Source organism: Ranitomeya imitator, chromosome 2 (assembly GCF_032444005.1).
Source record: "Ranitomeya imitator isolate aRanImi1 chromosome 2, aRanImi1.pri, whole genome shotgun sequence".
NCBI lineage: Eukaryota > Metazoa > Chordata > Amphibia > Anura > Dendrobatidae > Ranitomeya > Ranitomeya imitator.
In genome coordinates, this window is record NC_091283.1 from 371,027,375 (window position 1) to 371,099,463 (window position 72,089).

Genomic DNA, 72,089 nt, shown 5'->3' on the forward strand with positions numbered 1-72,089 from the left:
TATTCTATAGAGTGTGATTAACTGTATAGCAGCCAGTACACAGGAAATGTGATTTTGGTTACCTGCTGTATGTAGTTATTATAGAAGTTGCATCATCCTGTATGCTTTCCCTGTTAGTTGCAGTCATGTTATTATTTGCCCAATACTTACTCAAATTATTTGTATTCTTATAGTTTTACCGCGCTCATGTTTACCAATAAACAAGTTAGACTACAGAGAACAGTCTGCTTATTTGGGAGACAGAAGTGGTTTATGCCGTATGTCGGATCACACACCGTATCAATGTGTATGAAGACAGAACATTAACGCCTCTTTCTGCACCACACCAGATTAGGAATAAGTCATCTATGTAATGGCAGTAATATTTGATATTGCCACAGTACTTATGGGACATGATAGGTGACAGGGACTTGAACCTCCCCATAAACAAATTTGCAAAACTTGGGGCGACTCGAGTCCCCATCGCAGTCCCAAACTGCTGGAGTTAAAGTTTATTTTGCAAGGTGAATAGATTAGATAGATAGAGACACAAGTGTGTCTCAGTTTATCCTACCTGCAGAAGTGGTTATATGTACATAAACTGAGACAATATCTATCCTAATGGATAGTGGTGCAGGAGTCAATATGGTGGATGCACAGTTTGCTCAGATTCATGGTCTCTCCTGTAGTAAGCTGGCGAAGTCCATTCTCATATTTGCGATAGACTCTGCACCTCTTGGTCAGGGAATCTTTATGCAAATAGCATAAGGGCCTTGTAGGTGCCCTTCATGGGGAGCTCCTTTCTTGTTACATTCTGGAAGGCCTTCCTACTCCTATTGTGTTGGGTCTTCCCTGGTTGATTATGCATAATCCAGTCATAGACTTGCAGGACAGAGAGATAATTAAGTGGAGTACTTTTTGCAAGAATAACTGCTTAGGTACTGTAATTTCCAATGTCTCCACTAAAAACATTCCATCTTTTCTGTCTGATTTTGAGGTGTTTGTCTTGTGAACTTCCAAGTACAAGTTTCCCAAAACCATATTATATAATCTGTCAGGTCCTGAGAGACAGGCCATGAAATACTATATCTCTGAAAGTCTTGCCAAGGGACATTTTCTCCTGTATGAGTGGAGTTCTTCATTAAGAAGAAAGATGGGAGCCTGCATCCCTGTTTAGACTTTCATGAGTTAAATTGGATTACTACCTGGGACGCATATCCCCCTCCCTTTCCTGATTTGTTGTCTCATATTATTGGGGCAAAATGGTTCTCAAAGTTGGATCTCAGGGAAGCCTATAATCTGATTAGTGTTAAGGAGGGGGATGAGTAGAAGACAGCTTTAAACATTCCAGAAGGGCATTATGAAAATCTTACCATGCCTTTTGATTTGACTAATGCTCCCACCATGTTCCAACATTTTGTTAATTACATCTTTTGTCACCTCGTGGGTATATTTGTAGTAGTGTATCTTGACAATATTTTGCCGAATGCCTTTCCACTGCATCGGTACACCTCGTACACACACGGCTCAGCTCCGTACACCTCATACACGCGGCTCTACTCCATACACCTCGTACACACACGGCTCAGCTCCGAACACCTCATACACGCGACTCTGCTCCATACACCTCGTACACACACGGCTCAGCTCCGAACACCTCATACACGCGACTCTGCTCCATACACCTCGTACACACACGGCTCAGCTCCGAACACCTCATACACGCGACTCTGCTCCATACACCTCGTACACACACGGCTCAGCTCCGAACACCTCATACACGCGACTCTGCTCCATACACCTCGTACACACACGGCTCAGCTCCGAACACCTCATACACGCGACTCTGCTCCGTACACACACGGCTCCGCTCCGTACACCTCGTACACACGGCTCAGCTCCGTACACCTCATACACACGGCTCTGCTCCGTACACCTCATACACGCAGCTCTGCTCCGTACACACACGGCTCCGCTCTGTACACCTCGTACACACGGCTCCGCTCCGTACACCCCGTACACACGCAGCTCCACTCCATACACCTCGTACACATGCGGCTCCGCTCCGTACACCTCGTACACACACGGCTCCGCTCCGTATACCTCGTAAACACATGGCTCCGTTCTGTACACCTCGTACACACACACGGCTCCGCTCCGTACACCTCGTACACACATGGCTCCGTTCTGTACACCTCGTACACACACGGCTCCGCTCCGTACACCTCATACACACATGGCTCCATTCTGTACACCTCGTACACACACGGCTCCGCTCCGTACACCTCGTACACACGCAGCTCTGCTCCGTACACCTCGTACACACACGGCTCCGCTCCGTATACCTCGTATACACACGGCTACATCCACCCTGTAAACCCCTCCTGACCCCACACAGAAACTTCCCCTCATCCAGCACCATGACAACCAGCACAGCAGAGTCCTGCATACACTGAGGCCCCTGATCATGTGACTCCTGACTCCTCCCTCCTGTGACCTCATCACAGGTCCTGTGCGCACAGAACAGCCATATATGTGGTGTGCGGCTCTGCAGGTGGAGGTAGGTGCTGGAGATTCCCCATTACTGGGCGGGGGCAGGGGGCAGTAAACCCTCCATTACTGAGGTGATTTGGGGGGTTTGTGCTCCAGGAGACATTCTTTCCCTCTGTTCCCGGTGATGTAGACTCAGACCTGGCGGGTTGGATAGTACAGACACATATCGCGCACACTGTGCCCCTCCGTCCCCCCGAGAATAGTGACCGGGGTAATAAATCACATGACGTCACTTCTGACCCTCAGTCGTGTATGTTCCAATCTACGACACGAGAAGCCGATCCCGGATCAGACGATTCCCCACATGTGACCATCACTGAGACATTCTCACACCGCTCTCTGCACCTACAGCCAGATCGCGGCTTCTTGGGTGGAAGGGGTTAATCTGTGACATTCTCATCGCAGGGACTGCTCACTGTCAGGATTCTCTGAGGCTGCCACCAGGCATGTGACCACAAGAATGTGATTTGCATACTTTCGGTCACATTGTGACTCCAGACTTTTAGCCTAAGATAGGACAACCCCTTTAACCCTTAAAACAAGTAACTTATTCAAATCAGTACAAAGTTTCAACTTGCCAACTTTGATGCCAGCTTTTTTCAACCACTCCGGCCAGCCTGAAAGAAAACAACTGATTTTGACTTGGATCTTCCTGAAAATCAACAGTTACCTGTTCAAATCTGTGAAAAGTGGCTATTTGCCCATCTTGATGCCCAGAATACATTTTTGCAAGTCTAAAATGACCTGAATTTGATGCAAGCTATCACTATGTATGTAATGTTGGTGTGAGATCAGTGGCTCAAAGTAATTTAACCCCTAAAAAACACCAGTTAATTATTCAAATATGTGAAAATCGTCTGTTTGCCCAATTTGATGCCCGTTCTCATGCCCAGAACCCATTTAGGCCAGGCTGGAGTGACCTGAATTTGTTGCCTGGCATCACTGTCTGTCTGAAGTGTGACATCAGTGGCCCTATCTCTTATAATCCCTTAAAAATACCAGTTACTTATTCAAATCTGTGAAACTGTGCCCACTTTAATGCCCGTTCTGATTCCCAGAACTCATTTGTGTAGTGATCTGAATTTGATGTGGGGCATCCTGATCTATGTGTCTGCAGTGTGAGATCAGTAGCCCAAAGTCATTTAACCTTTTCAATATTGCCCTTCAATGCCCACTTTGATGCCCATTTTTGTGCCAATTTGATAATTTTTGTAGCCATTTTTAATTGTACTCCCATCAGGCACACCTCGCTGCATTGTACATTATTATTGTGATGTTTCACTTTTTTTGTTAAAACTGTAAAAAAAGCGGAGAAGAAAATTGCTGAATAATTGCTTCAGCATTGTGTACTGACAAGTGTGGGAGAATTTTCTTTACTTGAATGTGACTGTATTTTAGAGGTAAAATAAAAATCAGATTTTTCTTTTCATGCTATAAAATTAAAAAAAAACTTCACACTAGAACTTGGAAATCAAGGTCCCAGAGTCTGGAGGAAGAGTGGAGAGGCCACAATCCAAGCTGCTTGAGGTCTAGTGTGAAGTTTCCACAATCAGTGATGATTTGGGGACCAAAGTCAGCACAGCCGTCTACCAGTTAGTTTTAGAGCACTTTATGCTTCCTTCTGCTCACAAGCTTTTTGGAGATGGAAATTTCATTCTCCCGCAGGACTTGACGCCTGTCCACACTGTCAATAGTACCAATTTCTGGTTTAAAAACAACAGTGTCACTGTGCTTGATTGGCCAGCAAACCCGCCTGACCTTAACCCCATAGAGACTATGGGGTATTGTCAAGAGGAAGATGAGAGACACCTGACCCAACAATGCAGACGTGTTGAAGGCTGCTATCAAAGCAACCTGGGCTTCCATAACACCTCAGCAGTGCCACAGCCTGATCGCCTCCATGCCATGCCGCATTGACACAGTAATTGATGCAAAAGGCACCCCGACCAAATATTGCTTGAATTTACTGAATATACAGTTCAGTAGGCCAACATTTTGGATTTTAAAATAATATTTTCAAGCTGGTGTTATAAAGTATTCTAATTTCCTGAGATAATGACTTTTGGGTTTTCATTGGCTGTAAGCCATAATCATCAACATTAACAGAAATAAACACTTGAAACAGATCACTGTTTGTAATGACTATATAATACGAGTTTCACTTTTTCTATTGAAAAACTGAAATAAATTAACTTTTAGATGATATTCTAATTTTGTGTGCATATGTGCATATACAGTATGAGCAAAAGTTTGGACACACCTTCTCATTTAAAGATTTTCCTGTATTTTCATGACTGAAAATTGTACATTCACATTGAATGCATCAAAACTTTGAATTAACACATGTGGAATTATATACTTATTTTTCAACAGGACAATGACCCCAAACACACCTCCAGGCCGTGTAAAGGCTATTTGACCAAGAAGGAGAGTGATGGGGTGCTACGCCAGATGATCTGGCCTCCACAGTCACCAGACATGAACCCAATCGAGATGGTTTGGGGTGAGCTGGACCGCAGAGTGAAGGCAAAAGGGCCAACAAGTGCTAAGCATCTCTGGGAAATCCTTCAAGATTGTTGGAAGACCATTCACGGTGACTACCTCTTGTAGCTCATCAAGAGAATGCCAAGAGTGTGCAAAGCAGTCATCAAAGCAAAAGGTGGCTACTTTGAAGAACCTAGAATATAAGACACAATTTCAGTTGTTTCACACTTTTTTGTTAAGTATATAATTCCACATGTGTTAATTCATACTTTTGATGCCTTCAGTGTGAATGTACAATTTTCATAGTCATGAAAATACAGAAAAATCTTTAAATGAGGTGTGTCCAAACTTTTGGTATGTACTGTATGTTTGTGTATATATATATATATATATATATATATATATATATATATATATATATATATACGCCCAGTTCCAACGCATCGAGTATTTTAGAATATGTATAGTAGTATATAGCACAGCCCACGCAGTATATAACAGCTCACTTGGTATATAACACAGCTCACGTAGCATATTGCCCAGCCACGTAGTATATTGCCCAGCCACATAGTATATTGCCCAGCCACTCAGTATTTAGCGCAGGCCACATAGTATATAGCACAGAGACGTAGTATATAACAGGCCGTGCAGTATATAACACAGCCCACACAGTATAAAGCAGTGTGGGCACCATATCCCTGTTAAAAAAAGAAAATAAAAAATAGTTATATACTCACCCTCCGTCGGACCCTGGATCCAGGCCAGGCGTTTAGCAATGCTCCTCGCGACGCTCTGGTCCCAAGAATGCATTGCGTCAATAACACGTGATGATGTACTGGACTCGCGAGACCGCTACGTCATGTCTGGTCATTGCCGAAATGCATTTTTGGGACTGGAGCGGCGCTAGGAGCAGGAAAGGTGCCGGAAGGTGAGAAAATAATGCTTTTTTTAATTATTTTTAACATTATATATTTTTACTATTGGTGCTGCATAGGCAGCATCAATAGTAAAAAGTTGGTCACACTTACAGCGTTAATAGCAGCGTTAACGGACTGCGTTACAACGCGTTATGCCGCAGTGTAACGTAGTCCGTTTAACGGACTGCTAAAACCCTATGTGGCTGCTGACTGGAGGGGAGTATGGAGGGGTCACTGACTGGAGAGGAGTAGGGAGGGGCCAATTGGCGGCCGGACTGTGCCTGTCGCGACCAGCCGGCCGTGACCAATCAGCGACCCGGGATTTCCGCGACAGATGGAAGTACCCCTTAGGCAATTATATATATAGATAAACAGTATATACTGTATATAGTAAGAAAAGTATCAGGAAAATGGTGAGCGCACAAAAAGTTAAAGAGCAGACACACAGTCAATACTTCAATAATTCACAGAACTATAGGGGTACATATATAGCCAAACAGGTTAAGTACAATTTGCCAAAATGAGTGATGTTAAGTCCAAAGTAGGCCATAGAGGGGCTCACATGTAGTCAGTAATGGATGCCTATAGCAATGAGCAACACCCAACCTATGAACAGTTTCCTAAGGAATAGTGTGGATGACTATGCAAATTGTCTCTTCAGAGAGGAAGAGAACTAGAACTCTAGTGCCACCTATTGGAAGTAGCAATCCTAAGTCATGTGACAAGGCTCGGTAAAGGGTCGACATTGACTGTTAGGATTGCTACTTCCAATAGGTGGCACTAGAGTTCTAGTTCTCTTCCTCTCTGAAGAGACAATTTGCTTATTTCCCAGAGGAGCATTGCGGCTTTAAGTCTCCTCACCTCGACATGCTTATCATGTCAATCTCCGCAAGGAGAAATGATACTTCTTTGATAGGGATGACTATATAAGTCATATTACAAGACTCGTTAAAGAATAGATTATGACTTGTAGGATCGCTGCTTCCAACAGGTGGCGCTATAGAGTTCAAGTCCTCTTTTTCTCTGAAGAGGCAATTGGCATATTAAATTTCCCAGAGGAGCCATGCATGGTGAATAAACCTCCTTACCTTGACAAGCCAGAGCTAGTATGTCACTCTCCACAAGGAGAAGCCTTAGGGTATGTTTCCACGTTCAGGAAACGCTGCGTGTTTGACGCTGCGTAGAGCGGCAGCGTCAAACACGCAGCTTCCAGATGTTACAGCATAGTGGAGGGGATTTCATGAAATCCCGTCTCCACTATGCGGTAAAACACGCAGGCGACAGACCCGCGTAAACGGACATGCGGCGCGTCTTTTCAGAATGCAGCATGTCTGTTTACAAAGTGGCAACGCTCCATCGCCGCTCCGTAAATTGACCATAGACTATCATTAACCCCTTTCTGCCATTAGACGTACTATTCCGTCCATGTGGGGTGGGCTTTACTTCCCAAGGACGGAATAGTACGTCATAGGCGATCGGCCGCGCTCACGGGGGGAGCGCGGCCGATCGCGGCCGGGTGTCAGCTGCTTATCGCAGCTGACATCCGGCACTATGTGCCAGGAGCGGTCACGGACCGCCCCCGGCACATTAACCCCCGGCACACCGCGATCAAACATGATCGCGATGTGCCGGCGGTGCAGGGAAGCATCGCGCAGGGAGGGGGCTCCCTGCGTGCTTCCCTGAGACCCCCGCAGCAACGCGATGTGATCGCGTTGCTCCGGGGGTCTCCTACCTTCCTCCCTGCAGCAAGTCCCGGATCCAAGATGGCCGCGGATCCGGGTCCTGCAGGGAGGGAGGTGCCTTACCAAGTGCCTGCTCAGAGCAGGCACTTGGTAACGCTGCAGCGCTGTTTGACAGATCGGTGATCTGTCAGAGTGCTGTGCAAACTGGCAGATCACCGATCTGTATTGTCCCCCCCTGGGACAAAGTAAAAAAGTAAAAAAAAATTTTTACAAGTGTGTAAAAAAAAAAAAAAAAAAAAAAAATCCTAAATAATGAAAAAAAAAAAAAATATTATTCCCATAAATACATTTCTTTATCTAAATAAAAAAAACAAAACAATAAAAGTACACATATTTAGTATCGCCGCGTCCGTAACGACCCAACCTATAAAACTGGCCCACTAGTTAACCCCTTCAGTAAACACCGTAAGAAAAAAAAAAAAAAACGAGGCAAAAAACAACGCTTTATTATCATACCGCCGAACAAAAAGTGGAATAACACGCGATCAAAAAGACAGATATTAATAACCATGGTACCGCTGAAAGCGTCATCTTGTCCCACAAAAAACGAGCCGCAATACAGCAACATCAGCAAAAAAATAAAAAAGTTATAGTCCTCAGAATAAAGCGATGCAAAAATAATTATTTTTTCTATAAAATAGTTTTTATCGTATAAAAGCGCCAAAACATAAAAAAAATGATATAAATGAGGTGTCGCTGTAATCGTACTGACCCGAAGAATAAAACTGCTTTATCAATTTTACCAAACACGGAACGGTATAAACGCCTCCCCCAAAAGAAATTCATGAATAGCTGGTTTTTGTTAATTCTGCCTCACAAAAATCGGAATTAAAAGCGATCAAAAATTGTCACGTGCCCGAAAGTGTTACCAATAAAAACGTCAACTCGTCCCGCAAAAAACAAGACCTCACATGACTCTGTGGACTCAAACATGGAAAAATTATAGCTCTCAAAATGTGGTAACGCAAAAAATATTTTTTGCAATAAAAAGCGTCTTTCAGTGAGTGACGGCTACCAATCATAAAAATCCGCTAAAAAACCCGCTATAAAAGTAAATCAAACCCCCCTTCATTACCCCCTTAGTTAGGGAAAAATAAAAAAAATTTAAAAAATGTATTTATTTCCATTTTCCCATTAGGGTTAGGGCTAGGGTTAGGGCTAGGGTTAAGGCTACAGTTAGGGTTAAGGCTACAGTTAGGGTTAAGGCTACAGTTAGGGTTAAGGCTACAGTTAGGGTTGGGGCTACAGTTAGGGTTAGGGTTTGGATTACATTTGCGGTTGGGAATAGGGTTGGGATTAGGGTTAGGGGTGTGTCTGGGTTAGAGGTGTGGTTAGGGTTACCGTTGGAATTAGGGTTAGGGGTGTGTTTGGATTAGGGTTTCAGTTATAATTGGGGGGTTTCCACTGTTTAGACACATCAGGGGCTCTCCAAACACGACATGGCGTCCGATCTCAATTCCAGCCAATTCTGCGTTGAAAAAGTAAAACAGTGCTCCTTCCCTTCCGAGCTCTCCCGTGTGCCCAAACAGGAGTTTACCCCAACATATGGGGTCCAATTTCTCCTGTTACCCTTGGGAAAATACAAAACTGGGGGCTAAAAAATAAGTTTTGTGGGAAAAAAAAGATTTTTTAATTTTCACGGCTCTGCGTTATAAACTGTAGTGAAACACTTGGGGGCTCAAAGTTCTCACAACACATCTAGATAAGTTCGTGGGGGGGTCTAGTTTCCAATATGGGGTCACTTGTGGGGGGTTTCTACTGTTTAGGTACATTAGGGGCTCTGCAAACGCAATGTGAAGCCTGCAGACCATTCCATCTAAGTCTGCATTCCAAATGGCGCTCCTTCCCTTCCGAGCCCTCCCATGCGCCCAAACGGTGGTTCCCCCCCACATATGGGGCATCAGCGCACTCAGGACAAATTGGACAACAAATTTTGGGGTCCAATTTCTCCTGTTACCCTCGAGAAAATACAAAACTGGGGGCTAAAAAATAATTTTGGGGGGAATTTTTTTTTTATTTTCACGGCTCTGCGTTAGAAACTGTAGTGAAACACTTGGGGGCTCAAAGTTCTCACAACACATCTAGATAAGTTCCTTGGGGGGGTCTAGTTTCCAATATGGGGTCACTTGTGGGGGGTTTCTACTGTTTAGGTACATTAGGGGCTCTGCAAATGCAATGTGACGCCTGCAGACCATTCCATCTAAGTCTGTATTTCAAATGGCGCTCCTTCCCTTCCGAGCCTTCCCATGCGCCCAAACGGTGGTTCCCCCCCACATATGGGGTATCAGCGCACTCAGGACAAATTGCAGAACCAATTTTGGGGTCCAATTTCTCCTGTTACCCTCGGGAAAATACAAAACTGGGGGCTAAAAAATAATATTTGTGGGAAAAAATTTTTGTTTTATTTTTACGGCTCTGCATTATAAACTTCTGTGAAGCTCTTGGTGGGTCAAAGTGCTCACCACACCTCTAGATAAGTTCCTTAGGGGGTCTACTTTCCAAAATGGTGTCAATTGTGGGGGGTTTCAATGTTTAGGCACATCAGTGGCTCTTCAAACGCAACATGGCGTCCCATCTCAATTCCTATCAATTTTGCATTGAAAGGTCAAACGGCGCTCCTTCCCTTCCGAGGTCTCCCATGCGCCCGAACAGTGGTTTACCCCCACATATGGGGTATCAGAGTACTCAGGACAAATTGTGCAACAACTTTTTGGTTCCAATTTCTTCTTTTACCATTGGGAAAATAAAAAATTGGGGGCGAAAAGATATTTTTTGTGAAAAAAAAATATTTTTTTATTTTTACGGTTCTGCATTATAAACTTCTGTGAAGCACTTGGTGGGTCAAAGTGCTCACCACACCTCTAGATAAGTTCCTTAGGGGGTCTACTTTTCAAAATGGTGTCACTTGTGGGGAGTTTCAATGTTTAGGCACATCAGTGGCTCTCCAAACGCAACATGGCGTCCCATCTCAATTCCAGTCAATTTTGCATTAAAAAGTCAAATGGCACTCCTTCGCTTCCAAGCTCTGTCATGCGCCCAAACAGTGGTTTACCTCAACTTATGGGGTATCGGCGTACTCAGGACAAATTGTACAACAAGGTTTGGGGTCCATTTTCTCCTGTAACTCTTGGCAAAATAAAACAAATTGGAGCTGAAGTAAATTTTTTGTGAAAAAAAGTTAAATGTTATTTTTTATTTAAACATTCCAAAAATTCCTGTGAAACACCTGAAGGGTTAATAAACATTTATTGAATGTGGTTTTGAGAACCTTGAGAGGTGCAGTTTTTAGAATGGTGTCACACTTGGGTATTTTCTATCATATAGACCCCTCAAAATGACTTCAAATGAGATGTGGTCCCTAAAATAAAATGGTGTTGTAAAAATGAGAAATTGCTGGTCAACTTTTAACCCTTATAACTCCCTAACAAAAAAAAATTTTGGTTCCAAAATTGTGCTGATGTAAAGTAGACATGTGGGAAATGTTACTTATTAAGTATTTTGTGTGACATATCTCTGTGATTTAATTGCATAAAAATTCAAAGTTGGAAAATTGCGAAATTTTCAAAATTTTTGCCATGTTTCCGTTTTTTTCACAAATAAACGCAGGTAATGTCAAAGAAATTTTACCACTATCATGAAGTACAATATGTCACGAGAAAACAATGTCAGAATCACCGGGATCCGTTGAAGCGTTCCAGAGTTATAACTTAATAAAGGGACAGTGGTCAGAATTGTAAAAATTGGCCCGGTCCATAACGTGCAAACCACCCTTGGGGGTAAAGGGGTTAAAGGTGATAAAATTGCCTCTAATGATTAGTCACATGCATAGAAAATTAGAGGCGATAAAATCGCCTCTAATGATTAGTCACATACGTAGAAACTGCGTACATGCAGCTTACTACGCATGTCTGCCGGCTCACCTGTCCTGCCGCCGGAAGTCCCTCGTCCACTGCAATTCTCGCGATAACTTATCTTACCTCGAGAACTGCCGTGCACGTGATCGGGAGTTATCTCCGGTCACTAGGCTGGTTCTCATAAACAGCTGATCAGCTGATTGTGAGAACACTGTAGTGTAGGTGATCGCTGGAGAGTTATCTGCGGCGATCATCTACAGGCTCTGCTACATCTGGATGTCAGGCATCCAGATGTAGCAGAGCCGGACTCGTCTAGACTGTGTGTACATACAACACACGACATACACCATACAACATGCGCCGACATGCAACAACATGCGACATGCACCATACAACATGCAACATACACCATACAACACATACATACATACAACATATAGATATACAGTACATAAAACATAGATTACATACTCACCATCACTTGTTACTTTGTTCCCCGAATCCAGTGTCACCTGTAAAAAATATTAAAATAATAAATAAACAATTTACTCCCTGATCCGCAGAAATCCAATTAAAACAAGTGTCCCATGACGATCTCCTGTGGAGAGCAGCAGCATCAGCTGATGTAACCGCTCTCCAGGGACTCCAGGAATACAATGACAGAAGGTATACTTCCCCACAATGTATTCCTACGCCCCTGTGAGAAAATAGTCCTTAGTCTCACTTGTGACACTGCTGTGTGAGAAAGTTCCCACGCAGCAATGCGATAAAGTGAGACCCTGAACTGAGGTAACCTCTTCAGTGATGCACTGCAGGAGCCGTTGTCTCCAGTCAGTGTGTCACTGGAGGTCCTATAGAGTGGTGACATCACCCAATGTCACTGTTCTATAGGGGAGATCATCGTGGGACACTCGTTATTAATTGGACTGCGTCTGACAGGGAGTATACGGTTTATTATTTTTATTTTTTTGCGGGTGATCGAGTATGGTAAGTATGGTGAAATTAAGAAGAATAAAATACTTTTTTCTGGCTGTGTCTTTATTTTGTTTTTAACTCTTTCACTACTCTAGCATTAATAATGGATAGGCGTCTTATTGACGCCTCTCCATTATTAACCCGGCTTAATGTCACCTTACAATAGCAAGGTGACATTAACCCCTTATTACCCCATATCCCACCGCTACAGGGGAGTGGGAAGAGAGGGGCTAAGTGCCGGAATTGGCGCATCTCACAGATGCGCCATTTCTGGGGCGGCTGGGGGCTGGTATTTGTAGCTGGGGGGGGCAATAACCATGGCCCCTCTCTAGGCTATGAATATCCACCTGCAGCTGTCTGCGTAGTCTTTCTGGCTATAAAATATAGGGGGACCCCACGTAAGGCTATGCAGACAGCTGCGGGCTGATATTCATAGCCTAGAGAGGGGCCATGGGTATTACCCCCTTCCCAGGTTACAGATATTGGCCCCCGGCCATCGGCTTTCCTCCTCTGGCGTAGAAAATTGCGCGGGAGCCCACGCCATTTTTTTTCCCATTTTTTTTAAATTAAACGTTCATTCATAAACATCGGCCTTGCTATTACATATCTACTAGATCGTGGCCCGCTGCAATATCACTGATTGGCTGCGGCCGGCCGGGCACGAGCAATCAGCGAAGCGTGGTTTAAATCCCGCGCCAATTCACGGCCGGACTGCTCCTGTCGCTGATTGGTCGCGCCAGCTGCCCGCGACCAATCAGCGACGCAAGATTTCCGTTACAGACAAACAGACCCTTAGACGATTATATATATACTAGATGGTGGCTTGATTCTAACGCATTGGGTATTCTAGAATATGTATGTATGTACGTCGCGCTGTGAGTGCGGGTTAAATTCCAATATCGCTAATTGGTCACGGCTGGCCGCCTAGTATATAGCACAGCCACGTAGTATATAGCACAGCCACGTAGTATATAGCACAGCGATGTAGTATATAGCACAACCCACGTAGTATATAGCACAGCCCACGTAGTATATAAAACAGCCACGTAGTATATAGCGCAGCCAACACAGTAGATAGCGCAGCCACGTAGTATATAGCACAGCCAGGTAGTATATAGCACAGCCACATAGTATATAGCACAGCGATGTAGTATATAACAGCCGACGTAGTATATAACACAGCCCACGTTGTATATAGGATCCATGCAGTATATAGCAGATACGGTCTATAACACAACCACATAATATATAACACAGCCCACGTAATATATAGCACAGCCCACGCAGTATATAACACAGCCCACGTAGTAGATAACAGCCCACGCAGTAGATAGCACAGCCACGTAGTATATAGCACAGCGACGTAGTATATAGCACAGCCACGTAGTATATAGCACAGCCATGTAGTATATAGCACAGCCATGTAGTATATAGCAGAGGTGTCAAACTGCATTCCTCGAGGGCCGCAAACAGGTCATGTTTTCAGGATTTCCTTGTATTGCACAAGGTGCTGGAATCATTCTGTGCAGGTGATTAAATTATCACCTGGGCAATACAAGGAAATCCTGAAAACATGACCTGTTTGTGGCCCTCGAGGAATGCAGTTTGACATCTCTGGTATATAGCACAGCCACGTAGTATATAGCACAGCGATGTAGTATATAACACCCCACGTAGTACATAGTACAGCCCACGCAGTAGATGGCACAGCCACGTAGTATATAGCACAGCCACGTAGTATATAGTACAGCCAACCAGTATATAGCAGCCATGTAGTAAATAACACAGCCCACAAAAAGAATTAAAATAAAAAATAGTTATATACTCGCCTTCCGTCGTCCACCGAAGCTGTCCCGCTCCTCGCGATGCGGCCTGCAGCTTCCTTTCCCAGAGATGCATTGTGAAAATGACCGCTAAGTCATGTGTGTAATTTCACAATGCATCTCTGGGAACGGAAGCTGCCGAGAGCATCGGGAGGAGCGGTAAAGCTGCGGAGGCAACAGAAGGTCAGAATAGCATGATTTTTTATTTTTTTTATTACTTTTACCATTATCTTTTTACTATTGATGCTGCATAGCCAGCATCAATAGTAAAAAAGTTGGTCCGGGATGAGGAGTAGGGAGGGGCCAATTCGTGGCCGGCCGCGACCAATCAGCGACTCAGGATTTCCGTTACAGACAGAAAGACAGACAAACAGACGGAAGTACCCCTTAGATGATTATATAGATAGATGGATAATCTATAGATATATTTATAGATAGATATATCTATAGATACATAGATATACTAAACATCGGGCTTGGTATTATCTATCTTTCGTATCTATTATCTATCTATCATCTATCTATTATCTATCTATCGATATATCTATCTAGCTATCTATAGATATATCTATTGATAGATATATTTATAGATAGATAATAGAGACGATAGATAGATACGATAGATAGATAGATACGATAGATCTATCTATTATCTACGGTATCTATTATCTATCTATCCCATATATATTATCTATCGATCTATCTGTTATCTATCATCTATCTGTCTGTGTGTGTAAACGTTATTCTTCAATGGAGTATGTAAATGAAGAGGTTGGACAAGAAATGACATCACTCTTTTTTTTGGGTATATCTTTATTGAGCTTATAAAAACACAAATCCGCATGAAACAAAGGCGTCAAAAACGCATGAAAAACGCGTCAAAAACGCATGAAAAACACAGGTGACCTGCCAGTGACCTCAGGTGCAGATTTGGTGCAGATTTTACCTGCGTCAAATCCTTATCAAATCCTGACGCAATCCTGAATGTGGACACATACCTGTTGTGAATTCTGCTTTTGAGCTCCCTCTGGTGGTAGCAGATGGTAATGCAGTTGTTCCTGGGCTGCAGTCTTGGACAGGTGTATCTGCTAATTGCAGTTCGGACTGGGATATTTAGGCTTGCAGGACTCATTAGTCCTTGCCAGTTGTCAATGTTTTTTTGGGATATGATGGATCTCTTTCTGGCTTCTCCTGCTTGGTTGCCATTTCAGCAAACATAAGTCTCTGTTTCTTTTTCTGTGGCACACAGGCTGTGTGCTTGTTTTGGATTGTATTCCTGCTCTGAATGTAGGATTCGCTGGAGTCGCAGATTTACGCTCCTACGTCTTTAGTTAGATGTAGGAAGTTTTTGTATATTCTGCTGTGGATATTTTTGAAGGGTTTTAATACTGACCGCACAGAACTCTGTCCTATCCTGTACTATTTAGCTAGAGTGGCCTCTTGTGCTAAATCCTGTTTTTCTGCCTGTGTATGTTTTTTCCTCTCCGATTCACCGCCAATATTTGTGGGGGGCTGTCTATCCTTTGGGGTTCTGCTCTGAGGCAAGATAGTATTCCTATTTCCATCTTTAGGGGTATTTAGTCCTCCGGCTGTGACGAGGTGTCTAGGATTGGTTAGGTACACTCCACGGCTACTTCTAGTTGTGGTGTTAAGATCAGGATTTGCGGTCAGTATAGTGACCACCTACTCCAGTGAAAGTTTTCATGTTGCTCCAAGGTCACCGAATCATAACAGTACAAATGGACTATAATGAGATAAATGCCTCTCAGAAGAAGGGAAGAAAGGTGTTGAGCCATTTTTTTTTCTTCAGTCTGTTTTCTGTTCTCTTCCCTTTTAATCTCTGGGTGACTGAGGAGCTTTGTGCTAGCATCAATGTTCAGGAAATAGCTTCTCGTGTAGACCAGCTTGCTGCTAGGGTACAGGGTATTTCAGATTATATTGTTCAGACTCCTGCTTTAGAACCGAAGATTCCTACTCCTGATTTGTTTTCTGGTGACAGGTCCAAATTTTTGAGTTTTAAAAACAACTGTAAACTGTTTTTTGCTCTGAGACCTCGATCCTCCGGTGATTCCATTCAGCAGGTAAAAATCGTAAACTCCCTGCTGCGTGGTGACCCACAGGATTGGGCGTTTTCCCTGGAATCTGGGAATCCGGCTTTGCTTAACATAGACTCCTTTTTTCAGGCTTTGGGATTATTATATGATGAACCTAATTCTGTGGATCATAACATAGTAACATACCGTATATACTCGAGTATAAGCCGACCCGAGTATAAGCCGACCCCCCTAATTTTGCCACAAAAAATTTGGAAAACTTATTGACTCGAGTATAAGCCTAGGGTAGAAAATGCAGCAGCTACCGGTGAATTTCAAAAATAAAAATAGATGCTCCATACCGTTCATTATTGCCCCATAGATGCTCCATATACAACTGTGCTATATAGAATGCTCTGCACCGTTCATTATTGCCCCATAGATGCTCCTTATAAAGCTGTGCCATATAGAATGCTCTGCACCGTTGATTATGGCCCCATAAATGCTCCTTATAATGCTGTGCCATATATGCTCTGCACCTTTGATTATGGCCCCATAAATGCTCCTTATAATGCTGTGCCATATATGCTCTGCACCTTTGATTATGGCCCCATAGATGCCCCTTATAAAGCTGTGCCATATATGCTCTGCACCTTTGATTATGGCCCCATAGATGCCCCTTATAAAGCTGTGCCATATATGCTCTGCACCTTTGATTATGGCCCCATAGATGCCCCTTATAAAGCTGTGCCATATATGCTCTGCACCTTTGATTATGGCCCCATAGGTGCTCCTTATAATGCTGTGCCATATATGCTCTGCACCTTTGATTATGGCCCCATAAATGCTCCTTATAATGCTGTGCCATATATGCTCTGCACCTTTGATTATGGCCCCATAAATGCTCCTTATAATGCTGTGCCATATATGCTCTGCACCTTTGATTATGGCCCCATAGGTGTTCCTTATAATGCTGTGCCATATATGCTCTGCACCTTTGATTATGGCCCCATAGGTGTTCCTTATAATGCTGTGCCATATATGCTCTGCACCTTTGATTATGGCCCCATAGGTGCTCCTTATAATGCTGTGCCATATATGCTCTGCACCTTTGATTATGGCCCCATAGGTGTTCCTTATAATGCTGTGCCATATAGAATGCGGCTGCAATAAAAAAAAAAATCACATACTCACCTCTCTTCTCAGGACGCCGGCGCTTTCAATAATTACCTGCTCCTCGTGCGGCTCCGTCTCCAGCACTGACGCTCAGCAGAGGGCGCACACTGACTACGTCACAGCGCCCTCTAACCTGAGCGTCACTGCTAGAGGACGCTGCAGACGGAGCCGCACCGGAGCGAGGAGCAGGTAATTATAGTGCTGCGCTCCCCTTACCTGCTGCGGCGCGGTCCCTGCAGTCCCTGGCTTCTCCGGCGCTGCAGCTTCTTCCTGTAATTGAGCGGTCACATGGCACCGATCATTTACAGCAATGAATATGCGGCTCCTCCCCTATGGGGGTGGAGCCGCCTATTCATTTCTGTAATGAGCGGTGCCATGTGACCGCTCAGTACAGGAAGAATCTGCAGCGCCGGAGAAGCCAGGGACTGCAGGGACCGCGCCGCAGCAGGTAAGTATAACTACACAGCCCCCGCTCCCCCTCCCCTGCCGACACCCGGGTATATGACTCGAGTATAAGCCGAGAGGGGGACTTTCAGCCCAAAAAAATGGGCTGAAAATCTCGGCTTATACTCGAGTATATACGGTAGTTCGTAAGGCCGAAAAAAGACATTTGTCCATCCAGTTCAGCCTATATTCCATCATAATAAATCCCCAGATCTACGTCCTTCTACAGAACCTAATAATTGTATGATACAATATTGTTCTGCTCCAGGAAGACATCCAGGCCTCTCTTGAACCCCTCGACTGAGTTCGCCATCACCACCTCCTCAGGCAAGCAATTCCAGATTCTCACCGCCCTAACAGTAAAAAATCCTCTTCTATGTTGGTGGAAAAACCTTCTCTCCTCCAGACGCAAAGAATGCCCCCTTGTGCCCGTCACCTTCCTTGGTATAAACAGATCCTCAGCGAGATATTTGTATTGTCCCCTTATATACGTATACATGGTTATTAGATCGCCCCTCAGTCGTCTTTTTTCTAGACTAAATAATCCTAATTTCGCTAATCTATCTGGGTATTGTAGTTCTCCCATCCCCTTTATTAATTTTGTTGCCCTCCTTTGTACTCTCTCTAGTTCCATTATATCCTTCCTGAGCACCGGTGCCCAAAACTGGACACAGTACTCCATGTGCGGTCTAACTAGGGATTTGTACAGAGGCAGTATAATGCTCTCATCATGTGTATCCAGACCTCTTTTAATGCACCCCATGATCCTGTTTGCCTTGGCAGCTGCTGCCTGGCACTGGCTGCTCCAGGTAAGTTTATCATTAACTAGGATCCCCAAGTCCTTCTCCCTGTCAGATTTACCCAGTGGTTTCCCGTTCAGTGTGTAATGGTGATATTGATTCCTTCTTCCCATGTGTATAACCTTACATTTATCATTGTTAAACCTCATCTGCCACCTTTCAGCCCAAGTTTCCAACTTATCCAGATCCATCTGTAGCAGAATACTATCTTCTCTTGTATTAACTGCTTTACATAGTTTTGTATCATCTGCAAATATCGATATTTTACTGTGTAAACCTGCTACCAGATCATTAATGAATATGTTGAAGAGAACAGGTCCCAATACCGACCCCTGCGGTACCCCACTGGTCACAGCGACCCAGTTAGAGACTATACCATTTATAACCACCCTCTGCTTTCTATCACTAAGCCAGTTACTAACCCATTTACACACATTTTCCCCCAGACCAAGCATTCTCATTTTGTGTACCAACCTCTAGTGCGGCACGGTATCAAACGCTTTGGAAAAATCGAGATATACCACGTCCAATGACTCACCGTAGTCCAGCCTATAGCTTACCTCTTCATAAAAACTGATTATGAAGAGGTGAGAAGACCTTGTTGGCCCTGTCTCAGGGTCAAGAGGCGGCAGAATTGTATTGTCAGAAATTCAGAAAATGGTCTGTGTTGACTAAATGGAATAATGATGCTTTGGCGGCAATTTTCAGAAGGGGTCTTTCTGAATCCGTTAAGGATGTCATGGTGGGGTTTCCCACGCCTTCTGGTCTGAGTGATTCTATGTCTCTGGCCATTCAGATTGACCGGCGCTTGCGAGAGCGCAGACCTGTGCGCGCTGTGGCGTTGTCCTCAGAGCAGATTCCTGAGCCAATGCAGTGTGATAGGATTCTGTCTAGAACAGAATGACAAGGATTCAGATGTCAAAATGGGTTGTGTTATTATTGTGGCGATGCTTCTCATGTCATTTCAGTCTGTCCTAAGCGGACAAAGAGGATCGCTAGTTCATTTACCATCAGTACTGTACAACCTAAATTTCTGTTATCTGTGTCTTTGATCTGCTCATTGTCATCATTTTCTGTCATGGCGTTTGTGGATTCAGGCGCCGCCTTGAACTTAATGGACTTTGGGTTTGCCAGGCGTTGTGGTTTTTCCTTGCAGCCTTTGCAGAACCCTATTCCTTTAAGGGGCATTGATGCTACACCCTTGGCTAAAAATAAGCCCCAGTTTTGGACACAGGTGACCATGCGCATGGCGCCAGCCCATCAGGAAGATTGTCGATTTCTGGTGTTGCATAATTTGCATGATGCTATCGTGCTGGGTTTTCCGTGGTTGCAGGTACATAATCCTGTGTTGGATTGGAAGTCCATGTCTGTGACTAGTTGGGGTTTTCAGGGGGTTCTGTTGTGAATTCTGTGGTCAAGCTCCCACCTGTGGTCATGAGTGGTACTTCGGCTGGTTCTGTCTATGAGCTTCCTCTGGTGGATGTGAGTGGGGCTGCGGCTTCTGAGTTTCCTTCCTCAGGTGACGAGGTTAAGTCGTTAGGTGCTGCTCTATTTAACTCCACCTAGTTCTTTGTTCCTGGCCTCCAGTCAATGTTCCAGTATTGGTCTTGCTCTCTCCTGGATCGTTCTTGTGGCCTGTCTGCCCTGCATAAGCTAAGTTTTGCTTGTGTTACTTTTGTTTGCTATATTTTCTGTCCAGCTTGCTATATTGTTTTTTCTTCCTTGCTGGAAGCTCTGAGACGCAGAGGAAGACGCAGATAATACCATTTGGCGGTATTATTTGAGCATGGACCTGAGCCTATGCAGTGCGATAGGACTTTGACCAGAGCTGAACGGCAAGAACACAGACGTCAGAATGGGCTGTGTTTTTACGGTGGTGATTCCACTCATGCTATCTCCGATTGTCCTAAACGCTAGGTCTGCCACCATTGGTACGGTACAGTCGAAATTTCTTTTGTCCGTTACTTTGATCTGCTCTTTGTCATCCTATTCTGTCATGGCATTTGTGGACTCAGGCGCTGCCCTGAATTTGATGGACTTGGAGTATGCTAGGCGCTGTGGGTTTTTCTTGGAGCCCTTGCAGTATCCTATTCCATTGAGAGGAATTGATGCTACGCCTTTGGCCAAGAATAAGCCTCAGTACTGGACCCAGCTGACCATGTGCATGGCTCCTGCGCATCAGGAGGATATTCGCTTTTTGGTGTTGCATAATCTGCATGATGTGGTCGTGTTGGGGTTGCCATGGCTACAAGTCCATAACCCAGTATTGGATTGGAAATCAATGTCTGTGTCCAGCTGGGGTTGTCAGGGGGTACATGGTGATGTTCCTTTTCTGTCTATTTCATCATCCACCCCTTCTGAGGTCCCAGAGTTCTTGTCGGATTACCGGGATGTATTTGATGAGCCCAAGTCCAGTGCCCTACCTCCGCATAAGGATTGTGATTGTGCTATCGATTTGATTCCTGGTAGTAAGTTTCCTAAAGGTCGACTGTTTAATTTGTCTGTGCCTGAGCACGCCGCTATGCGGAGTTACGTAAAGGAATCCTTGGAGAAGGGTCATATTCGCCCGTCGTCGTCGCCATTGGGAGCAGGGTTCTTTTTTGTGGCCAAGAAGGATGGTTCGCTGAGACCTTGTATTGATTACCGCCTTCTAAATAAAATCACGGTCAAATTTCAGTACCCCTTGCCGCTGCTGTCTGATTTGTTTGCTCGGATTAAGGGGGCTAGTTGGTTCACCAAGATAGATCTTCGTGGTGCGTATAATCTTGTGCGTATTAAACAGGGCGATGAATGGAAAACAGCATTTAATACGCCCGAGGGCCATTTTGAGTACCTGGTTATGCCATTCGGGCTTTCTAATGCTCCATCAGTGTTTCAGTCCTTTATGCATGACATCTTCCGAGAGTACCTGGATAAATTCCTGATTGTATACTTGGATGATATTTTGGTCTTCTCGGATGATTGGGAGTCTCACGTGAAGCAGGTCAGAATGGTGTTCCAGGTTCTGCGTGCGAATTCTTTGTTTGTGAAGGGGTCAAAGTGTCTCTTTGGTGTTCAGAAGGTTTCATTTTTGGGGTTCATTTTTTCCCCTTCTACTATCGAGATGGACCCTGTTAAAGTTCAGGCCATTTATGATTGGACTCAGCCGACATCTCTGAAGAGTCTGCAAAAGTTCCTGGGCTTTGCTAATTTTTATCGTCGCTTCATCAATAATTTTTCTAGTATTGCTAAACCGTTGACTGAGTTAACCAAGAAGGGTGCTGATGTGGTCAATTGGTCTTCTGCTGCTGTGGAAGCTTTTCAAGAGTTGAAGCGTCGTTTTTCTTCTGCCCCTGTGTTGTGCCAACCAGATGTTTCGCTCCCGTTCCAGGTCGAGGTTGATGCTTCTGAGATTGGAGCAGGGGCTGTTTTGTCGCAAAGAAGTTCTGATGGCTCGGTGATGAAAACATGCGCCTTCTTTTCCAGGAAGTTTTCGCCTGCTGAGCGTAATTATGATGTTGGCAATCGAGAGTTGCTGGCCATGAAGTGGGCATTCGAGGAGTGGTGACATTGGCTTGAAGGAGCTAAACATCGCGTGGTGTTCTTGACGGATCACAAGAATTTGACTTTGGTTTCGTACCTTCCGGGCTCTAAAAATGTGAAGGCGGATGCCCTGTCTAGGAGTTTTGTGCCCGACTCTCCGGGTTTGTCTGAGCCGGCGGGTATTCTCAAAGAAGGGGTAATTTTGTCTGCCATTTCCCCTGATTTGCGGCGGGTGCTGCAAAAATTTCAGGCTAATAGACCTGACCGTTGCCCAGCGGAGAAACTGTTTGTCCCTGATAAATGGACGAGTAGAGTTATCTCTGAGGTTCATTGTTCGGTGTTGGCTGGTCATCCTGGAATCTTTGGTACCAGAGATTTGGTGGCTAGATCCTTTTGGTGGCCGTCTCTGTCGCGGGATGTGCGTTCGTTTGTGCAATCCTGTGGGATTTGTGCTCGGGCTAAGCCCTGCTGTTCTCGTGCCAGTGGGTTGCTTTTGCCCTTGCCAGTCCCGAAGAGGCCCTGGACACATATCTCTATGGATTTTATTTCGGATCTCCCCGTCTCTCAAAAAATGTCGGTCATTTGGGTTGTTTGTGATCGCTTCTCTAAGATGGTCCATTTGGTACCCTTGTCTAAATTGCCTTCCTCCTCTGATTTGGTGCCATTGTTCTTCCAGCATGTGGTTCGTTTACATGGCATTCCGGAGAAAATCGTTTCTGACAGAGGTTCCCAGTTTGTTTCGAGGTTTTGGTGAGCCTTTTGTGCTAGGATGGGCATTGATTTGTCTTTTTCCTCGGCTTTCCATCCTCAGACAAATGGCCAGACTGAACGAACCAATCAGACCTTGGAAACATATCTGAGACGTTTTGTTTCTGCCGATCAGGATGATTGGGTGTCCTTTTTGCCTTTGGCTGAGTTCGCCCTTAATAATCGGGCCAGCTCGGCTACTTTGGTTTCGTCGTTTTTCTGCAATTCTGGTTTCCATCCTCGTTTCTCTTCAGGGCAGGTTGAGTCTTCTGACTGTCCTGGTGTGGATACTGTGGTGGATAGGTTGCAGCAGATTTGGACTCATGTGGTGGACAATTTGACATTGTCTCAGGAGAAGGCTCAACGTTTCGCTAACCGCAGGCGCTGTGTGGGTCCCCGACTTCGTGTTGGGGATTTGGTTTGGTTGTCATCTCGTTATATTCCTATGAAAGTTTCCTCTCCTAAGTTTAAGCCTCGTTTCATTGGTCCGTATAGGATTTCTGAGGTTCTTAATCCTGTGTCTTTTCGTTTGACCCTTCCAGCTTCTTTTTCCATCCATAACGTATTCCATAGGTCATTGTTGCGGAGATACGTGGCACCTGTGGTTCCATCTGTTGATCCTCCTGCCCCGGTTTTGGTTGAGGGGGGAGTTGGAGTATATAGTGGAGAAGATTTTGGATTCTCGTATTTCGAGACGGAAACTCCAGTACCTGGTTAAGTGGAAGGGTTATGGTCAGGAAGATAATTCCTGGGTCTTTGCCTCTGATGTTAATGCTGCCGATCTGGTTCGTGCCTTTCATTTGGCTCATCCTGGTCGGCCTGGGGGCTCTGGTGAGGGTTCGGTGACCCCTCCTCAAGGGGGGGGCATTGTTGTGAATTCTGTGGTCAAGCTCCCTCCTGTGGTCATGAGTGGTACTTCGGCTGGTTCTGTCTATGAGCTTCCTCTGGTGGATGTGAGTGGGGCTGCGGCTTCTGAGTTTCCTTCCTCAGGTAACGAGGTTAAGTCGTTAGGTGCTCTATTTAACTCCACCTAGTTCTTTGTTCCTGGCCTCCAGTCAATGTTCCAGTATTGGTCTTGCTCTCTCCTGGATCGTTCTTGTGGCCTGTCAACCCTGCATAAGCTAAGTTTTACTTGTGTTACTTTTGTTTGCTATATTTTCTGTCCAGCTTGCTATATTGGTTTTTCTTGCTTGCTGGAAGCTCTGAGACGCAGAGGGAGCACCTCCGTACCGTTAGTCGGCGCGGAGGGTTTTTTTGCCCCCTCTGTGTGGTTGTTTGTAGGTTTTTGTGCTGACCGCAAAGCTATCTTTCCTATCCTCGGTCTATTCAGTAAGTCGGGCCTCACTTTGCTAAAATCTATTTCATCTCTGTGTTTGTATTTTCATCTTAACTCACAGTCATTATACGTGGGGGGCTGCCTTTTCCTTTGGGGAATTTCTCTGAGGCAAGGTAGGCTTATTTTTCTATCTTCAGGGCTAGCTAGTTTCTCAGGCTGTGCCGAGTTGCATAGGGAGCGTTAGGCGCAATCCACGGCTACCTCTAGTGTGGTGTGATAGGATTAGGGATTGCGGTCAGCAGAGTTCCCACGTCTCAGAGCTCGTCCTATGTTAGTAACTATCAGGTCACTTTGTGTGCTCTTAACCACTAGGTCCATTGTGGTTCTGAATCACCTGTTCATAACAGGGTTCATAATGATGTTCCTTTGATGTCAATCTCCTCTTCTTCCTCTTCTGAAATTCCAGAGATTTTGTCTGATTTTCAGGATGTATTCGATGAGCCCAAGTCCAGTTTCCTTCCACCGCACAGGGACTGCGATTGTGCTATTGACTTGATTCCAGGCTGTAAGTTTCCTAAGGGTCGACTTTTCAACCTGTCTGTGCCTGAACATACCACCATGCGGAGCTATATTAAGGAGTCTTTGGAGAAAGGGCATATTCGGCCATCTTCTTCACCGTTGGGAGCGGGGTTCTTTTTTGTTGCTAAAAAAGATGGTTCCTTGAGACCCTGTATTGATTATCGCCTCTTGAATAAAATCACGGTCAAGTTTCAATATCCTTTGTCTTTGCTTACCGATTTGTTTGCTAGGATTAAGGGAGCTAGTTGGTTTTCTAAGTTTGACCTTCGGGGGGCATATAATCTTGTTCGTATTAAGCAGGGTGATGAATGGAAAACTGCATTTAATACGCCCGAAGGCCATTTTGAATACCTTGTGATGCCATTCGGGCTCACTAATGCTCCATCTGTTTTTCAGTCCTTCATGCATGATATCTTCCGGACTTATATTGATAAGTTCTTGATTGTATATTTGGACGATATTTTGATTTTTTCCGATGATTGGGAGTCTCATGTGGAGCAGGTCAGGATGGTATTTCAGATCCTTCGTGACAATGCCCTGTTTGTGAAAGGGTCTAAGTGTCTCTTTGGGGTGCAGAAGGTCTCTTTTTTTGGGCTTTATTTTTTCTCCCTCATCTATAGAGATGGATCCGGTTAAGGTTCAGGCTATTCATGATTGGATTCAGCCCACATCTGTGAAGAGCCTTCAGAAAATTTTGGGTTTTGCAAATTTTTATCGCCGTTTCATTGCTAATTTTTCCAGCGTGGTTAAACCCTTGACCGATTTGACGAAGAAAGGCGCGGATGTGGCGAATTGGTCCTCTGCGGCTGTCTCTGCCTTTCAGGAGCTTAAACGTTGATTTACTTCTGCTCCGGTGTTGCGCCAACCGGATGTTTCTCTTCCGTTTCAGGTTGAGGTTGACGCTTCTGAGATTGGGGCAGGGGCCGTTTTGTCTCAGAGGGATCCTGTTGGTTCCTTAATGAAACCGTGTGCCTTCTTTTCCCGTAAGTTTTCGCCTGCTGAACGCAATTATGATGTCGGCAATCGGGAGTTGTTGGCTATGAAGTGGGCGTTTGAGGAGTGGTGACATTGGCTTGAGGGAGCTATGCACCGTATTGTGGTCTTGACTGATCATAAGAATTTGATTTACCTCGAGTATGCTAAACGGCTGAATCCTAGACAGGCTCGATGGTCCTTGTTTTTTTCCCGTTTTGATTTTGTGGTCTCGTACCTTCCGGGTTCTAAGAATATTAAGGCTGATGCCCTCTCTAGGAGTTTTTTGCCTGATTCTCCTGAGGTCTTGGAACCGGTCGGTATTTTGAAAAAAGGGGTGGTCCTTTCTGCCATTTCCCCTGATTTACGACGGGTTCTTCAGGAATTTCAAGCTGATAAACCTGATCGGTGTCCTGTGGGGAAATTGTTTGTTCCTGACAGATGGACTAGTAGAGTGATTTCTGAGGTTCACTGTTCCATGTTGGCTGGTCATCCTGGCATTTTTGGTACCAGAGACTTGGTTGGCAGGTCCTTTTGGTGGCCTTCCTTGTCGCGTGACGTGCGTTATTTTGTGCAGTTCTGTGGGACTTGTGCGCGGGCCAATCCTTGTTGTTCCCGTGCTAGTGGGTTGCTTTTGCCATTGCCGGTCCCTGAGAGGCCCTGGACGCATATTTCTGTGGATTTTATTTCCGATCTTCCGGTTTCCCAGAGGATGTCGGTTATCTGGGTTGTTTGTGACCGGTTCTCTAAGATGGTTCATTTGGTGCCTTTGCCTAAATTGCCTTCCTCTTCGGATTTGGTTCCGTTGTTTTTTCAGCATGTGGTCCGTTTGCATGGTATTCCGGAGAATATTGTGTCCGACAGAGGTTCCCAGTTTGTTTCTAGGTTTTGGCGGGCCTTTTGTGCTAGGCTGGGCATTGATTTGTCTTTTTCTTCTGCGTTCCATCCTCAGACAAATGGTCAGACCGAGCGAACTAATCAGACTTTGGAGACGTATTTGAGATGCTTTGTGTCTGCTGATCAGGATGATTGGGTGGCTTTCTTGCCATTGGCAGAGTTTGCCCTTAATAATCGGGCTAGTTCGGCTACCTTGGTTTCGCCTTTCTTTTGTAATTTTGGTTTTCATCCTCGTTTTTTCTTCTGGGCAGGTTGAGCCTTCTGACTGTACTGGTGTGGATTCTGTGGTGGACAAGTTGCAGCAGATTTGGGCTCATGTGGTGGACAATTTTTTGTTTCTGCCGATCAGGATGATTGGGTGTCCTTTTTGCCTTTGGCTGAGTTCGCCCTTAATAATCGGGCCAGCTCGGCTACTTTGGTTTCGTCGTTTTTCTGCAATTCTGGTTTCCATCCTCGTTTCTCTTCAGGGCAGGTTGAGTCTTCTGACTGTCCTAGTGTGGATACTGTGGTGGATAGGTTGCAGCAGATTTGGACTCATGTGGTGGACAATTTGACATTGTCTCAAGAGGAGGCTCAACGTTTTGCTAATCGTCGTCGGTGTGTTGGTTCCCGGCTTCGGGTTGGGGATCTGGTCTGGTTGTCTTCCCGTCATGTTCCTATGAAGGTTTCTTCTCCTAAGTTTAAGCCTCGGTTTATTGGTCCTTATAGGATTTCTGAGATTATTAACCCCTTTACCCCCAAGGGTGGTTTGCACGTTAAAGGGACTCTGTCACCTGAATTTGGCGGGACTGGTTTTGGGTCATATGGGCGGAGTTTTCGGGTGTTGATTCACCCTTTCCTTACCCGCTGGCTGCATGCTGGCTGCAATATTGGATTGAAGTTCATTCTCTGTCCTCCATAGTACACGCCTGCGCAAAGCAATCTTGCCAAATTCAGGTGACAGGTTCCCTTTAATGACCAGGCCAATTTTTACAATTCTGACCACTGTCCCTTTATGAGGTTATAACTCTGGAACGCTTCAACGGATCCCAGTGATTCTTACATTGTTTTCTCGGGACATATTGTACTTCATGATAGTGGTAAAAATTCTTTGATAGTACCTGCGTTTGTTTGCAAAAAAAATGGAAATTTGGCGAAAATTATGAAAATTACGCAATTTTCCAACTTTGAATTTTTATGCAATGAAATCACAGAGATATGTCACACAAAATACTTAATAAGTAACATTTCCCACATGTTTACTTTACATCAGCACAATTTTGGAATCAAAATTTTTTTTTGTTAGGGAGTTATAAGGGTTAAAAGTTGACCAGCAATTTCTCATTTTTACAACACCATTTTTTTTAGGGACTACATCTCATTTGAAGTCATTTTGAGGGGTCTATATGATAGAAAATACCCAAGTGTGACACCATTCTAAAAACGGCACCCCTCAAGGTGCTCAAAACCATATTTAAGAAGTTTATTAACCCTTCTGGTGCTTCACAGGAATTTTTGGAATGTTTAAATAAAAATGAACATTTAACTTTTTTTCACAAAAAATTCACTTCAGCTCCAATTTGTTTTATTTTACCAAGGGTAACAGGAGAAAATGGACGGCAAAAGTTGTTGTACAATTTGTCCTGAGTACGCTGATACCCCATATGTGGGGGTAAACCACTGTTTGGGCGAATGGGAGAGCTCGGAAGGGAAGGAGCGCCATTTGACTTTTCAATGCAAAATTGACAGGAATTGAGATGGGACACCATGTTGCGTTTGGAGAGCCACTGATGTGCCTAAACATTGAAACCCCCCACAAGTGACACCATTTTGGAAAGTAGACCCCCTAAGGAACTTATCTAGAGGTGTGGTGAGCACTTTGACCCACCAAGTGCTTCACAGAAGTTTATAATGCAGAACCGTAAAAATAAAAAATCATATTTTTTCACAAAAATTATCTTTTCGCCCCCAATTTTTTATTTTCCCAAGGGTAAGAGAAGAGATTGGACGCCAAAAGTTGTTGTACAATTTGTCTTGATTACGCTGATACCCCATATGTGGGGGTAAACCACTGTTTGGGCTCATGGGAGAGCTCGGAAGGGAAGGAGCGCCGTTTGACTTTTCAATGCAAAATTGACAGGAATTGAGATGGGACGCCATGTTCGTTTGGAGAGCCACTGATGTGCCTAAACATTGAAACCCCCCACAAGGGACACCATTTTGGAAAGCAGACCCCCTAAGGAATTTATCTAGATGTGTTTTGAGCGCTTTGACCCACCAAGGGCTTCACAGAAGTTTATAATGCAGAGCCGTAAAAATAAAACAAAAATTTTTTCCCATAAAAATTATTTTTTAGCCCCCAGTTTTGTATTTTCCCAAGGGTAACAGGAGAAATTGGACCCCAAAATTTGTTGTCCAATTTGTCCTGAGTGCGCTGATACCCCATATGTGGGGGGGAACCACTGTTTGGGCGCATGGGAGGGCTCGGAAGGGAAGGAGCTCCATTTGGAATGCAGACTTAGATGGAATGGTCTGTAGGTGTCACATTGCGTTTGCAGAGCCCCTAATGTACCTAAACAGTAGAAAGCCCCCGCAAGTGACACCATTTTGGAAACTAGACCCCCTAAGTAACTCATCTAGATGTGTTGTGAGAGCTTTGAACCCCCAAGTGTTTCACTACAGTTTGTAACGCAGAGCCGTGAAAAAAAAAAAAAAAAACTTTCCCCCAAAAATTATTTTTTAGCCCCCAGTTTTGTATTTTACCGAGGGTAACAGGAGAAATTGGATCCCAAAATTTGTTGTTCAATTTGTCCTGAGTACGCTGATACCCCATATGTGGGGGGGAACCACTGTTTGGCCGCATGGGAGGGCTCGGAAGGGAAGGAGCGCCATTTGGAATGCAGACTTAGATGGAATGCTCTGCAGGTGGCACATTGCGTTTGCAGAGCCCCTAATGTACCAAAACAGTAGAAACCCCCCACAAGTGACCCCATATTGGAAACTAGACCCCCCAGGGAACTCATCTAGATGTGTTGTGAGAACTTTGAACCCCTAAGTGTTTCAGTACAGTTTATAACGCAGAGCCGTGAAAATAAAAAATCTTTTTTTTCCACAAAAATTATTTTTTAGCCCCCAGTTTTGCATTTTCCCAAGGGTATCAGGTGAAATTGGACACCAAAAGTTGTTGTCCAATTTGTCATGAGTACGCTGATACCCCATATGTTGGGGTAAACCCCTGTTTGGGCACACGGGAGAGCTCGGAAGGGAAGGAGCACTGTTTTACTTTTTCAACGCAGAATTGGCTGGAATTGAGATCGGACGCCATGTCGCGTTTGGAGAGCCCCTGATGTGCCTAAACAGTGGAAACCCCTCAATTATAACTGAAAACCTAATCCAAACACACCCCTAACCCTCATCCCAACAGTAACCCTAACCACACCTCTAACCCTGACACACCCCTAACCCTAATCCCAACCCTATTCCCAACTGTAAATGTAATCTAAACCCTAACCGTAACTTTAGCCCCAACCCTAACTGTAGCCCCAACCCTAACCCTAGCCCTAACCCTAGCCCTAACCCTAACCCTAGCCCTAATGGGAAAATGGAAATAAATAAATTTTTTTAATTTTTCCCTAGCTAAGGGGATGATGAAAGGGTTTGATTTACTTTTATAGTGGGTTTTTTAGCGGATTTTTATGATTGGCAGCCGTCACATACTGAAAGACGCTTTTTATTGCAAAAAATATTTTTTGCTTTACCACATTTTGAGAGCTATAATTTTTCCATATTTTGGTCCACAGAGTCATGTGGGTCTTGTTTTTTGCGGGACGAGTTGACGTTTTTATTGGTAACATTTTCAGGCACGTGACATTTTTTGATCGCTTTTTATTACGATTTTTGTGAGGCAGAATGACCAAAAACCAGCTATTCATGAATTTCTTTTGGGGGAGGCGTTTATACCGTTCCACGTTTGGTAAAATTGATAAAGCAGTTTTATTCTTCGGGTCAGTACGATTACAGCGATACCTCATTTATATCATTTTTTTATGTTTTGGCACTTTTATACGATAAAACTATTTTATAGAAAAAATAATTATTTTGGCATCGCTTTATTCTGAGGACTATAACTATTTTACTTTTTCGCTGATGATGCTGTATGGCGGCTCGTTTTTTGCGGGACAAGTTGACGTTTTCAGCGGTGTCATGGTTATTTATATCTGTCGTTTTGATTGCGTGTTATTCCACTTTTTGTTCGGCGGTATGATAATAAAGCGTTGTTTTTTGCCTCGTTTTTTTTTTTTTTTTCTTACGGTGTTTACTGAAGGGGTTAACTAGTGGGCCAGTTTTATAGGTGGGGTCGTTACGGACGCGGCGATACTAAAAATGTGTACTTTTTTTTTTTTTTTATTATTTAGATAAAGAAATGTATTTATGGGAATAATATTTTTTTTTTTCATTATTTAGGAATATTTTTTTAAATTTTTTTTTATACATTTGGAAAAATTTTTTTTAACTTTTTTACTTTGTTCCAGGGGGGGACATCACAGATCAATGATCTGACAGTTTGCACAGCACTGTTTCAGATCACCGATCTGACATGCAGCACTGCAGGCTTCACAGTGCCTGCTCTGAGCAGGCTCTGTGAAGCCACCTCCCTCCCTGCAGGACCCGGATGCCGCGGCCATCTTGGATTCGGGGCCTGCAGCGAGGAGGGAGGTAGGAGACCCTCGCAGCAACGCGATCACATCGCGTTGCTGCGGGGGGCTCAGGGATGCCCGCAGGGAGCCCCCTCCCTGCGCGATGCTTCCCTATACTGCCGGCACACCGCGATCATGTTTGATCGCGGTGTGCCGGGGGTTAATGTGCCGGGGGCGGTCCGTGACACATGCGATAGGCAGCTGACACCTGGCCGCGATCGGCGGCGCTCCCCCCGTGAGCGCTGCCGATCGCATATGACGTACTATCCCGTCGAGGGTCAGATAGGCCCAGGGCACCTCGATGGGATAGTACGTCAAAGGTCAGAAAGGGGTTAATCCGGTGTCTTTTCGACTGGCGCTTCCGGCCTCTTTTGCTATCCATAATGTCTTCCATAGATCTTTATTGCGGAAATATGTGGAGCCCGTTGTTCCCTCTGTTGATCCTCCGGCGCCTGTGTTGGTTGATGGGGAGTTGGAATATGTTGCTGAGAAGATTTTGGATTCCTGTTTTTCGAGGCGGAAGCTTCAGTACCTGGTCAAATGGAAGGGTTATGGCCAGGAGGATAATTCTTGGGTTTTTGCCTCTGATGTCCATGCTGCTGATTTGGTTCGTGCCTTTCATCTGGCTCATCCTGATCGTCCTGGGGGCTCTGGTGACTGGTGAGGGTTCGGTGACCCCTCCTCAAGGGGGGGTACTGTTGTGAATTCTGCTTTTGAGCTCCCTCTGGTGGTAGCAGATGGTAATGCAGTTGTTCCTGGGCTGCAGTCTTGGACAGGTGTATCTGCTAATTGCAGTTCGGACTGGGGTATTTAGGCTTGCAGGACTTATTAGTCCTTGCCAGTTGTCATTGTTTTTTGGGATATGATGGATCTCTTTCTGGCTTCTCCTGCTTGGTTGCCATTTCAGCAAAGATAAGTGTCTGTTTCTTTTTCTGTGGCACACAGGCTGTGTGCTTGTTTTGGATTGTATTCCTGCTCTGAATGTAGGATTCGCTGGAGTCGCAGATTTACGCTCCTACGTCTTTAGTTAGATGTAGGAAGTTTTTGTATATTCTGCTGTGGATATTTTTGAAAGGTTTTAATACTGACCGCACAGAACTCTATCCTATCCTGTCCTATTTAGCTAGAGTGGCCTCTTGTGCTAAATCCTGTTTTTCTGCCTGTGTATGTTTTTCCTCTCCGACTCACCACCAATATTTGTGGAGGGCTGTCTATCCTTTGGGGTTCTGCTCTGAGGCAAGATAGTATTCCTATTTCCATCTTTAGGGGTATTTAGTCCTCCGGCTGTGACGAGGTGTCTAGGATTGGTTAGGTACACTCCACGGCTACTTCTAGTTGCAGTGTTAAGATCAGGATTTGCGGTCAGTATAGTGACCACCTACTCCAGTGAAAGTTTTCATGTTGCTCCAAGGTCACCGAATCATAACACATACCCTAACCCCCTAGGCTGGGTTCACACTGCGTCTGTGGCATCTGTTAGACGGCCTACGTTACACCCCGGCATAAGGGGGTGTAACGCAGTCCGTTAACGCCACCACAATTGGCGTGCGCTAGCGATGTGCCGTCATTGAGTGACGTACCCTGGGACGCGGGCTGCAGCGTTTCCGGGTCCGTCACCGCTAGCGCAGATAGAGCATCTACTAGCTCTATCTGCGCTAGTGTGATGACACATCGGCACTTGCGTTAACAGCAGCCCGCTAACGTATGTATTGAACGGGTTGCTGTTATGTTTATCCCATCAAGACTTTCATGAATTGTAACACTAAAAATGTGGTATACATCATGGAATGCATGGCATGCCATCTTAAATACGTGGGGAGTACCATACGGTCTTTAAAAACACGTATTCGTGAACATATTTATGATGCTGAAAATATTAGTGTCAATAGGAATATTTCACAAGTTTCACAACACTTTATTAACCATCATCAATCTAACCTTGAGTCACTTAAAATTTATGCAATTGAAAAAATTCATAAACCATTTAGAGGAGGAGACATTGAGGTGACCCTGAGAAACAGGGAATCATGGTGGATCTTTAAACTCGGAACAAGAATTCCACATGGTTTAAACAAAAGGAAAGATCTCATGCTCTTTTATTAGTGTTCTGAGGGTTTACAAACTATGAAGTTGCTCTTTTGCCATCTAGTACTAACTAAATTTGTAGTTTACATTTCCCGTATAATTAATGACTCCTTTGTGAGGCTAATAGCTATCAATTTGCCTCCCCTTTTTTTTTTTTTTTCCCCTTGCTTGCCGGCCGCTGTTACATTGTCACGGCATCTGCAGCTGTGCTTTTACCTATTTGCTCCAACCTAGTTTGGCTGCTACAGCTCCCTGCTTGGGAGATTCCTGCCATTGATTGTTCTGTTTTTCCATCTATGGTTGTCTGTGAGCTCGCTATTTTCAAAGGTACTAGGGAATTTTATAGTTCCATTCATTATGAGATTTACATGTATGTCTTATTTTCTTAAGAACTCACATGAGTTTGTGTCTATGTAGACTAATATGGTTTTTTTCTATATTGTTATGTGGGTTCACGACATATGACACTGTACATACTATTTTACTATCATATTCTTGGATTTATTTAATGATTATTGTAATGTTATTATTATTTTGCATATAGTTTTTGTATTTTGTGCTATTTTTGTTTTCTCTGCATTTCTGTTTAGTTAAAACACCTGTTTTTGTCTTTCCATCAAGCTTGTCTTGCTTCCATTATCATGTGTGCCTATTTTTGTTTGATTAGACAATTCTACCAATTGCAACACCGGAGTGATGACCGGATACTAGCATAAAAGTATAGACATGTCTTGTACAGGTATCATGATTAAGGGTGCTTAGTCACCGGAAATGCGTTGACCTTGGTTTTAATTTTTCTGTATGCTGATGTTTTGTCCTTTCACTATATTTTAAGTGAAATCAACTATGGATTTTTCACTATTTCGTTGAGCTGGATCTCCTTCTCTTTCCTGTTCGTCCACGCCCAGACACAGCGGTTCCGTGCTCCGAGCTCCTGGGAAAGTCGGTATGGTGAGCTGGATTTTGTTTTTCCTGTATTGAACGGGTTGCTGTTAACGCAATCTGAACTCGGCCTTAGACCTCAGTCCAGAGCCTCTCACCTAGCCAAATTAGTTCTCATTCTTCGCACTGATGAGGGCCAACAGCCCGAAACACTGTATCTGCGAATTGAGATGCTGATTTGGCTTTTGCCCTAATTCATATTACAAGAGTCGTTAGAGGGTTGATTGTGACGTGTAGGATCGCTACTTCCAACAGGTGGCGCTATGGAGTTGAAGTCCTCTTTTTCTCTGAAGAGGCATTTTACATATACTGTATAAATCAACAACTTAACTTGCCCATGGAGTATGACAGCACCTGTACGCACCTAGATGAGCTATGTGGGAGCTCCTCTCACCGACTATGGTTATTCATACTCATGGTTCGGGCTTATATTTCCTATCTCTTTTACAAGGGGTAATAGCAGAAAATTTATTACACAATTTCTATTAAATGTGGCAATATCCTATATGTGGTCAAAAACTGCTGTTTGGGCAAATGGCAGGGCTCGGAAGGGAAGAAGCGCCATTTGGTATTTGAAGCCTAAATTTGGCTGGAATGGATTGCAGACACTTTGTCTTATTTGAAGAGCTCCTAAGGTACCAAAACAGCAGAAACCCCCACAAGTGACCTCATTTGGAAACTACAGACACCACATGTGCCTCACAGAATTTCATAGCATTGGGCGATGAAGAAAGAATAATTACAATTTTTACCACCAAAATGTTGCTTTAGCCCAACTTTTTTAATTTTTATAAGGGCTATAGGAAAAAATGGACCTCCACCGGCTGCTGTGTAATTTCTCCTAAATGCGACAATACCCTTCGTGTGATTGGGAAGTACTTTTCAGGCACAGTGCAAAGCTGAGAAGGGAAGGAGCGCCATATAGTTCAGGTTTGGCTGCTATGGTTTGTGGGTGCCATGACCCACTGAGAGAGCCCCTGAGGTGCCAGACTAGCACAAACCCCCATAAGTGTCCCCATTTTACAAACTACACCTTTCAATGAATTCATCTAAGGGTGCAGTGACCATATTTACACCATGGGTGTGCCACAGAATTTTGTATCATTAGGCAGTGAAGAAAAAATAATCACATTTTTGAAGCACAAATATGACGTTTTAGTCACAAATTTTAAATTTTCACAAGCGGAAATGAGTAAAACTGGCAACAACATTTGCCCCAGAATTTCTGCTGAATACTGTACAGCCATATGTGGCCGTACAGTAGTGCCATGCCATAAGGCTAGACTTGGGATGAAAGGAAAGCTTTTTATATCTTGGAGAACAAATTACTATAGAATAGTTTGCGGACTCTATATGCAGAGCTCTTAAGTGCCAGAAGAGAACAATCCCCCCCATCCCCTCACGTGACCCCATTTTGGAAATTGCACCCTTTTTTGAACTTATTAACAGGTGCAGTGACAATTTTAACTCCATGTGTGTTTTCCCGAAAGCAATAGTGAATGCTGTTGAGTGAAAATTGTAAATCTGCCAATGTAGTGCCAATACATTGTAGTGCCCATATATTGTGCCTATCTAGTTCATAAATATTCAAGAAAGAGAGGCCAATTGGAAGTTTTTTTTTTATAAAAAACGTTACAAAAATTCTTTATTGACCCATTAGAACACTACAAATAAACAATTGCTACAAACAGATCAGTAAAACATTGTGCTTTAAAGGGAATCTGTCACCCCAAAAATGGCCTATAAACTAAGGCCACCGGCATCAGGGGCTTATCTACAGCATTCTGTAATGCTGTAAATAAGCCCCTGATGTATCCTGAAAGATGAGAAAACAGGTTAGATTATACTCACCCAGGGGCGTTCCCGCTGCGGTCCGGTCAGTTGGGCGTCACGGTCCGGGTCCAGCGCCCTCCATCTTCATACGATGATGTCCTCTTCTATGCTTCCTGCTGCGGCTCCGGAGCAGGCGTACTTTGTCTGCTTTGTTGAGGGCAGAGCAAAGTACTGCAGGGAAAGGTCAGAGAGGCCCGGCGCCTGCGCACTGCAGTACTTTTCTCTGCCCTCAACAGGGCAGACAAAGTACGCCTGCGCAGGAGCCGGGGCAAGAAGACAAGAAGAGGATGTGATCGTATGAAGATGGAGGGTGCTGGACCCGGACCGTGACGCCCATCGGACCGGACCGCAGCGGGACCGCCCCTGGGTGAGTATAATCTAACCTGTTTTTCTTATCTTTCAGGATACATCGGGGGCTTATCTACAGCATTACAGAATACTGTAGATAAGCCCCTGATGCCGGTGGCCTTAGTTTATAGGCCATTTTTGGGGTGACAGATTCCCTTTAAGAGACACTAAAAAACAGTGGTGGCGAACCAGCTCCGGAACGCAGTGTTCCGGGAGTTAAAGTGCACTTAGTGCAGGGTGTCAGCTGTGACAATCAGCTGACACCCGGCCCCGATCAGCCACACACCCCCCATGTGCGCGGCAGATCGGTAATGACGTACTATTCCGTCCATAGGAATTAGGGCCCAGGTCACATGGACGGAATAGTACGTCTGATGGCAGAAAGGGGTTAAAGCACATTGTTTTTCTGGACTGTATGTAGGAATTGTTTATTTGTAGTGTTCTAATTGTGTCAATAAAGAATTTTTGTAACTTTTTTTATAAAAAAAACTCCAATTGTCCTCTCTTTCTTGAATATGATGTTTTTTTGGAGTAACATTTAAGTAGCTGGGTGATTCTCACTTGGCGAAATATATGGAAAAATATGAGACTGGGTGTTGTGTTAGTTCATAAATATTTGTGAACACAGCCATACAGACTTGTTTGGCAAAATGTCACTACTACAGCTCATGTCACAAAAGAGCAAGATGTCATGTAGCGAAGCTTGTGTAAAAGTAAAAATGTTATGGCTGCTATGACTATGAGTGAATGAACACAAAAATCCGTAGCTCCCAAATGCCCTGGATACAGCAGAACAGTCATAGACCGGTCATTTCTAAGCCAATGTTTGAGCAGGAGACTAATATATTGTGAGATGATTTACACAGATTAGTGTATGGTCTAAAATAAATAGGTGCATGTAAAGACACCGCGGAGACACCATCACGTGTTTCTCAACGCAGTGATTCCAGAACACTGCCCCCATCCCTTATGGGAAATATGCAGATGCATGTAAAGAAGCTGCGGAGACACCATCACGTGTTTCTCGACGCAAGCAGTGAATAGCCAGGCCTTTCCCCGGGAAGGAACAACCATGGGAAGGGCAGCATCCTATGAAGGAAAACCACCTATGCCAAGCATGGTATCCATCCACAGACAGCTGTTTCGGGGTTTTTGCCCCTCATCAGTGTGGAGTAGGAATCTGGCTATTCCCATGGTTGTTCCTTCCCGGGGAAAGGCCTGGCTATTCACTGCTTGCGTCGAGAAACACGTGATGGTGTCTCCGCAGCTTCTTTACATGCATCTGCATATTTCCCATAAGGGATGGGGGCAGTGTTCTGGAATCACTGCGTTGAGAAACACGTGATGGTGTCTCCGCAGTGTTGGATGTTTTGGTCTCCCCGAGGCCAATCATCTGTGCCTTTATAGCCTTTTTACTAGGCACTGCTCCTAATAGCCAGATTCCTACTCCACACTGATGAGGGGCAAAAACCCCGAAACAGCTGTCTGTGGATGGATACCATGCTTGGCATAGGTGGCTTTCCTTCATAGGATGCTGCCCTTCCCATGGTTGTTCCTTCCCGGGGAAAGGCCTGGCTATTCACTGCTTGCATCGAGAAACACGTGATGGTGTCTCCGCAGCTTCTTTACATGCATCTGCATATTTCCCATAAGGGATGGGGGCAGTGTTCTGGAATCACTGCGTTGAGAAACACGTGATGGTGTCTCCGCAGTGTTGGATGTTTTGGTCTCCCCGAGGCCAATCATCTGTGCCTTTATAGCCTTTTTACTAGGCACTGCTCCTAATAGCCAGATTCCTACTCCACACTGATGAGGGGCAAAAAACCCGAAACAGCTGTCTGTGGATGGATACCATGCTTGGCGTTGGTGGCTTTCCTTCATAGGATGCTGCCCTTCCCATGGTTGTTCCTTCCCGGGGAAAGGCCTGGCTATTCACTGCTTGCGTCGAGAAACACGTGATGGTGTCTCCGCAGCTTCTTTACATGCATCTGCATATTTCCCATAAGGGATGGGGGCAGTGTTCTGGAATCACTGCGTTGAGAAACACGTGATGGTGTCTCCGCAGTGTTGGATGTTTTGGTCTTCGCGAGGCCAATCATCTGTGCCTTTATAGCCTTTTTACTAGGCACTGCTCCTAATAGCCAGATTCCTACTCCACACTGATGAGGGGCAAAAACCCCGAAACAGCTGTCTGTGGATGGATACCATGCTTGGCATAGGTGGCTTTCCTTCATAGGATGCTGCCCTTCCCATGGTTGTTCCTTCCCGGGGAAAGGCCTGGCTATTCACTGCTTGCGTCGAGAAACACATGATGGTGTCTCCGCAGCTTCTTTACATGCATCTGCATATTTCCCATAAGGGATGGGGGCAGTGTTCTGGAATCACTGCGTTGAGAAACACGTGATGGTGTCTCCGCAGTGTTGGATGTTTTGGTCTCCCTGAGGCCAATCATCTGTGCCTCTAAAATAAATAGGTGTTAGTAGTACATATGAAGAAAAAAATCCAAAATGCTGTACTAATAATATAATAACAAAAATAGAAAACATTAATCATCTCCTAACCATGGACCTTCCCAGCTTGATAATATCAGCTCACAGTTGTCTGTTTTACCTTTGCTGGTTATTAAAAATAACAGAGACATCACATAGTTTTCTCATTTATTTATTAGCTTAATACATGTACACTAAACTAGACATACAAGGCCATGATTATATATCTCACGGATATCAAGTAAATCTGCCTGTTTATCTATCTATCTATCTATCTATCTATCTATCTATCTATCTATCTATCTATCTATCTATCTATCTATCTATCTATCTATCTATCTATCTATCTATCCATCTATCTATATATCTATCTATCTACCTATCCATCTATCTATCTACCTATCCATCTATTTATCTATATTTTTGCCCATCTTTTTTTTTTGTTCAAATAAATTTTTATTAAGAATAACAGTACAATTAACATGTTTCATTTGCATTTTCAATACAGAGTATTTTTCCCCCCTCTCCCTTCAAACAGCCCCCTTCGATCCCAAAGCCCCCCTCCCCCACCCCACAAAGCAGCTCGTCTTGTTAATTACTACCATCATTAAAACAATTGAGTGTCTAATCCCTCAACCAATCGTATAAGCCACACTTCACATTACTATCCCATAGCAATCCATGGAGACCACATTTTATTGAACGTTTCAGTTTTCCCTTTCTTCTTATAAATATTTTTGCCCATCTTTAACGCCTAAACATCTGTCATTTCTATTCTTCATTCGATTCCTGAACATGTCACATGGATGGGGCACATGAACAGCACACGGAAATATCAAAATATGTGACGTAGGCCTTAGTAAGCCGTTCATGTCTTTAAGAGAAAAGAGAATTGAACATCTATATTATACATCTCATCACAAGTTTCCCTTATTATCTTCAATAATTGTATTATTACACGGATTCTTTATGATGTTACATTGGCTGATCTTCTTCCAATTCAGGTCTCTACTATATCGGACCCTCTCAGCGGAAATCTTCTATATAAGTATATTTTACTTATTGACCCATCAGGGATGGATAGGAGCACGGATAAGATGGTGGAGAGGATATTACACCTCACCCTAGAGATCCTCTTCCGGCTTACTGGAGAGGTGAGAGATTCTGATGACGTCATATTACATCATTCTTATCTATGAGAATAACAGAACTGGAGAGGTGAGGACTCTGGAAATGTCTGTAGTGAGATTTATTAATGTCTCTCTATAACCAGGATTACACAGTAGTGAAGAAGACCTCTATGGAGCGCTGTCAGGCCCCTGTGTCTGAGGGATGGGGAAGACCCCTGAGCCCAATCACGGGGCCTCCACCTCACCCCCTGATACACGAGGACATCAATGACCAGAAGATCCTAGAACTCACCTACAAGATGATTGAGCTGCTGACTGGAGAGGTGACACTGCTGGGAATGCTGGGACATTATACAGTGATGCTATAAAGGGATCTGGTTGATGACGGTATCATTGTATGTGTCAGGTTCCTATAAGGTGTCAGGATGTCACCGTCTATTTCTCCATGGAGGAGTGGGAGTATTTAGAAGGACATAAAGATCTGTACAAGGACGTCATGATGGAGGTTCCCCAGCCCATCACATCACCAGGTAATGGACAAGACTAAATACACATGACCTATAATTATCAGTATGTAAACCATTTAGACCCTGTATGTGTTTCCTCCAGATCTGTCCAGTAAGAGGACAACACCAGAGAGATGTCCACCTCCTCTTATTCTTCAGGACTGTACAGAAGAAAATCCCAATGTTCCTCAGGATCATCAGGTAGATGGAGAGAAGGTGTCATGAGATCTCCCCTATGATGTGTAGACGGCTGTGAAGGTCTTGTGCTTAGTCTTGTTTTATCCACCAGTATTATATGTTTTATACTTGTGTAATGAGAACAGTGGAGATGGCAGGATTAGAGCTGATCATAGATGTGACTTCTACATCTGTCTGTGACTTTTACAATATTTGTTTCAGGGTGAAGATCTGACCCACATTGATACTACAGAGATATATGTGAGGGGTGATGAGTGGTGTAAAGAAGAGATTCCTATAGATAACCGCCCAGGTGAGTAGTAACCACTAAATGCAGAGAAGTCACAGATTCTTCTTCCTGCATAATTATATGTTGCATTGCTTTAGGGTTTGTTGCTCAGAGCTTTTTGATGTGCATTTTTACTGACTGAAAGATTTAGTGCTTCGAAAAAAAAAAAGACACCTTTAACATTTTTTTATTAACGCATTTGTGATACAACATTTCAAAGGCCAAAATTGAAGTAAATAGCTGCAAGTCAAATTCATGTATGAGATAACCAAGATGATTCTATAAAGTGATGGAAGTCTAACGCTCAAAGTAGCAGTGGATGGTGAGATAAGGAGCCTGAAAGTTAAACATTCAAAACATTGTTAATACCGGTTTTCCACAAAGAAAAATATAGTTGCAATCTCTGTACAATCAGCTCTGATTTGGTCATGTGATTGATCCAGCCTAAATCCATTCATAGCAGGAATGTATTAGTCTCTGCTTCGTACAGTGTTTTGTAAATTGGTCAACGGGTCATCAGGAAGAAGCATGGAGATTTGGGGGGGCACCTGGCCATCAGTGGAAAAGGATTATTAATAATAATATCTCATGAGATGTAAACCCTTGAGGGCCATGGACCTGGCAACAATGTATATAGGGCAAGTGCTATGCACCAGCTCGCCGTGGACTTGGTGTGGTGGCAGCTCAGAAGAGGTAAGTTAAACCCTGATATGATTGACCTCTATTACCTCAAGATAAGGATTCAGAGAATATTTCAAATCGGCATTTGTTTAGCGATAATCCAGCACCACATAGAAAGGTTGAAACATTACTTTTATTTCCTGGTTAAAAACAATCCTACTGTACAGGTGCCACATCCCCACTGACGCGTTTCTTGATTGTTCACAGCCCTTATTCATAGCACACGGGTGACTACATGGTACAGGAATAATCGCTTAATCCATCAATAGACCATAGATCTTAACAACAAAGAAATGCTATACAATACCAAAAAGAGAAGAATATATGTAAGATGCTAACATAGGTGCAAGAAATCCATTTTTTAATTTATACTCTCCTTCTCATGAGGGCTTACAAAGTTGTCATGCTCCTGAGTTCAAACCCTGGAGCTTGTGTTTTATGGTCGACTTCTCTGTCCGCCGAACCACAGCGCAGACACTTTTTTTTCTCCTTTTGTTTAGGTTCTGTTAGGGTATGTGCACACGTTGCGGATCTGCAGCAGTTTTCCATGCAGTGTACAGTACCATGTAAACCTATGGAAAACCAAATCCGCAGTGCACATGCTGCGGAAAATTCCGCACAGAAACGCAGCGCTTTATTTTCCGCACATGTCAATTCTTTGTGCGGAATCTGCAGCGTTTTACACCTATTCCATTATAGGAATCTGTAGGTGTAAAAACACAGGCGAAATCCGCACAAAAACCGAGGAAATTCCGCAGGGAATCTGCAGGTAAAACACAGGTCAATTAACCTGCGGATTATGCAGAATCCACGCAGAAAAATCCGCAATAGAATCCGCAACGTGTGCATATACCCTAGTTCTGGCTGCAGTCTGTTTAGACTAACACAGGTGTTTTCATTTGTCTGTCCTATCAACTTTCGGGTGAGGCTTTATATTCTGTCCCCCTGCTGACATTTCCTGCTGGTGATAGTCTCTTTTGTGTGTTCAGCCACTCTACTGTAGTTTAAAGTCAGCCAGTGAAAATCCAGTTAGGGTTTATCTCTTTTCTGTTCTGTACTCTGCACCTATCTTCTTTTTCTTTTTAGAAGGCATCTAACATGGCATATTTTATCCTTTTTTGTATTTTGTGGTTTAGTTTACTCAAAAGGACAAAACATAGTCATCACCACTGTAATGCCTAGAAAGAAAAAATCTCATTTTGGATCTTTTAGTCGTGCATTTATTATTATTGCTCATGGTAAAAACATGGATCATTTCTCTTGTCATCCTGTTTATTAAGGCTGTGTTCACACGTTCCGGTTTTTTCGCGGTTTTTTCGCATTTTTTCCCGATAAAAACGCTATAAAACCGCAAAAAAAACGCATACAATAAGCATCCCATCATTTAGAATGAATTCCGGATGTTTTGTGCACATGATGCGTTTTTTTCCGCAAAAAAAATGCATACCGCACAAAATCCGGACATGCTCTATCTTTTTGCGGTTTTTCTGCGGATTTCCCACTCCAAAATGCATTGGGAAGTGTCCGGAAAAAACCGCGGAAAAATCGCGTCAAAAACGCGTCAAAACTGCAGAAAATGTCCGGAATTCTCAGGAATTTTCTGCATGAATTCCTGAACGTGTGCACATAGCCTTAATCAAGCCCAATCTATATCTCGCTAATTCCCTCAACGGGAGCCCTGGTTCATCCATCCAGGCAGCCCAAAGCTGTTCACATTTATTAATATTGCCTCTTTTTTGTACACACCTTTTTCCAAACTTATAAATCAGTTTATTTTGTTGATATATTCCTTTTTTGTTGTGCTTTCAGTATCCAACCAGTGTTGCGCTATTAGTTTCCTTGCTAAATACAGCTATTTTACCTGGCTCAGTTGTCTGTAGATCTTCCACATACCCCAGCACACAAACTAAGGGCGTAGTTTCCAATATCACCTTAAACACTCGTCTAATTAATCCTAGTACTTTCCTCCAGTATGCCTCCAGTTTAGGACATGACCACATCATATGAAGTAGAGTAGCCGGCTCCACCCCACACCTTGGCCCCAAACTTACACATAAACTCCGGTGTTCTATACACCTTATGTATTAGATAAAGTTGAGAAAGTCTATGCATTTCATTAAGAGAGAGTTGAGGTACCCTTTCCAATATATCTACCCATTGACCTTCTATTGGGCCGATCTCTGCCTCCCATCTCTCTTTACTATGAATTGGGTATTTGCTTAGCACTAATGTTAATAAAGATCTATATAGCTGTGATATTATCCCAGATGAACTATTTGATCTACTAATTAACTGTATATTTGGTACATAGATCTTCTCACCACTCTCCATAAAGTCCACATTGAAGGCATGACGTAGCTGGAGGTATTTATAAAAGTCCTTTGGATTGAGATCAAACTCCTCCTGTAATTGTGCATAAGATTTGAGTACAGTTTCCTGATGATCCTGAAGTAGGCCAAGTGATTTTTGCATAGGGCAAGGAGGATCAGGGTGAGGATTATGTGGTCCAGACTCTTGGCACGTGAGACTGGACATTGTGGAAGACAGACTGGGAAACATTCTGGAAGCATTATGTGGCATCCGACCGACCAACTGTTTGCACTGTTCTGGCTTCAAGAGTGGTGTCCCATGCTCCCCAGAAAAGTGAGACAGAAAGGTGGACAAGAAGGTAGGTCTTGTGGATGAGCGTGTTTGTTGTGCTCCCGCAGCAAGCAGCTTCATCTGGCTCATGGCCTTGGTGTGCACCATCAGGAGCACATCCACTTCCCCGTCCCTTACCACATGCCTTGCGCATTTTAAAGTGGGTATATAATACAGTGGGGCAAAAAAGTATTTAGTCAGTCAGCAATAGTGCAAGTTCCACCACTTAAAAAGATGAGAGGCGTCTGTAATTTACATCATAGGTAGACCACAACTATGGGAGACAAACTGAGAAAAAAAAATCCAGAAAATCACATTGTCTGTTTTTTTATAATTTTTTTTGCATATTATGGTGGAAAATAAGTATTTGGTCAGAAACAAACAATCAAGATTTCTGGCTCTCACAGACCTGTAACTTCTTCTTTAAGAGTCTCCTCTTTCCTCCACTCATTACCTGTAGTAATGGCACCTGTTTAAACTTGTTATCAGTATAAAAAGACACCTGTGCACACCCTCAAACAGTCTGACTCCAAACTCCACTATGGTGAAGACCAAAGAGCTGTCAAAGGACACCAGAAACAAAATTGTAGCCCTGCACCAGGCTGGGAAGACTGAATTTGCAATAGCCAACCAGCTTGGAGTGAAGAAATCAACAGTGGGAGCAATAATTAGAAAATGGAAGACATACAAGACCACTGATAATCTCCCTCGATCTGGGGCTCCACGCAAAATCCCACCCCGTGGGGTCAGAATGATCACAAGAACGGTGAGCAAAAATCCCAGAACCACGCGGGGGGACCTAGTGAATGACCTGCATAGAGCTGGGACCAATGTAACAAGGCCTACCATAAGTAACACACTATGCCACCATGGACTCAGATCCTGCAGTGCCAGACGTGTCCCACTGCTTAAGCCAGTACATGTCCGGGCCCGACTGAAGTTTGCTAGAGAGCATTTGGATGATCCAGAGGAGTTTTGGGATAATGTCCTATGGTCTGATGAAACCAAACTGGAACTGTTTGGTAGAAACACAACTTGTCGTGTTTGGAGGAAAAAGAATACCGAGTTGCATCCATCAAACACCATACCTACTGTAAAGCATGGTGGTGGAAACATCATGTTTTACTGCTGTTTCTCTGCAAAGCGGCCAGGACGACTGATCCGGGTACATGAAAGAATGAATGGGGCCATGTATCGTGAGATTTTGAGTGCAAACCTCCTTCCATCAGCAAGGGCATTGAAGATGAAACGTGGCTGGGTCTTTCAACATGACAATGATCCAAAGCACACCACCAGGGCAACGATGGAGTGGCTTCGTAAGAAGCATTTCAAGGTCCTGGAGTGGCCTAGCCAGTCTCCAGATCTCAACCCTATAGAAAACCTTTGGAGGGAGTTGAAAGTCCGTGTTGCCAAGCGAAAAGCCCAAAACATCACTGCTCTAGAGGAGATCTGCATGGAGGAATGGGCCAACATACCAACAACAGTGTGTGGCAACCTTGTGAAGACTTACAGAAAACGTTTGACCTCTGTCATTGCCAACAAAGGATATATTACAAAGTATTGAGATGAAATTTTGTTTCTGACCAAATACTTATTTTCCACCATAATATGCAAATAAAATGTTAAAAAAACAGACAATGTGATTTTCTGGATTTTTTTTTCTCAGTTTGTCTCCCATAGTTGAGGTCTACCTATGATGTAAATTACAGACGCCTCTCATCTTTTTAAGTGGTGGAACTTGCACTATTGCTGACTGACTAAATACTTTTTTGCCCCACTGTATATGCTTGCAAACTTTCTGTTATTAATAGGGAAATTAAAATATGTAGCTGTGAAAAGGACTTGTTTTAGGTTGCAGCAGCAGTATACCTATAGAAGGACCGTAAGGCAATAATCCTGGCCTATATGCCTCTAATCCAAAACTATCCTTCCTCCACCAGCTATCCCTACACTGCGTGCAGGTAACAGTGGTTTATCTAGCGAAAGGAGAGTATGTAGCCCCTAAAAGGACAGTAGCGGTGTACAGGTACTGCAATAGCAATTAAACACTGCCTATATGCCTGCTCTAATCTAAGCTCTCCCCCTGAATCAGCTCACCCTGAACTGCTTTCAAGCATCGCGTCATCGGGTCTTCTATAAGACCAAATGACGCGATGTGGCCGGAAAATCACAGTTATGCCTGCAGCCAACATGACTTTGGCATTACCGTGTATGGCAGGCAATCCCTGCATTTTTATTGGCTGTCTAACAGCCGGGGGTTGTTTTTTGCATAGGGCAAGCTGTGGACTGCCCTTGTTGTTTTGGGGTGCAAAGGGCTATTGTAGTTTCAACAGGACACAATAGGGTAATTACCAAGCTCCGCTCAAGGGACTGATCTTTGCTAGATGGATGTCTGCACTAGGACATTATCCCTTGAACACTGACAATTGGGCAAGATGGTTTTAACCCTCCTGTGGAACCATGAAAAAAATCACTGCTTTGGTACCATGGGGTCTATATGACCCCAGGCTCACAATCGTCATATTTAATTAAAATGAACATGCTGCTGTTCAGAATAATCAAGTTTTATTCTGTCGTCATTTTAGAGCACAGTTATGAAATCAAACTTAACTTTGAAGTGATTTGTCTTCATCAAACACAAACTGAAATGTATACCAAAATGTTTTACTAATAACTAAAAGTATTCAAATTCAATATTAAAAAATAAACGCACAATAACTGCACCTGTGTGGATTTTAGTAAAAACATAATGACAACAAATGATCTGGCAATAAATGTAGCCCTTTCATTCACTCATGTCATAGTGCCATGTTCTTCACAAATGAACTTCTTGCAGTCACTGCAAAGAAATCTCGTCTTTTTGTCCTTCGATCGAGGACAAACATAGCACCGTTTGCGCTGTCCTGTAACACTGCTGGTGTCACTTGGAACTAGCCATTGTTTATTTACAATTATATTACAAAACCTGTGAATAAACAGAAAATATAAAAAAAAAATGTCAGACAATAAAGGTACTATGGGGTCAGGAGAGTCCCAAACCCAGAAAATTGAAAATTACTTTGAAACAAAATTGAAAAATAAATTCAAAATATCAACGACATAAGCAGAAATATGTTACTTGGAAATACATAGAAGGTCAATGTCTGAGATTGACCAGTTTTAGAAATATTTCAATTTATTGAGCGCTGGGGTCTATATGACCCCATGTTTCCACAGCAGGGTTAATTTTGTCTATTTCACATTTTAGTGACTGATGGTTGCATAAGTGTCAGCTGACCTTGGATTAGATACATTTTCATTTTTTATCTGATCTTAATTAGGCATTTTATTGTGTGCACTTTTATTTTGTTGAATATCTTGATTAAAAGTTATGCTTTAATGATCACAATATGTTGATCTACACCAGGGGTCCTCAAACTTTTTAAACTTGGGGCCAGTTCACGGTCCCTCAGACCATTGGAAGGCCGGAATATAGTTTTTAAAAAAACTATGAACAAATTCCTATGCACACTGCACATATCTTATTTTAAAGTAAAAAAACAAACAGGAACACATACAATATTTAAAATGAAGAACAAGTAAAGTTAAAACCACAAACTTACCGGTATTTCAATGGGAAACATGGGCCTGCGTTTGACTAATGAGATGGTCAATGTCCGGTTCCATATTTGTCACTGCTAGTCGTAACAAGTGAAGCAATTGTCCCCTTTCTTGATATCATTGTTTCCGATAGATTCCAAATTGCTATTAATAAACAACATATATATATATATATATATATATATATATATACAGTATATATATATATATATATACAGTATATATATATATAGCGCTACAGAAACAATATACTAGCAATAAAATTGCCCACACAGAGACATACAGCCTCAACAGTGCCCATATTGGTGGAACTCCGCTTTTACCTCAGGCTCAGACTGGTGTGGTGTGAGAGTCCCCAAAAGGCAGGTAAATGTCCACAATAGGCAGGTAAATGTTAACAATAGGCAGTATAGGTCCCCAATAGGCAGGTAAATGTCCCAATAGGCAGGTAAATGTCCCCAGTAGGCAGCATAGGTCCTCAATAGGCAGCACAGGTCCCCAATAGGCAGGTAAATGTCCCCAATAGGCAACATTTGTCCCCAATAGGCAGGTAAATGTCCCCAATAGGCAGGTAAATGTCCCCAATAGGCAGCATAGGTCCCCAATAGGCAGCATAGTCCCCAATTGGCTTTCCTCGCCGCCTCGTCATTCAGCCCGTGATTAAAGGGCCACCGGTATTGAACTGTAGTGACGTTCAATGTCAGCCGTGCCCAGGGGCTGGATTAATGTCCTCGGCAGGCTGCATGTGGCCCGCTGGCCTTAGTTTGAGGACCCCTGTTCTACACTATCGGTGAGGTGTCCAGGAGATTTTTTTGTTTGAGAATTGCTTAGATTTACTTTTTTTTCCCATATTGTTGATCAGTTATTAATTGCAAAGGGAGTTTCCAGTAGAAGGTCTACACAAAATGTAGCAATGGACATATTTTATTTAAAACCTTAACAACCTCTTTAATTGTATTGGTCAGTTATTCTGTTATGAATATGCTTACGAGCAAGGTGGTGCAAACTGTGGAAAGCTCAGTGCTGGCCAAAACAAGAGAGTGGGTGTAAGTAATACCTGGTAGTCACCCTTTAACTGCGGTTTGGTCTTCACTGCAGGGAGTCCTTGATACACAGGATATAGTCGCTGACTGGTATTTTACAGTTTATCAAGTCAAAAATGATCCACGTGAGGCAGGAAGCAGTTTAGGAGCAAGCCAAGATCAATTTCTAGTAATGAATCAATGTCTATTGAAAAAAAAATATATACATTTATTTTTTTTTCAGATTTTAATGCAAATGATCATAGTATCACATCTGATACCTTTGAAGAAAATCCCATTATGCCAGACATAACTCCAGTTCTTCTTCAGAAAGAGAAATATAGCAAAAGGGATGGTGAACAACAAAGAGCACACAGAAGAAAGAAGCCATTTTCATGTTGTCAGTGTGGGAAATGCTATGCAACAATATCTGATCTTATTGAGCATCAGATAATTCACGGGGGGGAGAATCCATTTTCTTGTTCCAAATGTGGGAAAGGTTTTGCAGACAAATCAGCTCTTGCTAGGCATCAGAAAATTCATACAAGGGAGAAGACAGTTTCATGTTCACAATGTGGGAAATGTTGTTCTACGAAATCTTATCTTACTAAACATCAGCGAATTCACACAGGTGTGAAGCCATTTTCATGTTCACAATGTGGGAAACGCTGTTCTACGAAATATAATCTTACTAAACATCAGCAAATTCATACAGTGGAAAAGTCATTTTCATGTTCAGAGTGTGGGAAATATTTTGATCGGAAAACAAATCTTGCTAAACATCTGAGAATTCACACAGGGGAGAAGCCATTTTCATGTTCACAATGTGGGAAATGTTATGTAACAAAATCTGATCTTACCAAACATCAGAAAATTCACACAGGAGAGAATCCATTTTCATGTTCAGAATGTGGAAAATGTTGTATAACAAAATATGATCTTAATAAACATCAGAGAATTCACACGGGGGAAAAGCCATTTTTATGTTCAGAATGTGGACAATGTTTTGCAGACAAATCATATTTTGCTAGGCATCAGAAAATTCACACAGGGGAGAAGCCATTTTCATGTTCACAATGTGGGAAATGTTGTTCTACGAAATCTGATCTTACTAAACATCAGCGAATTCACACAGGGGAGAAGCCTTTTTCATGTTTAGAGTGTGGGAAATATTTCAATAGGAAAACTAATCTTGCTATACATCTGAGAATTCACACAGGAGAAAAGCCATATTCATGTTCAGAATGTGAGAAATGCTTTACATTGAAATCATATCTTGTTGCACATAAGAGATTTCACACAGAAGAGAAACCATTTTTATGTTCAGAATGTGGAAAATGTTTTAATTGGAAAACAAATCTTGTTTCACATTTAAAAATTCACACAGGGGAGAAGCCATTTTCATGTTCACAATGTTGGAAATGTTTTACAGAGAAATCACACTTTGTTAGACATCAGAGATTTCACACACGGGAGAAGCCATTTTCATGCTTAGAATGTGCAAAATGCTTTTCTTTAAAATCTGATCTTGTTAAACATCAGACAATTCACACAGGGGAGAAGCCATTTTCATGCTCAAAATGTGGGAAATGTTTTAAGAACCAATCAGTTTTAGCCTCGCATGAAAAGATTCACACGGGAGAGAAACCATTTTCCTGTTCAGAATGTGGAAAATGTTTTAATCGGAAAACAACTCTCACTAGACATCTGAAAATTCACACAGGGGAGAACACATTATTCTGATCAGAATGTAATTTTCATTTTCAGAATGTGGGTACATATATATGATAGATTCGCTATATGCTTGTTAATGGCATTCCAGGGTGGGTTGGATCTCTTTGTCACATACTTTTATATCACAATTTATTTTGTTCATGTTTTGTACATGATTATTTCTAAATAAAGAATGTTATACTTTATGTGGGTGTGATGCTGCATTCAGTGGGATCATCAGGCGCTTCCTGGTTCTTCTGTATCCCCTCCTCTGGTTCAGGCCCAGGCTGGTTTAGGTGAGAATGGATAAGGGTCAAACAGAGGCCAGACAGAGCCCAGAGTAACTCCACTGCCACATTATAGTAAATGGATCCCTCGTAGGGGTTTCATCTGAATTACGTTACTTGGAGCTTTAAAGTGACTCCCCAATGTAAGTACTCAGCGTAGAGCGCATGATAAAGGTGGTCTAAAATATTATGTAAAATGTTCCAAATAAAAGCTTCAAATCAATCCACAAAAATAGCAAGTCCCCACTCAGGTCCGTCATCTGTTAACACAAATATAGAGGGATTCCATGTTACTGGTTGCACAAAGGCTCTGGAAAAACGAGATGGCCTTCACTGATCCAAAAATCCAAATGCCCCCTTCTGAACTCCAGTGTACCAAACAGAAGTTAGTGTCCACGTTTGGCATTTCTGTACGGCTCAATGTATGGGCACTACAACGTACTCGTCACTACAACGGCAGTTTGCAATTTTCACTCAGCAACATCCACTACTGCTTGTTTCTGGAAAACAAAAATCATCACAACACCTCTAGATAAATTCCCAAAGGGATATAATTTCTAAATTGGGGTCACTTGAGGGGGGTTTCTGCTCTTCTAGCACTTAATGGCTCTGTATATGGAGTCTGCAAACTATTAGAAAATTATTTGCTCCAGGATGCCTCCTGTATAACAATACTGCTTAGCCATATGGTGATATTCGGGAGGGACGGAGTGCTATTTGCCAATAGTGCTGCATTTTTCCCGAGTCTCGCCATATGGCTAAGCAGTACTGTCCAGCCACATATGGGGTAGTTATACATTCAGGATAAATTGTGGAACAAATTTTGGTGCCATTTTTGCCCATTTTCCAGTGTGAAAATGTAAAATCTGGGGCTAAAACAAAATTTGTGTGGTTAAAATGGAATTTTTTTTCTTCATGGTATAAAATTATGTGACCCACCTGTGGTGTCAATATGATCACTGCATCCCTAGATGAATTAATTGAGAAGAGTAGTTTGTAAAATGGGGTCTCTTATGGGGAGTTCTGCTCTTCTGGCACCTCGGGCTCTGCTAATGTTACATGGCACCCTCCAACCTTTCCAGCAAAGTGTGAACCCCAACATAGCACTTCTACCCTTCTGAGCTTTGCACTGTGCCTCCAAAAGTAGTTGTCGGCCACATACAGTACAGACCAAAAGTTTGGACACACCTTCTCAAGGCAAGAAATCCCACATATTAAACCTGACAGGGCACACCTGTGAAGTGAAAACCATTTCCAGTGACTACATCTTGAAGCTCATCAAGAGAATGCCAAGAGTGTGCAAAGCAGTCCTCAAAGTAAAAGGTGGCTACTTTGAACAACCTAGAATATAAGACATATTTTTAGTTGTTTCACACTTTTTCGTTAAGTATATAATTCCACATGTGTTAATTCATAGTTTTGATGCCTTCATTGTGAATGTACAATTTTCATGGTCATGAAAATGCAGAAAAATCTTTAAATGAGAAGGTGTGTCCAAACTTTTGGTCTGTATTGTATGGGGTATTAGCGTACTGAGGAGAAATTGCACAACAAATTTTGGAGTCTATGTTCTACAAACGTTGTGAAAATAAAAAAATTGGGGCTAAAATAACATTTTGGTGGGAAAAATGTGATTTTATTTTTATTTTCACGGCTCTACCATGGTGCAAACAGCCTTTGTGGTGGTGAAGGGGTTAAAGTGGGAGCTCTCCAAAAAGTAATTGCTGGATTTATAGCTAAGGATTTTCCCAAAATAGGGTCATACAAAAGAATATGCCAATCTGGGCTTCTGATTTGCCATTGATGCAGTTTTTTTCACAAATGATTTGGAGTAGCTAATTGGGTCTTGTGGCTGCACCCCAATATTAGGCCTAACAATTTTTTAAGTGGAAATCTGTCTTTCTTATTTGCCACTGAAACACAATTTTATCACAAACAATTTGGAGTAGCAAATGGGGCTTCATGAGACTGCCACACTGTTTTTGCACATTCTAGTTCAATGCTGGAAGATCAATTTCACACAGGACAGGATCCTAAATATTTAACTGACGGGTTCATCTTCAGCAGCAGCACTAGCGCAGGAGTGCTTTTAATTTAGTTCCGCGCCTACGTCATCACTGACCTACATTTGTAGGCGGCGGCAGGGGTTTTTCATTGTACTCAAACATGTCAATGGAAACGTTTTCTTAAGAAATGGTGAGGTACTTTTGTTTCCTTAATTCCCTAGTGATTTAATTTTCAGTGAATCAAAACCTAATATTTTTAATACATAATTTTTATATAGTAATTTAATGTTATACAATGTATAATTTCATACATTATTCACATATGCAATTTCTAAGAATTTGAGTACACTGTCATTCTTTCTGAGCTTATTCCTGATGGGTCCTTTCTTTGATGACCACAGCATTTCCTCTTCAAGAGGATGAGTATACAGTTAAGGAGATCTGTTCTAGACCTTCCTCAAGAGTCAATTGTTCTCTTTTATCAAAGGGTATTTCTGTGGTGGCACCATAAATAACTGACACCATTAGGGATTTGGGCAGCAGTCCAGGGTTAGTTTGAATCCCACTAAAATAACGTATTTTACTGTTATTTTATTTTTGCATACACTTTCTAATATTTACTAAATAAATATATAGATAAACATGTATTTATTGCCTTACGGCACTTACCATGTGCAAAGGGGTACACATAAGAAAAAACAAGTACAATAATCTTAAACAATGCAAGTCACATCTGGTACATGATGAGAGAGGACCCTGCCCACGAGGGCTCACAACCTACAAAAGATGGGTGAGGATACAGTAGGTGAGGGCAGAGCTGATCGTGCAGGGGTTTGGTGGATTGGTGGTCACTGCAGGTTGTAGGCTTGTCGGAAGAGGTAGGTCTTCAGGTTCCTTTTCATGGCTCCATGGGCAGCATGGTGGCTCAGTGGTTAGCACTGCAGCCTTGCAGCGCTGGAGTCCTGGGTTCTAATCTCACCAAGGACAACATCTGAAAAGAGTTTCTATGTTCTACCTGTGTTTGCATGGGTTTCCTCCGGGTACTCCGGTTTCCTCCCACATTCCAAAGACATACTGATAGGGAATTTAGATTGTGAGCCCCAGCAGAGGCAGCGATGTTAATGTGTGCAAACTGTATAGCGCTGCAGAATATGTTAGCGCTATATAAAAATAAAGATTATTATTAGTGATGAGCAAGTATACTCATTGCTCGGGTTTTCCCAAGCACACTCGGGTGGTCTCCGAGTATTTGTTAGTGTTCGGAGATTTAGTTTTCATCCCAGCAGCTGATTAATTTACTGCTACTATCCAGCCTGAGTACATGTGGGGGTTGCTAGGGAATCCCCACATGTAATCAAGCTGGCTAATATATGTAAATCATTCAGCTGCCGCGATGAAAACTAAGTCTCCGAACACTAACAAATACTCGGAGACCACCCGAGCGTACTTGGGAAAACCCGAGCAACGAGCATACTCGCTCATCACTAATTATTATTCCATGGTAGACGAGAGATTGATATGTTTTGGTAGAGAGTTCCAGAGTAGGGGTGATGCAAGGGAGAAATCTTGTATGCGATTGTGCAAAGAGGAGATAATAGGGGAGTAGAGAAGGAGATCTTGTGAGGATCGGAGGTTGCATGCAGTTAAGTAACAGGAGACTAGGTCTCAGATGTATGGAGGACACAGGTTGTTCATAGCTTTGTATGTAATGGTTAGAATTATAAACTTGAGTCTCTGGATAATGGGGAGCCAGTGCAGGGATTGACAGAGAGGAGAGGCCAGGGAATAGCGGGGGACTGGTGAATTAGCTGGGCAGCAGCATTTAGAATAGATTGGAGGGGTGCGAGAGGAGGCCACAGAGCAGGAGATTGCAGTAGTCAAGGCGGGAGATGATGAGTGCATATGTAAGGAGATGGACCAGCTGCCGTGTTGCCCCTGAAGATATCAATGCTACTATGGTGTAGAATTTGAATAATGTTTTTTTCCTGATATATTTCCTTGTTCTAACAATTCTAATTCTCCTGTGAGCTGCAGTAATAACTAACGGTCACAAGATGTCACTGTCCAGAATGCAGGTGACAGTTGCCTAGTAACACAACAGGCATAGAGTTAGTTGACAGTTAACTGCCAGCCTAGTTTGGGAGGTGGAACTGTGTGTTAGTGGCAAGTCCAGGAAGTGACTGGTCAGGAGTGCATATGAATCAGGAATAGTAGACTACTAGGGACGACATGGGGACAGCAGATTTCCGTAAATACCTTCTGTGTGATTCCATCTAATGGCCGAGGGCAACCTCGAGATGGACTTCGGGGGACAGGGGCACACTCAGCTTGTGAAGCTAGATGAAAAGATCGGCTCAGACTACATGGGGCGGAAGGTATCTCAATACAGAAATGCTGCTAGAGATCAGGAAGATCCCCAAGGGCTGGGAAAGCCAGAAAGGGCGATAAGGCACCTACTCCGAGAACCAGGGCTAACGTTGTATCCGGTACCTATGGAAAAGATGACCCATTGGGCCTTATCCTTCAAACCTGCTTGTAAATATTATATAGTCTGCCATTCTCTAAGTAAAAGTTATTTATTAACCACATGTCTCCTGGACTGTTTGCTGCCCTAGTTCCAGAAGAAGGATTCCTGGACTCGGGAGAGGCTTGTTGTCCACAAGTAGGTGGGAAGCATCATAGAAAAATAAGTTGGCGCACCACAATGATATCAAATAAATATATATTGGGGGTGCAAAACAATGGCTAATACGCAGAGCAGATAATAAACAAGAAAAGGAAAGCCACTATAATGTATGCACACCACCAAACGTTATAATAAGTCAAACAAGCTTTATTGGTAACATATAAAAACAATTAAAACCATACATACAAAACTCCCTCCATATACGTGTGCCCAACACTGCCCAATACACAATACTTCCATATAGTAGTGGAAAACATGTTTCAAATATGGCAGATAGTCAGATAGTATACACATATAAATAATTACTGGCAAAAACCCGCCCTGTCCTGATCAGCAAAAGATATATCTGTCGATAGCAAAACCCTGTCAGGCTGCAGCTTACCCACAGCAAATAGTCCTCCTGGTATATAATGAGTAGGGCACAAGCAAATACGGCCAAACAATTACCCCAAATAGGAAGAAGGAGCACGGCTGTCACCCGTCCTGAGCATAAGAGGGGAATATGCTGCGGCAGCTAGAAGGTGATCCAGACAGAAGGCTCACAAAATATAGAGAAAATATAGCAAGAATAAGTAGGTGGGAAGCACCACATACACAGCAGCACACCAGGACTGAGACACCCCTTGTCTTTAAGATGCCAGAGCAAGTGGGGACCAGAGCTCGCCCACGACTACCTCGCTTGCGCATCTTACACATGGACCAGATTCTTGGTTGAGGAATGTAGGGATCTGGGAAATATTTTTGAGTTGAAGTTGGCAGGAAATGGAAAGGGCTTGGATATGTGGTGTGAAGGAGAAATCGAAGTCCCCAAGGCAGCAAGCTTGTGGGACTGGGGAGAGTGATCAGCCATTTTCTTTAAAGGATAGGTCCATTGGGGGGGGTCAAATGAGATAGGGGAAAGCGGATTAAGTTTTAGAAATCTAGCGGAGAAGAAGGATAAAATAACGGACAGACATTGTAGGATTCTGGTGAGTAGGGAGGTGATATCGGTTCCAGAGAGGTAGATTTGTGTGTCATCAGCATACAGGTGACACTGAAAGCCATGAGAGTCTGAGCTGTCCCAGGCCGAAGGTGTAAATGGAGAACAGGGGCCATAGGACTGAACCCTGTGGGACTCCGACAGATAGGGGGAGGTGAGGAGGTGGTGTGTGAGTGGGAGATGCTGAATGTCCGGTCTGTTAGGTATGAGAAGATCCAACACAGGGCCAAGTCTGTCATACCAAGAAATGAGAGGGTCTATAGTAATAGGGAATGGTCCACTATGTCAAAGGCAGAGGACAGATCCAGGAGGTAGTAGAAGATAGAGTAGTGTTGCTTGGCTTTGGCAGTTAGTAGGTCATTGGTGACTTTAGTTAGGGCAATTTCAGTGGAGTAATGCGGTCGGCATCCAAATTGTAAGTAGTCAAAGAGGGTGCAAGAAGAGAAGTGGGAGAAAAGTTCAAAATGGACGCGTTCCAGTATTTTTGAGGCATAGGGGAGAAGTGATATGAGGCAATAGCTAGGTACAGAGGAGTCAGAAGAGGGCTTTTTAAGGATGGTTGCGATTCAGGCATGTTTGACGCATGAGGGGAAAACACCAGTTGTTAGTGATAGGTTGAAGGGATGGATTAGTGTTGGGATAAAGATTGGTGAGGTTTGGGATGAAGTGGGACGGAATCAGGTCAAGTGCACAGATGGTGAGATGTAATCTTGAGAGTACTAGAAAGTCGATCATCTGTAATGCTGGAGACGTTGGTTTTGGAGGAGGAGTGTCATAATCTGCTTAGTTTGTGGGATTAGGTAGTTCAGAGGTTAATCTGGACGGCCTCACTCTGGGATTCTGGGAGGCTTATTTATAGCCTCATTGTGGGATCATTCCTTGTCGCTTATACTTTGACCCTTGGCCGAGTGTGTGACCCTGTTGTGCCTGTGCTACTTTATGCTTGTCTGGTTCTGACCTGGTTTTGTCCCTGTTTAGAGTTCTGCCTGTCCCTCCTGTACTGTGCTGCTATCTCCGTTTATGACTCCTTGCCTACGTTCTGACTATTCTCTGCTCGCCCCTCCTGTACCGCACCACCCTCCATGTATGACCCCCGTTTGTCCGACGTGAGTTACCTTATCCTCTATTCCATGGTCCCTGTAGCATCCTGCACTCATCTCCAGCAGCAGGACGATAAGCCCCACCCCCTGTGGTCACATGATTGCAGGTCCTTCTGCTACCTTCAGCGTCCCCTCTCCCTTCTCATCATGCTGCTCAGGTCCCGTCTACCTGAGCTTTCCCCACAGCATCTGACTCCGGGCTCTCCCGCAGTGTGGGTGAGTCACTCTGCTCAGCCGTGGCAGTTAGCCATTCCAGACAGGATCCTGATAGGAGGGGCTCTGGGGGTTGTAGACAGGAGAGAATTGAAAGTGATGAATAGCTGTTTAGGGATGTGAAACAAGGAGTATATGAGAGATGAGAAGTAGGTTTGTTTTTCTGCAGCGAGTGTGGCCTTGAAAGTAGTGAAGGACTATTTGAATGTGATGAAGCGCTCATGGAGTGGGATCTTTTCCATCTCCTCTCAGCAACCATAGAAACCCCCCTCAGTTTTTTGGTCAGGCTGGTCTGCCAGGGTTGTCTGTTGATTTTGCGAGCTTTGGTATGTACGAGAGGGGCTACAGCTTTTTATATACAGAGGCAGCAGCATTTGCATTGTGTAAGGATCTTACGTCTTTAAGAGAGGAGGGACTCAGAAAGTGAGTGTGGATCGAGGTGTGCAAGTTTGTGGAGTGGGGATTGTGGACAAGGAGAGGAGATAGAAGAGAATGATAGTAGGTTGTGGTCTGAAAGAGGGAGCAGCAAGTTACAGAGGTTAGATAGGGAGCAGAGGCGGGTGAAGATGAGGTTCAGTGTGTGGCCATCTTTGTGAGTGGCAGCAGAAGACCATTGAGTGAGGCCGAAGGAGGAATTGAGAGATAGAAGTTTAGTGACAACTTAGAGGAAAGTGTCAATGGGGATGTTGAAGTCACCCATGATGATAGTGGGGATGTCAGCGGAGAGGAAATGAAGTAGCCAGGTGGTGAAGTGGTGGAAGTAGCTGGCCCTGGGGGGGGGGGGGGGGCGGTAAATGACAGCCAGTTGGAAGGGGAGCTGTTGTGAATTCTGTTGTCAAGCTCCCTCCTGTTGGCGTGAATGGTACTTCGGTGAGTTCTGTCCGTGGGCTCCCTCTGGTGGCTGTCAGTGGAGCTGCTGCTTTTGAGGTTCCTTACACAGGTGACATGGTTTATCCTTTGGTTGGCTTCTCTATTTAACTCCACTTAGATCGTTACTCCATGCCAGCTGTCAATGTTTCTGCATTGGTTCAGTTCGCTCTTGGATCTTTCTGGTGACCTGTCTACTCCAGCAGAAGCTAAGTTCCTGATAATATCTAATTCGTTCATTGTTTTCTTGTCCAGCTGGATATCATGATTTTGTCTTGCTAGCTGGAAGCTCTGGGATGCAGAGTGGCATCTCCGCACCGTTAGTCGGTGCGGAGGTCTTTTTTGCACACTCTGCGTGGTCTTTTGTAGTTTTTTGTGCTGATCGCAAAGCTACCTTTCCTATCCTCTGTCTATTTAGTAAGTCTGGCCTCCCTTTGCTGAAACCTGTTTCATTTCTGCGTTTGTGACTTTCATCTTTACTCACAGTCAATATATGTGGGGGGCTGCCTTTTCCTTTGGGGAATTTCTCTGAGGCAAGGTAGGCTTTATTTTCTATCTCTAGGGCTAGCTAGCTCTTAGGCTGTGACGAGGCGCCTAGAGAGCGTCAGGAGCGCTCCACGGCTATTTCTAGTGTGTGTGATAGGATTAGGGATTGCGGTCAGCAGAGCTCCCACATCCCAGAGCTTGTCCTGTGTGAGTTTTAACTATCAGGTCTTTCCGGGTGCTCCTAACCACCAGGTCATAACAGGGAGCCGATGCACACAAAGTGCACCTCAAACCAAGGGAGGGTATGAGAGGGTGGCAATGGGATTTGGATGAGAAAACCATTATCTGACAGAAGAAAACCAACTCATCCACCATGCTTGCTGCTGGAGTAGTGGAGGGGTGGGAAACGTAGAATCCACATTATGAAAGTACAGAAGGAGAAGCTTTGTCAGAGTTGGTGAGCTAGGTTTCAGTGATGGCAAGGAAGAAAAGTTTTAGTAATAGAAAGATCATGGATGTAGGAAAGTTTGTTGCATACAGACCGAGCGTTCCATAGAGCTCCTGTTAGTGGGACAGGGGAAGCGGGGCCGCAAGGTGAATGGGTATAAGGTTAGAGAGGTTATGAAAATTTGTAATAGAGCGTGGATCGGAGGTAGAAGTGACTGGAGAAGTGGTGAGGAGGACCTGGATTTGGAGAAATATCATCAGTGAAGAGGAGAGACTGTTAGGCTACTTTCACACATCAGGTTTTTGCCTTCAGGCTTAATCCAGCGAATTTTGAAAAAAGCCGGATCCGGCAAAAGTTGTCGCCGGATCTGTTTTTCTCTTATAGACTTGTATTATCGCCAGATTGTGACGGATAGCCTCACGTTTCATCTGTTGAAAATCATGCCTTGCGCAGACGTGTACTACGGAGGACATAGAATGAACTTCAATACAATATTGCGTCCAGCATGCAGCCAGCGGGTAAGGAAAGGGTGAATCAAACACCCGAAAACTCCGCCCATATGACCGAAAACTGGTCCCGCCAAATTCAGGTGACAGGTTCCCTTTAAGTAAAGGATTATAGGGGTGAGAGTGAAAACAAACATGTGTCCATGTATCCAGTTACTTTCAGTTCCCTTCTGGTTCAATTCTGGATTAATTCATAGCTCCACTTCTTTATATGGTGCACTGGGCAGACTGACATCTGTGCAGACGTATGGTTTACAATATATACAGTGGGGGAAATAAGTATTTGATCCCTTTCTGATTTTGTAGGTTTGCCCACTGACAAAGACATGAACAGTTTATAATTTTAAGGGTAGGTTAATTTTAACACTAAGAGAATATTTAAAAATAAAATCCAGAAAATCACATTGTATAAATTTATTTGCATTCTGCAGTGAGAAATAAGTATTTGATCCCCTACCAACCATTAAGGCTATGTGCACACGTTGCGGATTTGGCTGGGGATCCGCAGCGGATTGGTCGCTGTGGATTCGCAGCAGTTTTCCATGCGGTTTACAGTACCATGTAAACCTATGGAAAACCAAATCCGCAGTGCCCATGGTGCGGAAAATACCCCACAGAAATGCCACGTTGTATATTCCGCAGCATGTCAATTCTTTGTGCAGACTCCACAGCGGTTTACACCTGCTCCTCAATAGGAATTCGCAGGTGAAAAACCGCAGGTGAAATCCGCACAAAAAACACAGGAAATCAGCGTTAAATCCGCTGGTACTCCGCAGGTAAAACACTGTGTTTAACCTGCGGATTTTTCAAAAACTGTGTGGAAAAATCCACATACGAATCCGCAATGTTGGCACATAGCCTTTGAATTCTGGCTCCTACAGACCAGTTAGACGCTCCTAATCTACTCGTTACCTGCATTAAGCACAGCTGTCTTACATAGCCACCTTTATAAAAGACTCCTGTTCAAAGACTTAATTAATCAGTCAGACTCTAACCTCTACAACATGGGCAAGACCAAAGAGCTTTCTAAGGATGTCAGGGACAAGATCATTGATCTGCACAAAGCTAAAATGGGCTACAAAACCATACATAAGACGCTAGGTGAGGAGACAACTGTTGGTGCAATAGTAAGAAAATGGAAGAAATACAAAATGACTGTCGATCGACATTGATCTGGGGCACCATGCAAAATCTCACCTCTTGGGGTGTCATTGATCGTGAGGAAGACAAGAGATCAGCCAAAAAATACATGGGGAACTTGTTAATGATCTCAAGGGAGCTGAGACCACAGTCAGCAAGAAAACCATTGGTAACACATTACGTCATAAAGGTTTAAAATCCTGCAGTGCCCGCAAGGTCCCCCTGCTCAAGAAGACACATGTGCAAGCCCGTCTGAAGTTTGCCAATGAACACCTGGAGAAAACCTGGATGATTTTGTGAGCGACTGGGAAAAGGTGCTGTGGTCAGAGGAGACAAAAATTGAGCTCTTTGGCATTAGCTCAACTCGCCATGTTTGGAGGAAGAGAAATGCTGCCTGTGACCCAAAAAACACCATCCCCACTGTCAAGCATGGAGGTGGTAACATGATTTGAGGGTGTTTCTCTGCTAAGGGCACAGGACTACCTCACCGCATCAATGGTAGAATGGATGGAGCCATGTACCGTAAAATCCTGAGTGACAACCTCCTTCCCTCCGCAAGGACATTAAAAATGGGTCGTGGCTGGGTCTTCTAGCTAATGATCCAAAACATACAGTCAAGGCAACAAAGAAGTGTCTCAAAGAGCACATTAAGGTCATGGAGTGGCCTAGCGAGTCTCCAGACCATATTAACATGGAAAACTTATGGAGGGAGTTGAAACTCTGAGTTGCCAAGCAACAGCCTCAAAATCTTAATGATTAAGGCTATATGCATACGTAAGAAAAGAATTTTCTACATAAAATCCGCATCTCCTGGCAGAATCTGCAGCTGCGGATTTGCTGCGGTTTTTATGCGGTTGTAGTGCGGTTTTTGTCGGGAATTGATGTGGATTTTCTGCAGTTTTTACCACTGCGGATTTCTATTAATGGAGGGGTGCAGAAACGCTGCAGATCTGCACAAAAGAAGTGACATGCACTTCTTTGAAATCTGCAGCGTTTCTGCGCAGATTTTTCTTTTTTTTTCACATTAATTTACATTGTACTGTAAATCACAGTGCGTTTCTGCGCAGAAAAAAATGCTGCAGATCTGCACTAAATCTGCATCGTGTGCACACAGCCTAATGATCTGCAAAGAGGAGTGCACCAAAATTCCTCCTGACGTGCTCAAACCTCATCAACTACAAAAAACGTCTGACTGCCGTGCTTGCCAACAAGGGTTTTGCCACCAAGTATTAAATCTTGTTTGCCAGAGGGATCAAATACTTATGTATTTCTCACTGCAAAGTGCAAATAAAGGTATATAATTTATACAATGTGATTTTATGGATTTTATTTTTGATCTTCTATGTCTCAATGTTAAAATTAACCTAACCTTAAAACTATAGACTGTCTTTGTCAGTGGGCAAACTTACAAAATCAACAAGGCATCAAATACTTATTTCCTCCACTGCATGTGTTCTGCATGACAGGGTTTAGATGTACTTTTGTAATTTATTTTAGTTTTTATGTTTTTTTTTTAATGTTTCCATGGTTTGTTCAATGTACTTATGGACTGTGGTTGAACTTTGACTTGTCATGTGCCTTTTTGGTGCTTCTTTTTGAAATATCAGCATATATAACTGATGGTCTGCTATGGATCTCCAGTTTGGTTATGTCTTGAGGAAGAGACTAGATAACTTTGAAATGCGTCGACTGTGCAACCATTCAGTAAAAATCCTTTCCTGCATTTCTTCATCCTGTGAATTCATCCATCCACGTAAGTGTAGGAAGATGGACCAGGCCGGCGATGCCTCTCTCGTATCGGAACAATCGGGGCTGTCACCATTATTGCTGGGAGGAAAGCTTTAACTCTTGTTCTGCCTCCTGCTCGTCACTGCATCCCGCGTTCCTGCTATTCTACATAAGTTTGCCAGCAGCACAAAGAAACCCGCTTTCAATCCACACAGCAAACTCCCTCATGTTGGAAGATTTCTTTTCCTCATGGTTCATCCACACACTCCTAGATGTGCCCCGCATCCAATCTGTTGTTATCACTTATTTGATTTACCCATGGAACTCCTGCTGATAGCTTTCCTATATCTAGCCACTAGGGTTGAGCGAAACAGGTCGGCCACTTTCAGAAGTCGCCGACTTTTGGCAAAGTCGGGTTTCATGAAACCCGACCCGACCCCTGTGTGGGGTCGGCCATGAAGTCGGTGATCTTCTGAATGTGGTATCGGAATTCCGATCCCGATTCCCGATATGTTTGCAATATCGGAATCCATATTTAATGTAAAATAAAGAATTAAAATAAAAAATATCGCAATACTTACCCTCTGACGCTCCCTGGTACTAACCGGAACCTTCCTTCCTTCGAATCAGCGCTTCCAGGACCTGGCGGTGACGTCGCGGTGACGTCGCGGCTTGTGATTGGTCGCGCGGCCGCCCATGTGATCGCTCGCGCGACCAATCACAAGCCGCGACGTCACCGTGACGTCACCACAGGGCCCGTCCGAGGGTGAGTATATACCTAATAGGAATATACTCACCCTCGGACGCGCCCTGCTTCTTTCCGGCAGCCTTCCTTCCTTCGAATCAGCCCTCCCAGGACCTTCGGTGACGTCGCGGCTTGTGATTGGTCGCGCGAGCGGTCACATGGGCGGCCGCGCGACCAATCACAAGCCGCGACGTCACCGCCAGGTCCTGGAAGCGCTGATTCGAAGGAAGGAAGGTTCCGGTTAGTACCAGGGCGCGTCAGAGGGTAAGTATTGCGATATTTTTTATTTTAATTCTTTATTTTACACTTAAATATGGATCCCAGGGCCTGAAGGAGAGTTTCCGCTCCTTCAGACCCTGGGAACCATTGGAAACCCAATGCACTGCAGTGGGTTTCGAGTTTCGGCCGACCCCGACCCCGACTTTTTTATAGGATCGGCCAATTTCACTCGACCCGACTTTTGAAAAAGTCGGGTTTCGTGAAACCCGACCCTATAAAAGTAAAGGTCGCTCAACCCTACTAGCCACAACAGAGCGTCTGTCATTGTTGAGGAAAGATTTATCTTTCCTTCCTAATGCCCTACTAATCGCTCTTGCCCTCTCAACACTTCACATTTTAGTTGCCAGGAATGGAGCTGGGCCCATACCACTGCGAGGATGCAGCACACACAACTCCACTCCATACACCTTGTACACCCATGGCTCCACTCTGTACACCCCGTACACCCACAGCTCCGCTCCGTACACCTCGTACACACGCAGCTCCACTCCGTACACACACGGCTCTGCTCCGTATACCTTGTACACACACGGCTCTGCTCTGTACATCTCGTACACACTTGGCTCCGCTCCGTACACACATGGCTCCGCTCCGTAAACCTTGTACACGTGGCTCTGCTCCATACACTTCGTACATATGCGGCTCCGCTCTGTAAACCTTGTACACACACTGCTCCGCTCCATACACACGTGGTTCCGCTCCATACACATTATACACACACGTCTCCACTTCTTTACACCTTGTACACACACAGCTCCTCTCCGTACACCTGATACGTACGGCTCCGCTCCATACATGGCACTGAGCCTATACACCTTGTACACACACGACTCCGCTCCATACACCTTGTACACACATGGCTCTGCTCCATACATGTCGTAAACACACGGCTCTGCACATTTCATAAACATGTGGCTCTGCTCCGTACACATATAGCTCCGCTCCGTAAACGTCATACATACACAGCTCTGCTCCATACACCTTCAGCTCAGCTCCGTTAAAATCGAACACACGCAGCTCGGCTCTGTACATCTCATATATGCTGCTCCGCTCCGTACCAGCCACAGCTCTGCTCAGTACACCTCGTACACCCGCGTCCCCGATCCGTGCACCTCGTTCACATGCGACTTTGCTCCGTAAACCTCGTACACACACTGCTACGCTCCGTACACGTCGTAAACACCTGACGTGGCTCCGCTCTGTACACCTCGTACACACACGGTTCTGCTCCATACACCTCATACACACGGCTCTGCTCCGTACACCTCGTACACACACGGCTCCGCTCCGTACACCTCATACACACACGGCTCCGCTCTGTACACACAGGTCCGCTCCGTACACCTCATACACACGCGGCTCCGACCCGTACACCTCGTGCACACACGGCTCTGCTACATTCACCCTGTAAACCCCTCCTGACCCCACACATAAACTTCCCCTCATCCAGCACCATGACAACCAGCACAGCAGAGTCCTGCATACACTGAGGCCCCTGATCATGTGACCCCTGACTCCTCCCCTCCTGTGACCTCATCACAGGTCCTGTGCGCACAGAACAGCCATATATGTGGTGTGCGGCTCTGCAGGTGGAGGTAGGTGCTGGAGATTCCCCATTTCTGGGCGGGGGCAGGGGGCAGTAACCCCTCCATTACTGGGGTGATTTGGGGGGCTTGTGCTCCAGGAGACATATTTTCCCTCTGTTCCCGGTGATGTAGACTCAGACCTGGCGGGTTGGATAGTACAGACACATATCGCGCACACTGTGCCCCTCCGTCCCCCTGAGAATAGTGACCGGGGTAATAAATCACATGACGTCACTTCTGACCCTCAGTTGTGTATGTTCTAATCTACAACACGAGCATACCTCCCAACTTTTGAAGATGGGAAAGAGGGACAAAGTTTGCGGTGCGGCAAGTTTTAGGCCACGCCTCTGACCACACCCATTCATAACTAGTCACACCCATATCCACGTCCCAACCACACCCATTTAGCACTGCTGATCACACTGTTTCATAAAGAATAATTATAAACAAAAAAATATGGCCACACAGTGCTCCATACTGTATAATGGCCACACATGATGCTCCATACTGTATAATGGCCACACTGCTCCATACTGTATAATGGCCACACATGACGCTCCATACTGTATAATGGCCACACATGATGCTCCATACTGTATAATGGCCACACTGCTCCATACTGTATAATGGCCACACAGTGCTCCATACTGTATAATGGCCACACAGTGCTCCATACTGTATAATGGCAGCACGGTGGCTCAGTGGATAGCACAGCAGCTTTGCAGCGCTGGAGTCCTGGGTTCAAAACCTACCAAGGACAACATCTGCAAAGAGTTTGTATGTTCTCTCCGTGTTTGCGTGGGTTTCCTCCGGGTACTCCGGTTTCCTCCCACATTCCAAAGACATACTGATAGGGAATCTAGATTGTGAGCCCCAACGGGGACAGTGATGATAACACAGGTCAACAAAAAAAAATTTTTTTTCTGGTGTCCAAAATATTTTAATGAATTTGGGGTATTTTTGGGGTGCTGATTCTGAATATGCTATCAGTTTTGCCAGATTGGCTCAAGTTTTTGAGATTTTTGGTATCTTATTTATAGCACTTGTTGGTAAATGCGACGCATCATCTCATTAATTTCTTTGGATTAGTACTTGAACTGAGCAGTTCTCAATATAGTTTTGTGTTAATTAGTGTTCTAAAAGTTTGTTCATAGCTTGATTTTTGCACTAACTTTATGTTGTTGTCTGTTTTCCAGTGAAAAGCATGAACTCATCAAGAAGAAGTTGTCTTAACGATCCAGACTCATTCTGTTACATTTGTGGTGAATACACACTGCCAATACACACTTCATCATCATCAGTTGGGGGAAGGTCAGGTAACATGGTAACCACAGGTACAGGCACATCTTCACAATGAGGGACAGGCCTTCTTGCAGATTCCATGTTAGGTTACTCCCATTTTCGTTTCTTATGCTTATTGAATCCTTGCACTTGCACTGCACAGAAATAACAGTCATCATGATGATTTTTTTGCTCTCCACACCATTGGAACACCAAATTTGAAGCTTTTTCTTTGTCCTTTGCTCCATTTTCGTAATAATTCGATACATGCTTTGCACACTATGTGTGGTGCCCAAAACTTGTCTTGGTCCCCAAGCATAACCCCAAAATAGGCAAAATACACTTTTTTTACGAAGTCTGTTATGTTTCTTCTATGTTTTGGCAGTGTGTATTCACCACAAATCTAACAGAATGAGTCTGGATCGTTAAGACAACTTCTTCTTGATGAGTTCATGCTTTTCACTGGAAAACAGACAACAACATAAAGTTAGTGCAAAAATCAAGCTATGAACAAACTTTTAGAACACTAATTAACACAAAACTATATTGAGAACTGCTCAGTTCAAGTACTAATCCAAAGAAATTAATGAGATGATGCGTCGCATTTACCAACAAGTGCTATAAATAAGATACCAAAAATCTCAAAAACTTGAGCCAATCTGGCAAAACTGATGACATATTCAGAATCAGCACCCCAAAGTTACCCTAAATTCGATGAAATATCTTTGGCACCAAAAATGCTGTTGACCAGTGTAATGTGTGCAAACTGTCAAGTGCTGCGGAATATGTTAGCGCTATATAAAAATAAAGATTATTATTATAATGGCCACACATGATGCTCAATACTGTATAATGACTGTACATGATGCTCCATACTGTATAATGACCACACATGATGCTCAATATTGTATAATGACAGCACATGATGCTTCATACTGTATATTGGCCACACATGATGCTCCATACTGTATAATGACCCCACATGATGCTCCATACTGTATATTGGCCGCACATGATACTGCGTACCGTATAATGGCCACACATAGCTACTCCTACACACGCGGCTGCGCTCCGTACACTTTGCACACATGCGGCTCAGCTCCGTACACCTCATACACACACGGCTCAGCTCCGTACACCTCATACACATGGCTCCGCTCCATACACCTCATACACACACGGCTCCACTCCATACACCTCGTACACACACGGCTCCGCTCCATAGACCTCATACACACACGGCTCCACTCCATGCACCTCGTACACACACGGCTCCGCTCCGTACATCTCGTACACACGGCTTCGCTCCATACACCTCATACACACACGGCTCCGCTCCATACACCTCACACACACGGCTCCGCTCCATACACCTCATACACACACGGCTCCGCTCCATAGACCTCATACACACACGGCTCCGCTCCATACACCTCACACACACGGCTCCGCTCCATAGACCTCATACACACACGGCTCCGCTCCATACACCTCATACACACACGGCTCCGCTCCATACACCTCACACACACGGCTCCGCTCCATACACCTCATACACACACGGCTCCGCTCCATACACCTCATACACACACTGCTCCGCTCCATACACCTCATACACACACGGCTCCACTCCATACACCTCATACACACACGGCTCCGCTCCATAGACCTCATACACACACGGCTCTGCTCCGTACACATTCAGCTCCGCTCCATACACCTCGTACACATGCAGCTCCACTCCATACACCTTATACACATTCAGTTCCGCTCCATACACCTCATACACACACGGCTCCGCTCCATACACATTCAGCTCCGCTCCGTACGCCTCGTACACATTCAGCTCCACTCCATACAGCTCATACACACACGGCTCCGCTCCATACACCTCATACACACACGGCTCCGCTCCGTACACCTTGTACACATTCAGCTCCGCTCCATACACCTCATACACACATGGCTCCGCTTCATACACCTCATACACACATGGCTACGCTACATGCACATTCAGCTCCGCTCTGAACACATTCAGCTCCACTCCATACACCTCATACACATTCAGCTCCGCTCCATACACCTCATACACACACGGCTCCGCTCTGTACACCTCGTACACATTCAGCTCTGCTCCATACACCTCATACACATTCAGCTCCGCTCCATACACACACGGCTCCACTCCATACACCTCGTACACATTCAGCTCCGCTCCGTACACCTCGTACACATTCAGCTCCGCTCCGTACACCTCGTACACATTCAGCTCCGCTCCGTACTCCTCGTACACATTCAGCTCCCCTCTGTACACCTCGTACACATTCAGCTCCGCTCCGTACACCTCGTACACATTCAGCTCCGCTCCGTACACCTCGTACACATTCAGCTCCGCTCCGTACACCTCGTACACATTCAGCTCCGTACACCTCGTACACATTCAGCTCTGCTCCATACACCTCATACACATTCAGCTCTGCTCCATACACCTCATACACATTCAGCTCTGCTCCATACACCTCATACACATTCAGCTCCGCTCCATACACCTCACACACGGCTCCGCTCCATACACCTCGTACATATTCAGCTCCGCTCCATACACCTCATACACATTCAGCTCCGCTCCATACACCTCATATACACACGGCTCCGCTCCATACACCTCGTACACACACGGCTCTGCTACATCCACACTGTAAACACCTTCTGACCCCACACATAACAGGCAGCTTACTTACCACATCCAGCAGCACCATGGCAAGTTGGCAACCAGCACAGCCGAGTCCTGCAATCCACGGAGGTCCCGATCATGTGACCCCTAACTCCTCCCCCTGTGACCTTCTCACAGGTCCTGTGCGCACGGAGCAGCCGAATATGTAGTGTACTGTGCTCAGGCTGCTCTGCGGGTGCGGGATGAGGCTGACCGCCTGATATTGCAGCACACCTCCCAACCACTGTGGGACAACTAATGTCCCGCCCGGGATCGCAGGGCTGACTGTCAAAATCGGGACAGTCCCGCTGGATCTGGGATGGTTGGGAGGTATGGCGTGAAGCCGATCCCGGATCAGACGATTCCCCACATGTGCCATCACTGAGACAATCTCACACCGCTCTCTGCACCTACAGCCAGATCGCGGCTTCTTGGGGGGAAGGGGTTAATCTGTGATGGAAATTACACCTCTCTGGGAATTCATCTGTGGTTTTAGTGTCAATTTTTTTCTCCATTGGAGAAAAATAAGCAGCGGGGACATTGTAGAGTGAAAATTGCAAATATGGTAGTGCCCTGTACATTGTAGTGCCCTGTACATTGTGCCCAGCTCCTGCTTCTGGATACACCTACCCCGTAAATTAAGTGGGCTATCCTTGATGCAGTAATGTCAAACTTGTGAACGTTAACTGCAGTTAAGGCACATCGTGGTTCTCAGAAGGGAGGGGGGGCATTTGGATTTGGAAGTGCAGATTTCATTGGTTTTCTACTGGGAGTGTTGGGATCCATGAGGCTTTTCCAGAGCCTTTGTTCTACATGTAACCTGGACACCCCCTATATTTCTGTTAACCGGTGACGGACTTAAGTGGGGTCTTTTTTTTTTTTTGTGGGTTGAGTTGAAGCTTTAATTGGTGGCATTTTGATCTTCATAACATTTTGGATCAGTTCACATTTATCCTGTGCACTATGCCTGAGCACTTACTTCGCAGTTTCCATCTACAGTAGTGTTCAAAATAATAACAGTGTGTTCAAAAACATGAGTTATTCGCAAAATCTTTATACTAGTTTTTATTTCCTGCATTGGGAACATTGCACGCTGTTTTCTAATTCAAAATGTGAAAAGAAATGTATATAATTTTAACGGCTTTACAGAAAATAGCAAAAAATTAGCATTCTAAAAAATAAGTGTCTGCATTTGTCTTTTTACAAACTCACAATATGTACTTTTTGTGGATTTAGCATGCCTGTGAATCACTAACCTAATCCTTAGTTTTTTAGAACAGCTTCACATTTATCTTGCATAGAGTCAACAAACATCTGGACTACAACCCTCAATTTTTTGCCATTTGTTGGCTTTGCCTCAGAAATGGCATTTTTAATGTCACCCTACAAGTGTTCTATAGGGTTAATGTATGGGGATTGGGCTGGCCACTCCATTACCTCAATTTTGTTGGACTTGAACCAAATTTTTGCTTGTTTACTAGTGTGTTTAAAGGGAACCTGTCACCCCGAAAATCGCGGGTGAGGTAAGCCCACCGGCATCAGGGGCTTATCTACAGCATTCTGTAATGCTGTAGATAAGCCCCCAATGTTACCTGAAAGAGGAGAAAAAGACGTTAGATTATACTCACCCAGGGGCGGTCCCGCTGCTGGTCCAGTCGGATGGGCGTCTCTGGTCCGCTGCGGCGCCTCCCATCTTCATTCCAAGACGTCCTCTTCTGATCTTCAGCTCCGACGCAGGCGTACTTTGTCTGCCCTGTTGAGGGCAGAACAAAGTACTGCAGTGAGCAGGCGCCGGAAAGGTCAGAGAGGCCCGGCGCCTGCGCACTGCAGTACTTTGTTGTGCCCTCAACAGGGCAGACAAAGTACGCCTGCGCCGGAGCCGTGGCTGAAGATCAGAAGAGGATGTCTTGGAATGAAGATGGGAGGCACCGCAGCGGACCAGAGACACCCATCCGACCGGACCAGCAGCGGGACCGCCCCTGGGTGAGTATAATCTAACGTCTTTTTCTCCTCTTTCAGGTTACATCGGGGGCTTATCTACAGCATTACAGAATGCTGTAGATAAGCCCCTGATGCCGGTGGGCTTACCTCACCCGCGATTTTCGGGGTGACAAGTTCCCTTTAAGGTCATTGTC

At 44.1% G+C, this 72,089-nt stretch overlaps 1 protein-coding gene across 2 annotated transcripts; it reads left to right on the forward strand.

The window, feature by feature from the left end:
- The first annotated feature begins 2,482 nt into the window (after nucleotides 1–2,482).
- On the forward strand, nucleotides 2,483–51,110 carry LOC138663943 (zinc finger protein 271-like). 2 transcript variants are annotated; one of them, XM_069750317.1, is made up of 8 exons: nucleotides 2,483–2,539; nucleotides 34,370–34,485; nucleotides 40,151–40,300; nucleotides 40,420–40,599; nucleotides 40,683–40,806; nucleotides 40,886–40,983; nucleotides 41,182–41,272; nucleotides 49,436–51,110. In XM_069750317.1, exons 2-8 carry the CDS (start codon nucleotides 34,483–34,485, stop codon nucleotides 50,932–50,934), a joined length of 2,145 nt encoding a protein of 714 aa, XP_069606418.1. In that variant the 5' UTR covers nucleotides 2,483–2,539; nucleotides 34,370–34,482; the 3' UTR covers nucleotides 50,935–51,110. The 2 variants fall into 2 exon arrangements, with proteins under 2 accessions (XP_069606418.1, XP_069606417.1); XM_069750316.1 differs by lacking the exon at nucleotides 34,370–34,485 and having other exon boundaries at nucleotides 2,490–2,539.
- Nucleotides 51,111–72,089: the final 20,979 nt, after the last annotated feature.

Coding starts and splice junctions, on each gene's coding strand:
- LOC138663943 (XM_069750316.1), top strand. CDS start 2,513: ATGTGGTGTGCGGCTCTGCAGGTGGAG. Junction 2,540..40,150: donor GTGCGGCTCTGCAGGTGGAG/GTAGGTGCTGGA, acceptor CTTCCAATTCAG/GTCTCTACTATATCGGACCC. Junction 40,984..41,181: donor ATGTTCCTCAGGATCATCAG/GTAGATGGAGAG, acceptor TATTTGTTTCAG/GGTGAAGATCTGACCCACAT.